This window comes from Piliocolobus tephrosceles, chromosome 18 (genome assembly GCF_002776525.5).
Source record: "Piliocolobus tephrosceles isolate RC106 chromosome 18, ASM277652v3, whole genome shotgun sequence".
Taxonomy (NCBI): domain Eukaryota; kingdom Metazoa; phylum Chordata; class Mammalia; order Primates; family Cercopithecidae; genus Piliocolobus; species Piliocolobus tephrosceles.
The window spans coordinates 32654074-32726162 of NC_045451.1; the positions used below are offsets into that span (position 1 = coordinate 32654074).

Consider the following 72089-nt stretch of genomic DNA (forward strand, 5'->3'; position numbering starts at 1 on the left):
TACAGATAATACTAAAATCAACATCTCTAAAAGAACAAATTGATAAATTATATTTCATCAAAATGTAAAACTTCCACTCTTTAAAAGACACTAATGTGAGAATGAAATGACAAATAACAAACGGGGAGAAAGCATTTGCAAAGCATATATCTGATAAAGAACTTATATCCTTTACATAAAGAATGCTCAACACTCAGTAAGAAAGCAAACAACCTCCCTCAAATGGACAAAAGATTTGAACTGATACCTCACTAAAGAAAATATGTCAATGGCAAATAAGTACGTTACAATATACTCAGCATCATTAGTCATTAGGTCAATGCAAGTTAAAACACAATGAGATACCAAGATATATCTGTTAGCATGACTAAAATTGAAAAGACCGGCGATATCAAATTTTGGAGAGAATATAGGACAACTGGAATTCTTATACATTGTTGGTGGCAATGTAATATGGTACAACCACTTTGGAAAACAGTTTGGCAGTTTATTTAAAAGTTAAACATATACATTCCATATGATCCAGCTATCCCTACTCCCAAAGGAAATGAAAGTACATGTCCATACAAAGATTCATATGCAAATGTTCATAGTAGCATTACTCATAATCACTCAAAACTGAAAACAACTTAAAGTTCATCAACAAGTAAATGGATAAACAAAATGTAATTTTATCTATACAGTGAAATACTGCTTAGCAATAAAATGGAATAAATGACTGATCCATGCGAAGATATGGATGAATCTCAAAATAATTATGCTGAGTACAAGAAGGCAAACACAAAAGAGAACATACTGTATGTACACTCCACTTATATAAAATTCTAGAAAATGCAACTAACCTGTAAGGACAGAAAGCAGATCAGAGATAACCTGGGGAGAGTGCAGTGCGAAGAATTACAAAGGGGCACAAGAAAACTTCTGGTGGTGGTATGTTCACAATCTCGATGTAATGCTTTTAGTTTCGTGATGATTTCCTGTATCAAAATGTCAAATATATGATTTACCTGTGTGCAGTTTATTGTGTGCCTGTTATAACTCAATAAAAAGCTGTGAGAAGAAGAAGGAGAAGGAGAAGATGAAGAGGAGGGAGCAGGAGAAAGAAGCAGGGAGAAAGGGAAGGAAAGAGGAAGTTTACCTTGAAGGAGACAGAGGCAGCATGGCCAGGCCCGATGGTTCATGCCTGTAATCCCAGCACTTTGGGAGGCCAAGGTGGGTGGATTGCTTGAGCCCAGGAGTTTGAGACCAACCTGAGCAACATGGCAAAACCCCATTTCTACAAAAAATTCAAAATTTAGCCAGGCATAGTGGAGTACACCTGTAGTCCCAGCTATTTGGGAGGCTAAAGTGGGAGGATTGCTAGAGCCCAGGAGGTCGAGGCTGCAGTGAGCCGTGATGGTGTCACCACACTCCAGCCTGGGCCACACAGCGATACCCTGTCTCCAAAAAAAAAACAAAAAAAAAACAAAAAAAAAACAAAACAGAGAGAGAGAGGCAGCAACAGTCAGGGAAACAAACCCCAGGGTTGTGAAGCCACATCATTTCCTAGGACCTCTTTTTAGCTGATCAAAAAGAATCCTATATGGAATCTGGGGCAGCCTAGGCAGAAGGAAGAAGCTCTGTGTGTCTAATAGAGGACACAGGATAAATAGCAAGACTGACATCTCTGGCAGGAAAATGAAAATGAATTATTGAGGTCATGATGTTGTGCTCTCCCTCACAATAAATAGTTGAGGCTTTGACTTCAAAACAAGCCCACTGAAGTTGCCTTGGGATAATAACCAGGGAAGAAGGAAAGATAATGTCATTTTAGCTTCTCCATTCCAGTGAGATAAGCCTGCCTCTGTTCCTGGCCTCAGCCTTTTCTCATGTGGCATCTGTCCATTGCCTCTGGCCATGAGCAATTCTTGTGAGTCCAAAACCATTTGCCTCTGGTGAAGGTGTTAAACCACACAGCGTGTGGACTCGTCTGGGCTGAGATAATTAGCAAATGGCCCAGATAACTCTGCTCCCTGCTGCCCCAGCTGGCCTCTGGGCTTGAGCCCTCACCTGCTCAGACCTGTCCTAGCTTCCAGACTCTTCTTGTAGCCCTTCCCCCTGCACACACATGCACCGGTATGATTTAAGCAAAGTCAAGGTTAAATAGTATGGATAACCACAGAGGTTTAGGAAAACAAATGACTTGAGCCCTGATTTATATTTGTTTGATTCTTATTCCTTTGATTTACATATTAATCTTTTTTAGGAGAGGCCACCCCCAATTTATAGATAACCCACAGTTATAAAAGAGGACTTCAACACCTCTCTTCACCTCTCTATGGCAACTGTTGCTGCCATGGAAACCACTGGGCATATGCCGGGAGGGACAAATACTGGTGTTTACTGAAAGGCTCTGTAAGTTCAGGAGGGAAGGAATGAAATCAACTGTGAAAATCAGGACTATTTTAGGGGCCTCGATTAGAAGAAAGATTCCCAAGCCGATCTAGCCTATGTGTAAGGTGGCTGCCCTGCTCCACTGTTTCCCTACCCCAACAGGAACCTTTCCCTTTGTTTCTTGTTTTTTGTTTGTTTGTTTGTTTTTTCTGAGTTTGCTTTCTAGGGAGAGGAAGCTTTCCTTTTGATTTGCTCTACTGTCTCCATGCAAATCAAAGATTAGTTTGGATTAACAAACGTCTTCTTTAAACAATGCAGACAACTCTGGGCCAGGTAAAGGCCTACTAGCCATTGACAATGTGCACGACTTCAGTTCAGTTACAAGCTCTCAACAGATCCCTTGTGGAAGTCAGCTACACAGAATACCAGAGAGCTGGGGCTAAGGGAGTAGGAGGTCAAATGCATTTGGAAAATGGAGCACTTGACGGGTATGAGGGGCTGAAATGCTTGGAGCCACATGACAATACGTCTCGGGGCCAGGAAAGGGGGCACCAGGGGACCAGGGCGGATGGAAAAGAAATGTGGATCTGATGGTCAGTAACAGAGGAACGGCTGACAAAAGGGTAGTTGTCCACCTGCTGGATGGACATTTCTGTGGCACTATTTTTTTTTTTTTTTTTTTTTTGAGGTAGAGTTTTGTTCTTGTCACCCAGGCTAGAGTGCAGTGCCATGATCTCGGCTCACTGCAACCTCCACCTCCTGGGTTCAAGTGATTCTCCTGCCTCAGCCTCCCAAGTAGCTGAGATTTCAGGTGCCCGCCACCACGCCTGGCTAATTTTTTGTATTTTTAGTAGAGACAGGGTTTTACCACATTGGCCAGGCTAGTTTCAAACTCCTGACCTCAGGTGATTCACCCACCTCAGCCTCCCAAAGTACTGGGATTACAGGCGTGAGCCACCATGCCCACCCCTATGGAGTACATTTTATTAGCATTTTAATTTATTTAATATTCATTGTTCTATTTAAATGTTCTTATTCTAATTGTGACATTTTACATTTTTTCAGTTTTTATACAGGTTTTGAATTTATATTTCATAATATCTATTAACATGATGACTTTCACATTTATACCTTTTATTCAGGTGGAATTTATTTTTGTTTTTGGGGGGTTGATGGTTTTTTTAACTTTTATTTTAGGTTCAGGGGTACATATGCAGGTTTGTTATATAGGTAAATGCTGTGTCACAGGAGTCTGCTGTACAGATTATTTTGTCACTCAGGTAATAAGCATAGTACCCAATGGGTATTTTGCAATTCATCTTTGTTGCATGTTAAGATAGGGATCTAATTTTGTTTCTCTTTATTAAATGAGCCTACTTTCTCATCATCCATCCATTCCTTTCCCAAAGATTAATAGGCACCTTTTATCATATATAAAATTTCCACATATACATGGAAAGGATTTTATTTTATTCTATTCTATTTTATTTTATTTTGAGATGGAGTCTCACTCTGTTGCCCAGGCTGGAGTGCAGTGGCGTGATCTCAGCTCACTGCAAACTCCATCTCCCAGGTTCAAGCAATTTCTTCCACCTCAGCCTCTGGAGTAGCTGGAACTACAGACACGTGCCACCAGGCCCAGCTAATTTTTGTATTTTTAGTAGTGACAGGGTTTCACCACATTGGCCAGGCTGGTCTCGAACTCCTGACCTCATGATTCTCCCACCTCAGCCTCCCAAAGTGCTGAGATTACAGGGGTGAGCCACTGCGCCCAGCCAGGATTTTATTTTTATTGTATCTTTGTCTCACACTGTCCTCCTATCAGTTCAAATGTTTACAAAACACGAATATTTTCTTTTTCACCATGTACCTTTAACATTCACAGCAACCCTGAGCAGTATTGTCTCTGTCTCTTAAATGAGCAGATAGAGTCTCAGAAAGGCTATATTTAGTTAGCCTAAAGCTCACATAATGCTGGATGACACACCAAGAATTCTGATTTCAAACTAACTGCTCTTTTCCCAGACTACCTGCTGCCTGTTTAAGCACCTAGTTTCTTATATCTAACTTCATGTATTTATTTAAATATTCATTGAACACCCATGATGTTCCAGACACTATTCTAGGTTCTAAGACAATGGCAGAAAACAAGCCAGATAAAAATCCGTGCCATCAGAGAGCTTACATGGCAGAGGGCTCAGGGTAGCTCTGAACACAGAGGTGACACCTGAGAAATACCGTATTTAATGACAAAGACTGTTCTAGAACCTACTTTGTATCCATCCTTCCAAGAGCTGGGGCTTCAGCTTGTTTGGAGAGTCAAAGGAAGGCTGTGGACATTCCCCTAACTCTAATTAGTAACTGAACCCCCAAGTCCAACAAGGAACTTGAAGTCAACCAGGTTATGACTCTTCCTTTGGGAAAATTCAACAATTTTCTTTAGTATGCTAGAGACACCATTTTCTGCTTTCCTCTGACATCTGAACTAAATGAAGAACTTACCTCTTATTGTCTAACCCAACTCCCTACAGCCGTTATCAAGCCTGGTTTCAGAATGTCCTTGGTAGAGATGGACAGTGGAGTTTCCACCATCATTAAAGCCCCTTACGGAGAGCTCCCTTCTCATTTTAAAATGTTTTCACACTTAAGACCAGAAATAAAGTCAAACTGATGTAATGCATTATACTTCATAGTCATAGATCAATTTAAGATTACTAAAAATTGACTACAGGATTTAATCATTTAAACAGTACTCTGGTCTATCTTGTGGGCCTTAGCAGAGAAAAATTAATTCCTGGTAAATGGATGGCAAGATCCAATTTCCCTTTTAATAAATAGTAATTGGTAGGGGGAAAGGGGAAATAGGGACAGCATTGTTAAAAGATACAAAATTACAGCTAGTGGCTGGGCACAGTGGCTCACACCTGTAATCCTGACAGTTTGGAAGGCTGAGGTAGGTGGATCACTTGAGGCCAGGAGTTCAAGACCAGCCTGGCCAACATGGTGAAACCTGTCTCTACTAAAAATACAAAAGTTAGCTGGGCGTGGTGGTGTATGCCTGTAATTCCAGCTACTTGAGAGGCTGAGGCAGGAGAATCACTTGAACCCAGGAGGCGGAGGTTGCAGTGGGCCAAGATCATGCCACTGCACTCCAGCCTGGGTGACAGAGCAAGACTCTGTCTCAATAAAAAAAAAAACAACAACAACACACACACACACACACAAAACAAAACAAACAAGGTTACAGCTAGACAGGAGGAATAAGTTCTAGTGTCCTATGCCACTGCAGGGTAACTAGAGTTAATAAAATATGGTTTCAAGTAACTATAAGGAGGACACTGAATGTTCCCAACACAAAGCAACGATACATGTTTGAGAGGATGGATATGCTAATTATTCCAATATGATGACTATACCTTATATGTATGAAAACATCACTATTTACCCCACAAATATGTACAATTATTATACGTCACTTTTAAATAAATAAATAAACAATAGTAATTGGATCTTCAGCAGGGCCCATGGGCACCCTAAATAAAGACTGTATTTCCATGTGACCATGGATTCACTTCCGGCCAATAGAATGTAGGCAACTTCTCAGTCATGTCTTTAAGAGGAGACTGTCCATCCCTTCCCTTTTCTGGCTTTCCATCGGCTGATAGGGGACCTAATGGGGGAACCCCTGGGCTGTGGGGATGTGAGGAATACCCTATGAACGGCACAGTGAAAAACTAAGAACTTGCACCCCTCTTGGCCTGTAGAATAGAGCCTTACTACCAGCTGGGACTTTAACCAATAGAGGAATCAGCTTCCCTCTGGTCTAGGTCACTGATATCTAGTTCCCATTCAACCAAACCTAATAATCTCACTAATGCTCCCCAATGTCCAGCCATGCTCCCTGTTCTTCCTAACATCCACCTTCAGGCCTTCAAGCTGCTACAAATGAAATAATTTTTCTTCTCGTCTTTAGTGAAATGATGTTCTTGTTCTGGTTCTTTAGTGAATTGCTGTCCACTCTGCCAACAATGAGTGTCAAAGAATATGCCTTATATTAGAGTAACTTTTTGTCAAGCTCTACGTTGGGGCAGCTATAATTCTTTCAAACTTTAAGAATTGGCCAGGCACGGTCGCTCACGCCTGTAATCCCAGAACTTCGAGAGGCCGAGGCAGGCAGAGGAGTTCAAACCCAGCCTGACCAGCCTGGCCAACATGGCAAAACCCCATTTCTACTAAAAATACAAAAATTACCTGGGCATGGTGGCACATCTCTGTAATCCCAGCTACACAGGAGGCTGAGGTGGGAGGATCACCTGAGCTCAGGAGGCAGAGGTTGTAGTGAACCAAGACTGCTACTGCACTCCAGCCTGGGCGACAGAGAGAGGCTCTGTCTCAAAAAAAAAAAAAAAAAAAAAAAAAAAAAGCAAGAATTGAGTTGCCAGACCATTAAGAACTTTATAATTTTTTATTATTTTACTATTTAAAACTTTTAATCTTGAAATTGGTTAACCTTATGTAAAAACTAACCATATATTTGTTTTTATACATTATATACACTTGAGAAATAAATAGTCTTCTAAATAGCATTTTTTAAAAAGCATCATTATATACAATTAAGGCTTCAAGCCAGGTATATAAATATACAACTTACTGAGAATTCAATTCGCAAAGCTTCCATGAGTAAAAACAGAAGTCAGAAGTGACCAGGATGTACAGCCAATAATATGGGTTGAGCATCCCTAATCCAAAAATCCAAAATACGAAATGCTCCAAAATCCAAAACTTTTTGAGCACCAACAAAAAAACAAGTGGGAAAACCCCTCACATAAGTACTCACCACAAACTGTGCTTCATGTACACGATTATTTAAAATACTGTATAAAATTACCCTCAGGCTATGTGGATAAGGTGTAAATGACACATAAATGAATTTTGTGTTTAGACTTGGGTCTTATTCCTAAAATATCTCATTATGTATATGCAAATATTCCAAAATCTGAAAATAATCTAAAATTTGAAACACTTCTGGTTCCAAGCATTTTGGATAAGGGATACTCAACCTATCCAAGCTTCACTTTGGCTAGAAAGCAATCACAGAAACAAGAGAAGCACATAATTGGCTTAAGAACATATCTTGAATTAAGACTCAACTGGTTATGTCTTCAGAAGTTTAACAGTGATACAACTTTGGCATGATACAGATTAAAATAGTGTCCTTAGAAAACCTAAGTACAAAGAAAATCATTCTTCCTCCCCAACTTGGTATCACACTTCCTCCCGAATATCAGACATAAAAAGTCCAACCCCTTGGCACAGATGTTCTCCTGGTTATACATTAACAAAAGGGCTTAGGATTTTATGGATGGCTCTATTAAAAGAAAAAAAAAACAAAAAAGTCCTTGTGTGTCTCACATCTGGGGCATATTGGTGGGAATTGGCTGCAAACGTCTTCATGGAGTTTCAGAGACAGACTTTGCCTCCAGGAAATCTGAGTCCTCCCCCTGGCTACACCACTAACTAGGTATATAAGTCTAGGCATGTGACTGAACCTCACTAAGCTTCGGTTTTGTAAATAGGGATAATAATAGCTGCCCTTCTCCCCCTACTCTAATTAGGTAATGCACACACAAATCTTTTGAAAAGTGTAAGTGTCTCAGATATTGTGTGTATTAATTCAAATCAAGATCTAGAATCGGTGGGTTTTCCAAGAAGTTCAACAAGAAAAGGCACTGGTAGTAAAACAAAATACTTCAAGGAGGAAAAAAGCACTGTATTAAATCTCAGAACCAGCTCTGTCTGGCAGGTGCCGGTTTCTGTGTACACAGATGTGTATTACATATGTCATACCTTCTATCTCCCTAAACAGAAGAGATTTGCTCCAAAGCAGTTACATCTGGCAACCAGCCATTATTCTGGCCCCAGCATGTATGATACTCTGCTTGCTATTCTGCTAGTGATCAAACATGTCACTCATAGGGGAGGTGGCACATAATAACTAAGAAGAAATAGAAACCACTTAAAGCCTCAGAGTCCCTGATGCTTATATCCTATAGCCTCCGCCAGGCCCCAAGTGCCTTTCCCCGTGCATATACACATATACCATCCAAACAGAAAGAGGGTCTAGAAATCCCAACTCCACTGGGTTCCAAATGGAGAGGCTCAGTAATATATCCACTGCCACATTCTAACTAATTTTAAGTGTTCAATAAACATTTGCTCAATTAAAAACTGAACAACAGGCCGGGCGCGGTGGCTCATGCCTGTAATCCCAGCATTTTGGGAGGCCGAGGTGGGCGGATCCCAAGGTCAGGAGATCGAGACCATCCTGGCTAACACGGTGAAACCCTGTCTCTACTAAAAATACCAAAAATTAGCCGGGCATGGTGGCGGGCGCCTGTACTCCCAGCTACACGGGAGGCTGAGGCAGGAGAATGGTGTGAACCCGGGAGGCGGAGGTTGCAGTGAGCTGAGATTGCGCCACTGCACTCCAGCCTGGGCCACAGAGCAAGACTCCATCTCCAAATAAAAAAATGAACAACAGAAAAATAAGAAAGCCAATTATGTGTGCTTCAGAGAGCGAGCTGGGGAGCAGGACGGAATGGCTAAGATGTAACCAGTGTGGTCAGTGCAACCCATGAGAACCCCAACAGTCAGGGTCTGAACAAGATACCAGACCTGCCATTCTGACAAGAGTCAGCTCCCATTGGAAGGACTTCTCACTAAGGCTCAAGGCAGGCTGAGCAGCTGACAGCCTTCTACACAGGGCCTCTTCGGAGCCAGCATTCCTTGTCAGGCAGACTACAGGCTCGCCCAGCAACTGAGAAACCAATCCAGTGTGCACGGGAGGCCCCGGGCACCCAGCTGCTTACACGTAAATCTGGACTTGGTGGTCTGGAGGTATGGACAGAGGTTTGGAGTTAGAGCTATTCAAGAGAGGCAGCAAGAGCTATAGCAGCGTACAGTCCCCTCCCACGAGGAATCCCGGCCATCACAGGAGACCAGTTGTTCCCGGAGCTCCAGGGTCAAGGCTGAGAAGAATCCTCCCATTGGTGGGTCCTCAGCAGTAACTCTCCTCCATGTGCTTGGATAGCAGGCAGTCTTCCAGCCTTGCTGGCAAGACTTGCCAGGGTACTCTCAGGGAAGCTCCACAGTGGGACTGAAAGAAACCATGTGAGAGTGGCATTCATTAGCTCACGCACCAGCAAACATGCAAACCTGTATTCAGGGTGTGCTCTGTCAACCTCAAGGCCAAACTTTCTGACACTCCACAGGATTATTTTACCTGTATTCCTTTCAGAATAAATGGACAAGGTCCTGAGTGCTGCCTTCTCTCCCTAACCTGAGAAGCCACAAATGCACTTTGAGAAACACCATGCTGCAGCACTCTCTGGACCCTGAGTTGAGTACATCACAGTTCTTGCATTGACATATTTAGCACAATATCCACTCACAACACGCACATATACACACACTCACACACAAAATCACAGACACACAAGTGTGGGGAGAACTATCAAAGCATCCTCCTTGCCTTGATCTAGAAATACAAGAGAGACACTGTATTGGCAGGAAGCGGGCAAGACTGAGAGTTGGGAGACCTGGATTCTAGTCTCAGTTACGTGAACAAACCACTGAACCTCTCTGAATCTCAGGCTCCTTACCAGTGAACATGTGAACAGCATCCATGTCAGGAGGGAGGATGCTGAACATGTTACATAAATGCTATGACTTCCTAATGTTCATTTATTACTTGGGCTCCTACTGTTTTTGAGGGAAATGGAAAGGACAGCTTGTTTTCTAAAATTAGTAGTGAGAGGGTGAGTCATAGAGTTCTCAGGTATATGAACTCCAAAGTGGGAAAGAAGAATAAATATCTTAGCCTTTATCAGAAGAATAGCCATCCTGACTTGGAACAGTGACTCATGCCTGCAAACCCAGTACTTCGGGAGGTCGAGGCAGGTAGATCACTTGAGCCCAGGAGATAGAGACCAGCCTGGGCAACATGGTGAAACCTCATCTCTACAAAAAATACAAAAATTAGCCAGGCATGGTGGCGCATTCCTGTAATCCAAGCTACTCAGGAGGCTGAGGTAGGAGGATCATCTGAGCCCAGGGAGGTCGAGGCTGCAATGAGCTGTGATCCTGCCACTGTACTCCAGCATGGGTGACAGAGCAAGACCCTGTCTCAATAAAAACGAATAGCCTTCCTTAGCCATCTTTTCTGGGTGTGTCCAATCTACATGGTTGTCTGGAGGATCAATGAAGTTAATATATGTGGAAACACTTTGAAATGTATACATTTAAATACATAAAGATTTACAATTGTTATAATAGTAGAAAATCATACGAGCCTACACTAGAGCGAGTCCCTTAATTAGATGGCACGAGTCCTGTGATGATGGTGCTTGTGGTCATGTTGAGCTCCTAAACAGGAGACAGAGCAGCTGGGATGTAGCCCAGCCTCGGGGGTGGCAAACGGTTCATCACAGGGGCCCCGGAGCATGGGCACAGCTGCCTGATAATTGATACCCAGACAGAGGCGAGGTGATTCATCTGAGCACATGGAGCCTCGGTGCTCAAAAGCGCAGGCTTTGGAGTAGACTGACTTGCTTCAACTCCCTCTGCCAGCGCTGGGGGCCTTGGGGGAGAGACTTCATCTCCCTGAGCCACGGTTCCTCGTCTGTACACAGGGATAACAACCCCTGCCTAGTGGGGTTGAGATAAACATCATTATGTAAGTCCCTGGGTGCAGGCTGGGCCCAAGCTAAGTGCTAGGTGTACCACAGCACTATTGTTATCTAGTACCCTAGTTAGAGCAAGGGGTGGAGACAGGCATGGTGTGGGGAGACAGTCCCCTTCCTCCTCAGCAGGTGTTTCGGCTTAGAAGGCATGTGGCTGGTTCCCCAGGATGAGCCCACTGCCTCACACCATGAGATGGGCCTCCCTCACATCTGAAATAATGGATTGCAGCATGGGACAAGGGGATAGTGAAGCATGACAACCCCTTTGTCTCACTTAGCTCCACATATATGAGCATTTCTGTTTCTCAAAAAGGCAGAGGATTGGGGTAGGGCACAGTGACTGAAACGTGTAATGCCAGCACTTTTGGAGGTCAAGGTGGGCAGATCACTTGAGGTCAAGAGTTTGAGACCAACTTGGCCAACATGGCGAAAACCTGTCTCGACTAAAAATACAAAAATTAGCCAGGCATGGTAGCAGGCACCTGTAATCCCAGGTACTCGGGAGGCTGAGGAAGGAGAATCGCTTGGACCCAGGAGGCAGAGGCTGTAGTAAGCCAAGATCACTCCACTTCACTCCAGCCTGGGCGATAGAGCTAGACTTTGTCTCAAAAAAAAAAAAAAAAAAAAAAAAAAAAAGGATGTGGGAGAATTAGGCCCACACTCACGTGAGTTCTAGAAAACCTAAGAAAGGAGAATATGCTTTGTGCTTCTCTTTGTCTCCCACCCCATTCCCAACCCTGACCTGGTGGCCAAAGGAAGCTAGGAGCCCTTAGGCACCTTCCCACAGCTCTAGTTATTACAGAGAAGATGTCAATCAAAGATGGCAGGGGCCAGGCACAGTGGCTTACGCCTGTAATCCCAGCACTCTGGGAGGCCGAGGCAGGCGGATCACTTGAGCTAAGGTGTTCAAGACCAGACTGGGCAACATGGTGAAGCCCTGTTTCTGCAAAAAATGCACAAATTAGCTCGGTGAGTTGTCATGTGCCTGTGGTCCCAGCTATTCAGGAGGCAAAGGTGGAAGGATCACCCAAGCCTGGGAAGGTCAAGGCTGCAGTGAGCCAGGATCATGACACTGCACTCCAGCCTGGGTAACAGAGTAAGACCCTGTCTCAAAGGAAAAAAAGACGAAGAAGAAGAAAAAAAGATACTTCAAAGATGGCAGGCAGGGGCACCAACCCAGGGACTTAGTTACAGAGACAATTTCATGCCAGTAGGGTCATGTGCAATGAACCCCTACAGGTTGAGGCAGGACAAAATGCAGAAGAGACATTAACACTTCCAACATCACATCTACAGTATTTCACTTGCTTCTTTATCTCCTCGCAGGTCAGCTTCTTTCTTTCTTTCTTTCTTTCTTTCTTTCTTTCTTTCTTTCTTTCTTTTTCTTTTTTTCCTTTTTTTCTTTTTCTTTTTCTTTTTTTTTTTTTTGAGACAGAGTCTCACTCTGTCACCCAGGCTGCAGTGCAGTGGCGTGATCTCAGCTCACTGCAAGCTCCGCCTCCCGGGTTCACGCCATTCTCCTGCCTCAGTCTCCCAAGTAGCTGGAATTACAGGCACCCGCCACCCCACCCGGCTAATTTTTTATCTTTAGTAGAGACAGGTTTTCACCATGTTAGCCAGGATGGTCTCGATCTCCTGATCTCGTGATCCACCTGCCTTGGCCTCTCAAAGTGCTGGGATTACAGGCGTGAGCCACTGCAGCCAGCCCTTTCTTTCTTTTTGAGACAGAGCTTCATTCTTGTCGCCCAGGCTGCGGTCTCAGCTCACTGCAGCCTCCGCCTCTCAGGTTCAAGCGATTTTCCTGCCTCAGCCTCCCAAGTAGCTGGGATTACAGGCATGCACCACCACACCCAGCTTTTTATTAGTAGTAGAGACCAGGTTTCACCATGTTAGCCAGGCTGGTCTCAAACTCCTGACCTCAGGTGATCTGCCTGCCTTGGCCTCCCGAAGTGAGCCACCACGCCCGGCCCAGCTTCTTGAAGAGATTTTTATCTGTTTTGTTCATGCTATGTCCCTCGCACCCAGATCCATCCCCAGCACATGCTAGGAGATCATCATGTCAACATGTCCTGGGTGGAACACATGAAAACGTCCTGGTTACCTGGTTTCATTTTTCATCCTCCAGCCATCCCGACACTTGGAAAACCAGAGCTCCCGGCCTGGGGATATGCTGGTGTTCTCAGGGTCTTCTGCACAAAATGTCAGTCTAGGAAGGAAAAGAAACCATTGATGTAGCCAGAACTTTAGGGGGAATCCAGCTGTGCTTTCTGGATTCAAGGCAGATGGGTGAGGAGGCAGGGGTGAAATTTTCATGCCATGCCCTGACTCAAAAGCCTTCAGAATTCCCCATCGCTACTGCAGGGACTCTAAACTGTGTCTCACGTTGAAGCTTCCATGATTCAGCCTCATGCAGCCTCAGCCAGACCTCTCCTACCTGCTTCCCACTGTCTATCCAAAAGGCCACCTGCCTGTCAAGGCCATAGCCTCTCAGAAGCTTCCCTGACTGCCTGAGCCCTCATTAACCTAACCCTCCCTTGGCCTTTCAACTGGTTACAAAGTATGTCCTTATATAAACATTGCTTTTGTTAGTGTTGCTACTTCTTGCAACATAGAGTTAAAAAAAAAAAAAAAAGAAACACCTTTTATTTTAAAACCTTACGCCCTACATGAAATTGCTTGCTGATTTCTGTGGTTGACTTCTCCACTAGACCGTAAACTTGAATGGAGTGATTCAAAGAACCTCTAGTCCAGTGCTCTGTAAATACCCATTGGCAAGAGCAACTGCAACTCAGCCGCAAGTCCAAATCAAAGACTCAGCAAACGGACAGCCAAGACCCACAAGAAAGAATCAGGGCCTAATAACCATTTCCCTGTAACTTATGGCTGCCCCACGCAGTCTCGGGGGCGTGTGATTAGCGTGACCACGTAATCCTTAAGTGTGTGGGGCACCTGACCCTGGAGCTGAGGCAGGACAAAAGCCCCATTCAGAACAGTTTAAGAACCTTTCCCAGGAAGCCCTAAGGACCTTAGGACCTATATGTTTAAACACATATAAAAACATGACCTATCTCACGCACAATCAGGAAATGCAAATTCAAACAACAGCAGGGGGCCCATTCACACCTAACAAAATGACAAGAACGTCCCACCAGACATGGATGAAAAGGAGGGAAAAGGGAACTCTTCATCCATAGTTAAGATGGAAAATTAGTTCCACCACTCTGGAGACAGATTTAATCATATCTGTTCAGGCTGGAGAATGCACATACTACAACCCAGCAATTCCACTGTTTAGAACACATGCTGAAAAACAGCCCTCACACACATGTGCACAAGGAAAATGCAGAGGATGTTCATCTCAGCACCATCTGTAACTACAAAAAAGCAATAACAACTTAACTTATTCAGCAGAACAATGGCAAAACTATTTGTGCAATGGTGATTTTCATACAAAGTTAAACAAGAATAGATTAGATCTTTAGGTTTTGGATAAATTTCACAAACAATATTAGAATGAAAATATCAAATTGTAAAATATTATGTCCACTCAAGTAAAATTCAGAAGCATCCAAAACAATTCTATACATTGTTTATGTATACAAACAGAAGCACTAAGGGGGCCGGGCGCGGTGGCTCACACCTGTAATTCCAGCACTTTGGGAGGCCAAGGCAGGCCGATCACCTGAGGTCAGGAGTTTGAAACCAGCCTGGCCAACATGGTGAAACCCCATCTTTACTAAAAATACAAAAATTAGCCGGGCATGGTGGCACACACCTGTAATCTCAGCTACTCAGAAAGCTGAGGCAGGAGAATCACTTGAATCTGAGAGGCAGAGTTTGCAGTGAGCCAAGATTGTGCCACTGTACTCCAGCCTGGACAACACAGCAAGACTCAGTCTCAAAAGAAAAAAAAAGTACTAATGGTATAACAACATGATGGAAGGAAACACACTAACATGTGTTAATATTGAAATATGAGTTATGTTTGGTTTGAAAGAAGAAGGGTAGAGCAGAGAAGGACACAGGGGCTTCAACTGTATCTATAATGCTTTACTTTTTAAAAATCTTATATCTAAACCCATATGGAAAACTATGTATACTTTTAAGTCTCAATGGTGATTTAATAGGTGTTTATTTTATTTGAAATATTTTATTTATAAGTGATCATCTTCCTGCTATCACACCCATAGGTATAGTTTGCACCTGCAAGGGCCAAGAGAAGTAAAAACATACACAGTCTAGACCACCCCCAGTTCACAGGTTTCTAGACTAGAATCATTCAGCTGAGGGCTCCAAGCCTTCACTTCACTTCCCTCTGCTGCCAAGTTGTGCCACAGATGATGAATGTAAACCAGACATGGCCGGAATTATAATGGAGAAAATGCCAGAGGAGGGACAAAGAGGGGGGCAGTTGCCTCCTCCCATGCCAAGGCTGGCAGTGACCTCTCTAGAGGTCAGCTGAAGGACTTGGTTAAAGAAACTCTCCCTTCTTGACAAAGGTCTCGCAGGCTTCCCTGGCTTCTGTTTAGAAAGAAGCCTGCTCAGGGAGTCAAGGCATGGTGTTAGGAGCTGATAGAAAGGTCTGGATCTTTTATGCTAGGCTTGGAGTTAAAAGAAATGGGAAACTGCCAGCTAGTGTGGCACAGAGGATTCTCTGTGACTTGCAGTTAGGACACAGCCCCACATCCTTGACTTAGAACCTCTGAAGGAGAGTTAATGATGCTCTGAAAATCAGACGCTGGGGAAAACCAGCTCCTCCCACAGATCTCATCCATGGGGGCTGCCTGGACGTGATACTCCAGTCTGCTCTGGTCACAAGCAAGCAAAGCCTTTTGTCTGCATGGATCCCTCAGTAAACAGATCAACAAGGCAGCACTCCTAAAAAGCCCGGTCCAAGAGAAGTCCCCCTCCTCCAGGCTAACACAAGGCCTGGCAAACAGGGCCAGGGCTGAATTCCTGCCTCCACTGGCCCTGAGGGCCTATGTTCAGGGCATGAGATGCGTAACAGTTGACAGAAGGCTTGATCTGGAAGTCACTTGTCCTTGCAAAGGTGTTTGAGGTTTTACCTGCATGCTGGAGGGAAGGATTGAGGGTGGATGCAGCAAAGGAAAGGAAGTGGCAGAGGCACAGCCTTCTGTTCCCCACCTACACCAGGCAGAAGAAGGAGCAGGAGGCACTTACTTCCGCTGGGTTTCCCCAGACTTCACCCGGATGCGCCTGATATTCAGCTCCCGTCCGGGGTTGCGGGGTTGAGACAGGTAGCTACGAAGCTCCTTCCACAGGTTGTACCAAGACTGAGAGGCCCCCTCCCAGGTGAGCTGGATTTTCAAGAGGTCTCCCAAGTCCTCCTCGGTGTAGACCAGGAAGGTATTGGTGGCATTCTGCTCGATCCGCTCCACTCTACAAGTTGGAGAGAAGCTGATCTCACTCCTCTGACAGCTAGAAAACTGCCACACTGTGTGGGGTGACACAGTGGCAGTAACGACCCCACACAGACAGGAGAGAGGCAGTGTGAGTCCTTCCCCCACCTCTAACCCTCTACCTCCCACCAGCAGGACCAAGATGGAAGCTGAGGTGTACTCCACATGGGCCGAACTAACTCCGCCCACAGCACTCCAGCTTCTTACCAAAACCATTCCTGGGCACCCCCTCCACCCCACTTACGCTACTTCCTGAAAATACAGAACCAAGAAAGAACACAATAAGAAAACACAAAGCAGTCACATCCCCACTCAAGTGCGCTGTTCCGCTCAGCCCACAGGCATCTGTCTCCCCCGAACTCCTAGCTGCTTCCTGTCTGTCCCTCTCATTTGGCTTGGCTTCGTCTGCTTGCCCCATCTGTGTGTAAGTATGCATGTGCACGTACAAACCTGGTCTCCCAGCTAGACCCTGAGCCCTGAAAAGTGAGCTACTTTGATGATGTTTCATCACAATCCCAACATTACTTGGCATGACGCTTTGTCCCTGGTGGATACTCAACAAATAATGCAGATTGCTATGCACCCCTCCCATAGCCACATCATTAGGAAAGGTCCAGGGATGACGTTTATGAAATTCCAGATTGCCTGAAGCCTCATCAGGCATTGCCTGGAATGAAACAGCAGTCTCTGCCCAGTTGATACAGCCGCTGATCTAACAGCTTCTCATGATGCTGATTCATCCCAGGAACTTTCCTCCCTGAAACGCTGAGTCAGAGCTTGGTAGAGAAGGTGCAGCAGGAGAGAGGACTGCAGAGGCCAGCCAGACCACCTGGCTCCTCCCCAAGCAGTCGGACTCCACTATCCTGCATGCTGCACTTGTTCACACGCTCCCTTGTGCTCTCTCATTCTCAAACCAATCTGTTCTCTATCCCAAACCCAGCAAGGGAAACTGATGACTTACATTTCCAGTGGCAGAGTCTGGGAATCTGCATTAGTGCCATAAAGGGTAACATAAAAGGTGGGCTCAATTTCTCCCATGTTCTTGTAACTGAAGACATGGATTTTCATCTGATAATGGTAAACTGCAGAGACAGCAAAACAAAGATGCTTGTAACCCTTGCTTGTCATCACAGGACACCCCGACCCAAACTGAGTCACCCAGCACGGAGATTTTAGGGCTGGTGTCCTTTTGCTTGAGCCCAACCTGCAGACCTCATCTGCTCTTGTTCTGTCCAATGCCATAAGAGGCCACTGCAGTCTAGAAGAAGGAGCCCTGTGCTTGGGGGTTAGATCTTTTGAGGATTTTCACTTGGCTACTTTCTAACTATGTGCCCCTGGATTAAGGACCAAGATATTAACCTCTCTGAGCCTCAACCTCCTCATAGTAAAATAATACCCACAGTACCCAGAACACCTTGTGATTTTACAGTGCATTATAAAAATGTAACATGTCATTTTGGTTCACTGTTCATCTGCCTTATGTTTCTTGTGATGATCAAATGAGAAAACAAACATGAAACAGCTTTGAAAGTTAAATGCAAGATAGAAATTTAAGATACTGATATTGTGATCATGGACTGATAGCCACATCACAAAAGGGGTCCCCACTGTTTATTTTGTAAAGATTCCCTTTCCTAGGACATGCACAGTGTAATCTGATTTGCAATGATTTGATTAAATTGTGCTGGCCATTTCTCCTGGGCTAGTGTGCCCTTCTCTGCAGCATGGTATTAAGAAGGAGGTATAAGGGCCTTCCTCAGGGATGCTTCAGGGACTGAAGGTTACCTTTGAAAGGCATGCCTGCCCGTGTTTTTAGATACATTTTGCTGTTCCTCTTGTTCCTCATTTTCTTGGCATTGTAGCCAATGCTATTACAACGGTTCTTGCGGCAGCTCAGACAGATCCCCTTCTTGAAGCGATTGGAGTCAGTGCACTGGAAGGCAAAGCTCGGCTTGTCTTGATTCACCAGAGAGTCAACAAAGAGGTGGACGGCCCGCTCATGCTCACATTTTACCACCTCTGTGATTGCTGGGGGTGGGAGAGACAGAAAGCATAAAGGATGAGGTTTTCTCGATGACTAGACACTCAAACAATAAATACTGTAATCCTCATCAGTGATAGCTGTTCATTGCCGCTGTTAGTATTTTCATGTAATTCTTTTGCTTGTTTGTTTGTTTTGAGACAAGGTCTCACTCTGTTGCCCAGGCTAGAGTGCAGTGGGATAATCATGACTCACCGCTCACAGCAGCCTCAACCTCCGAGGTTCAGGTGATCTCTCACCTCAGCCTCCCCAGTATCTGGGACTACAGGCACATGACCACCACACCTGGCTAATTTTTGTAGTTTTTGTAGATAAGGGGTTTCACCACATTGCCCAGGCTGGTCTTGAACTCCTGGGCTCAAGCAATCTTCCCACCTTCACCTCCTAAAGTGCTGGGATTACAGATGTGAGCCACTGCACCCAGCCTGTGTAATGCTTAATTAATGTCCAGGAAGGTGCTAGGCTCCCATTAAGATGTAGAAGAATTTAAGGCCATTCCTGCTGCCTAACTGTTCACTCTCTTGGTGGGAAGACAGCACGAATATACACAAAGCAATAAAGAGCAAGAAAGCCCATATAATAAGTGCTAAGTAGAGTGATGCAGACGAGCTGTGCAGCAAGAGTCACTACCTCCTAATAGGGCTATACAGCCAGCCACAGAATGCTGCAAATGGATGAGATCCTAAACATCTCATGCAGGGCTCAGCAAAATATGACTTGCAGGCTGGCTACTTCTTTTTTTTTTTTGCTTTGTTTTGTTTTTGTTTTATAGACTGTATCTCATTATGTGGCCTGGGCTGGCCTCAAACTCGTGGGCTCAAGTGATCCTCACCTGGGCCCAAGCAGTCGTCCTGCCTCAGTCTCCCAAATAGGTGGGACTACAGATGCACCACACCACGCCTGCTGGCTACCTGTTTTTGTAAATAAAGTTTTATTGGAATAGTTACCCTCATTTGTTTATGTATTATTGTGGCTACTTTCATGCTACATCAACAGAGTTGGAACAGAGGCAACACGGCCCGCAAAGCCTAAAACATGTACTAGCTGATGCTTTAAGAAGATGTTGACCAACTCCATTCTAGTTCAATGCCTTCAATTAAAGATTATGACCCAAAGGTCCATAGGGGTGAGGTAATCTGCTCAGGGTCATGCAGACAGTCGGTTACAAAGTTAGGCATACAATTTGGATTTTCTGGTCCAAATAATTTCTGGAATCTTATGAAAAATTTGGCAAAGCCACCCCCAACCCTGCTTCAATGGCACCAGCAGCCTTAAGCTATCATCTAGCCAGGCGTGGTGGCTCACACCTGTAATCGTGAGGGAGGCCGAGGTGGGTGGATCACCTGAGGACAGGAGTTCGAGACCAGCCTGGCCAAAATGGAGAAACCCCATCTCTACTAAAAATACAAAAAATTAACCGGGCATGGTGGTGGGCACCTGTAGTCCCAGCTACTTGGGAGGCTGAGGCAGAGAATCACTTGAACCTGGGAAGTGGAGGATGCAGTGAGCAGAGATCACACCATTGCACTCCAGCCTGGGCAACAAGAGCGAAACTCCATCTCAAAAAAAAAAAAAAAAAAAAAAGAAAGAAAGAGAAAAGAACAAAAAAAGAAAGAAAGAGAAAAGAACAAAAAAGAAAGAAAAGCCATCATCCTATATTCTGAGAAGGGAGTAAATTCCCCTTGCATGGACCTCCAAACCCTGCAGAGCTACTTGGATTAAACTAGGATAGGGGAAGACTGAGCAACAGAGCAGGACATGTGGAGGGCAGAGCATCAGAGTGGAGAAAGCTGCCTGGGGTCAAGACAGGAAACGCTGTCAGCATCCAAGGCAGTAAAAGGGTAACAACCCCCCCCAAAAATTGGTCACTGCCCTACACCTCAGTTTTAGCAAATTCAGGTCAGCCCAAATCTGCTGAAAATAGGCTCAAGCATTCAGAAGATAAATTTTGGAGCCAGGTGTGGTGGCTTGCACCCGTAATCTCAGGCTGAGGCAGGAGGATCGCTTGTTTCCAGCCTGGGAAACACAGTGAGGAAGAAGGAGAAGAAGAAGAAAAATGTTAAGCAAATGGAAAAAACTTAAATGAAATGCTTTTGCTTCTTTAAAATGTTACCAAAAATTAAAATAGAGTGTATCCATGCTATGGAATATTATACAGCCTGTAAAAATAATGTTAGTAAATCTGTGTGCTCTGATATTTAAGAATGTCCATAATAGCAAGATGCAGTGGCACATGTCTGTAGTCTCAGCTATTTGGGAGGCTGAGGCAGGGGGATGGCTTGAGCCCAGGAGTTCAAGGCTGTAGTAAGCTGTGAATAGCCACTGCACTCCAACTTGGGCAACATAGCAAGATTCCGGCTGGGTGCAGTGGCTCACACCTGTAATCCCAGCACTTTGGGAGGCCGAGGCAGGTGGATCACCTGAGGTCAGGAGTTCAAGACCAGCCTAGCTAACATGGTGAAACCCCGTCTCTACTAAAAATACAAAAAATTAGCCGGGCATGGTGGTAGGCGCCTGTAATCCCAGCTACTGGGGCTGAGACAGGAGAATCGCCTGAATCTGGGAGGCAGAAGTTGCAGTGAGCCGAGATCATGCTACTGAACTCCAGCCTGGGCAACAAGAGCGAAACTCCATCTCAAAAAAAAAAAAAAAAAAAAAAAAGCAAGATTCTGTCTTTAAAAAAACAGAAATGAAAAAGAATAACCATAACATATTATTACAGGAAAAAAAGAAAGTTGAAAAAAATTAAAATTAAAATAAAGTTGCAGAACAATGTGATCTGGGGGAAAATATGCATGTGCATGCAACTAATTTGCAAAGAAAAAAGACTAGAAGGATACACACAAAAGCATTTATACTGGCTACATCTGAAGAGTGGAAGTAGGGGTGGGAGTGGGAGTGCCCTTTTGCTTTATGCAAGTCTATAATGCTTGATTTCTTTTTCAACAAACGTGTGTATTCTTTTTTGTCATAAAAAGAAATTAATCGGCCGGGCACGGTGGCTCAGGCTGTAATCTCAACACTTAGGGAGGCTGAGGCAGGTGGATCACCTGAGGTCAAGAGTTTAAAACCAGCCTGGCCAACATGGTGAAAACCCATCTCTACTAAAAATACAAAATTAGCCAGGCGTGGTGGCGTGCGCCTGTAGTCCCAGCTACTTGGGAGGCTGAGGCAGGAGAATCACTTGAACCAGGGAGGTGGAGGTTGCGGTGAGCCAAGGACTGCACCATTGCACTCTAGCCTAGGCAACAAGAGCAAAACTCCCTCTCAAAAACAAGAAAGAAAAGAAAGAAAAGAAATTAATCAATAACAACTGTGATGTTAAAGCATGGGAAAGCAGAGTAGGAACCACTGGGTCGGTTAGTCTTGGAGGACAATGAGAAACATTAAACACAGTGTTGGAGGCCTCTGGCAGGAGATGAGAATAGTGAACACGTAGTGCCTGCAGCGCTAAAGGCTTGGGCTGATTTAGAAGGAGATGGGATAAACTGAGTCAAACACAAAGCAGAAAACAGGGAACTCACTTCCATATGCAATTGATCCCAAGACATCGTTGAGTCCACAGCCTGGCTGGAAGTCACCCCCATTGGGGTAGATGTCAATGTGGCCCACAGGCATCTGAATACCAATGCTCAAGCCGAAGGAACGCGTGTAGGTGTGGAGGACATCCACAAAATCTGCATCGTCAGGAGAGAGCCTCTTGTGGATGTCAGCCCCTTCAAACATGGGCCCGGCAGGATCCAAACCTGCAGCAGAAGAAGGCCCCAAAACAGCTATGTCAGGTACACAAAGTCAGGGAGTCCTGATTACAAGTTAAGTCTGAGTGTGCAGATGAAGAAGATGCCTTCTGAGTCCAGCTGGGAGAATCAAGACGTGGAAAGCATGGAAGAAAGTAAGAAACCCATTTCCATATGCAATTGACCCCAAGACATCATTGAGGAAATTAAATCCTATTGTTATGGAATTTATACTTTCTTCTGAAGCCTTCATGTATCCCAACACCTCAGCCAAACCCGGTAAACTAGCTACAAGGTTCACACTGCCACACAGCTCCAAGGAACTGCTCCTGTTAAAACTGAGGCAGCTCTAGAAAGAACTCAGACTGCCTAGAACTAAGCCATTTGTCCCATTCATCCTGCCACTGAGCACCTTTCACGTCCTTAATGTTAGCAGAATTTTTACAGAATAACTAAGCTGCCTATGTCCTTCTGGAAGGAGAATCCAGTCTCCCCAAACTGAGCTATTTGTATCTGAACTTACTCTTCCCCTTCCTTTAGTTATGAGTCAGGCCCAGGGGTGGAATGGTGAGAGAGAAGAGGACACCCGACACACTGAGAATCCATACATCAGGCCTCCAGAATTCCTCTATTTTGCAGCCACAATGAGAAAACCTTTCTGCCTCCAAACGTTCTGTGTTGAGCAGGCAAGCGGCACTGTTGAGGGCACTGGTTCTCATATATGAAACTGGGAGCTTGTTAAATTTAAATTCTACCACACAGCTACAAAACATTCTGGAAGGACACACAAGCAACTAGTTACCTGTATGCATGTGCACTGGGGGAGAGGGTGGGTAAGGGAAATGGACAGATAGTAGAGCAGTAAGACAGACTTTTCACCATCTTTTGATTTGAAAACTGCATTAACATAAAATCGTTCCAAGAAAGAACTTGCAAAGTATAAAATGCAGATTCACAAGTCCCTGAACTCCTAGAGATTCTAGTGGGTAGATATGAATTATGGCGCCCAGAAATAGATATTCATTCCCCAGATGATACTAAAAGTAGGCATGCTGTGGGCCAAATATTGAAAAACTTCCCTGTGTTTCACTATCATTTATAAAATAGAACCTGAATTTATACCTTAATTCATACAGTCCGTGTGAGATCTTAAGAGACTGAGTTCCCATCAGTATTAGCTACTATTACCAAGCCCAAGTGATTATGGGAACCACATTTAACCCAACCAGAACGGATCTTTGCCCTACAGACACATAGGAAGGACCTGGAGAAAGTTAAGAGATGAAATGTGCCAGAAAGGAAGGGCCGCTGGAACAGTGGTTCACCACTACAAGTGGCTTTGCCCCCCAGGGGACATCTGGCAATGCCTGGAGACCTTTTTGTTGCCCCCATTCTGATGGAGAGAGTTGCTAGCATCTAGCAGGGCCAGGCCAGGAATACAGATAAACATGCTACAGTACACAAGTCAATCCACCCCCAACACACACACACACACACACACACACCCACACACACCCCAAAACCTTACCTGGCCCCAAATGTCAATATTGCCTAGGCTGAGAAACCCTGGCCTCGAAACACCAAGGCTGGGAGGGCATGTGACCAATGAGAGTCCTGAAAGGAGGACATGGGTAACAACCGCTTTCACCAGACCCCAGCACATTAGAACCAGGGAGCCTATCAGGAGACTTGAGATGGTAGCTTCAGGATAAACAAGAGGCAGAGCTACTGTCTAGAGTAGACGGTCAACTTGCAGAACTCATTACTCATATGAGAACTGGTAGAGGCTGAAACATTAAATAGTTTCCACAAATTTAAATCACTTTTTTTTTTTTTTGAGACGGAATCTTGCTCTATCACCCAGGCTAGAGTGCAGTGGCGTGATCTCGGCTCACTGCAGCCTCCACCTCCTGGATTCAAGCAATTCTCCTGCCTCAGCCTCCTGAGTAGCTGGGATTACAGGTGTGAGCCACCACGTCCGGCCAAGTTTAGATAACTTTATGTGTGACCAAGACAGAAAGGGAGCCCAGGCTGCTTGAGGGTTCATCCCTAGCCCAAAACTCAAAAGAAAGATGGCACAAAAGCAGCGTCCTCCCACAATAACCGATGACTACCCATTTCAGAGGCCGCAAGGACCACAGTACTGACACAGCAGCCTCTCTCTGCCTCTCACTGTGTCCCCTGGAGGAAAGAGAAAGAGAGAGCAACATTCTGCTTTACAATCAATACAAGAGAGAGGCTCTTTACTCGGTGTGAACAAAGGTCCCCACCAGACGGTCAGTGCCATGGAAACCAGGCTGCACTGGAGGAATGCGGGCAGCTGACAGGGTTTCACAGGCTGGCTGGCAGGCAAGGCTGGGCCTTCACCTACCCAGCCAGAGCCTGCCTGCCCTGCTCTGACTGTCCCTGACACATAGCTGTGGCCCACAGATTCAGGGGCGCAGTGGCACATTTAACTTTTTTAACTAAGGATGAATGACCAGGAGAACTGCCTCCTTAAATAAAGGGGAGATGGAGAGCCCTTGCTTCTTCCATTCAGTCATAGACTCCTCCAAAGTTGCCCTGTCCAGCAAATGGAGCACACACACATGCATGCATGCAAAACTTCCAGGGCTGTGCATTCTGGCCTGGCAGGGCAGGGCCTGCTGTAGTTCAACAGCTCCTTTTTTTTTTTAAGACAGGGTCTCACTCTGTTGCCCAGGCTGGAGTGCAGTGGCCCAAACTCAGTTCACTGCAACCTCCACCTCCTGGGTTCAGGTGATCCTCCCACCTCAGCCTCCCAAGTAGCTAGGATTACAGGCATGCACCACCATGCCTGGCCACTTTATCTCTGTCTGCGGAAGAAAGGCAGCATGGCGCAGCAGTGAGGTGCGTGGGATCCGGAATCTGACAGCATGGGTTGGAGTCCCAGCTCTGCTACTTATAGGGCCCAGGATATTGGGCCCTTTACTCACTGAGTCCCAGTTTCCCCCTCTGTAGAATGCTCAGGGTTGCTATGTGGCTCAGAGATAGCATAAAGCAGCTGTCATACATGAGGTTTTTTTTGTTCGTTTGTTTTTTATTTTTGCTTTTTTTTTTTTTTTTGACCTGGAGTCTCGCTCTTGTCACCCAGCCTGGAGTGCAATGGCGCGATCTCGGCCCCACTGCAACCTCCTCCTCCTGGGTTCAAGCGATTCTCCTGCTTCGGCCTCCTGAGTAGCTGGGATTACAGGCGCCCACCACTATACCCAGCTAATTTTTGTACTTTTAGTAGAGACGGGGTTTCATCATGTTGGCCAGGCTGGTCTTGAACTCCTGACCTCAGGTGATCCACCCAACTCAGCCTCCCAAAGTGCTGGGGTTACAGGCGTGAGCCATTGCGCCCGGCCACACATGAGGTATTTAACATTAGCTAGCATCTAGCCTGCACACATGGATGCATTTCTTCAATAAATTCATCTGCTTGCTTACCTAATTATAGCAAACAAGGCACAGGTTCAATTATAAATATATGACTTCTTTCCTAGTATATCACAGGCTTCTCTCAAAAGCCTAAGAAAGTAAAACTCTAGCAAACACCCATCCACACCCTCTGGTCCAAGCAAGATTGGGGTTCAGATATTCCCTTGCAAGGCCCAGGCTAAGGACTGCCTGGTGGCCTTGGCATAGTGGCATCACTGGACGCAGGACCCTATGCGAGCCTCAATCTGTCCTCTTACCAGCTGTGATCACCTGGTCCACAGGTCCATGAGAAGTCTACCAAGGGGAGAGAAGAGGACATAGCCTCCCCCAAAAGACATACACAATAGCTTGTGTCAGGGATGCTGCTTGGCAACTGGACAGAGGCCAGGCCCCTGCTCTACAGAAAAAGGCCAGAGGGAAGAGGCTATGCTCAGGGCATGTGGGCATGATGCTCCATGCAAACATCCCAGAGCACTAGTTAGCATTCTGCCTGGCTCCCCTGCCATCCTCAGGAGAAAAGCCCTCACCCCAGCAGATGCCACTCAAATAGGCAGGGGGAAAGAACTGGAAAGTTTCGTCCCTAGCCCTATCTCATTTCAGATTTAGAAATAGAGAAAGGCAAGATCTGTAGTTTGTCACTGTTACTGACATCCTGGGCCTGACTCTGGTGTGTGCTGAAATTTGAACTCAGCCGCCTGGATGTGAAACATCACACCTCTCATTCAGGGGCCAGGAAGAGGCGCTCAGACAATGGAACCCGAGTGGCTTCAGGTCAACCTGCTTTGCACCAGCAAGGGGTTAATAAGCAGTCATGGGTGGTCACACAAGCATAGCCCACTTTGGGCAGCTCAAGCCCCACAGTCTTGGAAATCAAAAATAAAGCTCTCAAGCTGGGATGAATCAAATCATTGGATCAACAGGCATTTGCGTGCACGCGTGTTCGTGTGTGCACGCACATACTAGAATCAAGCCCAGGGACAGGATACAGGAGAGCCAGAAAAACTTCACAAATATTCTTTTTAAAATTCTACCATATCAGCTTGTCACTGCAATCTGAAATTCTACCTTTACCAAATCGTTAATTTAGCTAAGGACTCTCTTCTACCTGAGTTTCGTTTTGTTTTTTGAGAAGGAGTCTTTCTCTGTCACCCAGGCTGGAGTGCAGTGGCACAATCTCGGTTCACTGCAACCTCCACCTCCTGGGTTCAAGCGATTCTCCTGCCTAAGCCTCCCAAGTAGCTGGGATTACAGGCACCCACCACCACACCTGGCTAATTTTTGTATTTTTAGTAGAGACAGGGTTTCACCATGTTGGCCAGGCTGGTCTCAAACTGCTGACCTCAAGTGATCCGCCCACCTTGGCCTCCCAAAGTGTGCTGGGATTACAAGTGTGAGCCACCACACCCAGCCTGAGTTTTGTTTTAAAATGAAAATGCTGCAGGACAAGGAATTGTTCAGATCTTTCCTTCTAGGTGATCACCCTTAGAGTCTTGGGAGTAAGGGGGAAACTAGGTGTAAATATAAATAAAATGATGCTGGAAGGATGATAGAAGTTCAGGGCAACAAATTTATCATTAATTGTAGCATAGGGGAAGCTCTGTGTATATACCTGAGGGGCCCATCAATGAGAAAGAAAACCTTTGACACTTTTCACAATCATTTAATGATTTAATCCAAACTCTCATGTTAAAAGCTCACTAAGATGCAGTTTTCAACATGGAAAATTCAGTTTTCTATTGACTCCCTGGGGACCAATATCAGACGGTTCCTTTTATTACAAAGTTGAACCACCTGTTCTAAATTGGTAGCTGTCATTCATAAATATGCTACCTTAACATGGGAAAGAGGCTATTGCGAGACAAGATAGAAATCAGAGGCAGAATTCAAACGAAAATCTACTATTCATTCTTTTCCCCTGAGTCTTTGGGTGGAGACCTGAAGTGAACACCCAAAAGCTTCGGGGCCAGGACTCCATCCAGCTTCTGCTCTTGAGTTATTAGCTGTTTGCCCCTGGGCAAGTTGCCTCACCTCTCTGTATCTGTTTCCTCACCTGTTGGACCAGACCCATGGTTTTCAAACTGTGTTCCCTGGTGCTCTGAGACTCTGAGATGCCTCCAGGGAAGGGGAAAGCCCACATAGGCAAGGCTAACACAACCCGCCATATGCCCAACCCACTTCACCCACAGCACCCCCCTCTCTCTCCATGTCTCATATGTTGGGGACCTGTGTGAGTTCAATTTGAAAAAAAAAAAAAGGTTCTTGTGACTAAAAAGAACATTTGGGAGGTTTTGAATTAGATGCATTCCAGGTTCCTTCTAGAGTTAACTCTCTGTGATTCACTCCGCTGCCTCATTTGGGAGCATTCTGGCTCAGCGTAGCTAAGGGAGCCCAGCAATCACTGGCTATTGGTGATGGAAGCAGAGCTCACCTGTGATTCGGCCCACCGTTCCTTTCACGAAGTTGCCAGCATACCCAGCCACATGCGCTCCAAGGCTGTAGCCGATCAAGTGGACATTCCCGAGAGAAAAATCATCTTTCTCCTGCAGAAAGTCACCAAAGTATGTGAGCAGAAGAGCAGGGTCCGGAGATCCAGAGTCACCAGCAATTCAACAACTCAATCACGGTGTAGGAGGAGACACAGGGACCGTGGGCACAGAGACTCCCCAGGGCCCCACTGGCTTTGCTGGTGATGCCCCATGTGTGGGTCACAGTCAGTTTAGGGGAGGCCAAAAGGACACAGTGGCACTGAAAATGCCAAGCACGGGGGCAGGGTGGAGGGTATGACTGGAGGCTGCATGTGCGGCTGTTCCCTACATGTTTCCTGTTCTTTCTGGCAGTATCTAAGAGAGGGGAGTGTGGTGGTGAAGAGGCCAGGAGCAGTGGCTCATGCCTGTAATCCCATCACTTTGGGAAGCCTAGGCGGGCGGATCATGACGTCAGGAGATCGAGACCATCCTGGCTAACACAGTGAAATCCCGTCTCTACCAAAAATACAAAAAATTAGCCGGGCGTGGTGGCAGGCGCCTGTAGTCTCAGCTACTCGGGAGGCTGAGGCTGGAGAATCACTTGAACCCGGAAAGTGGAGGTTGCAGTGAACCGAGATTAAAAAAAGAGATATTAGGCTGCATCTTTGAAATAACCCCCCTCCCCACCCTCAACACAGCCATGCTTCAGAGACGAGAGCAGGCTTTGTAGGAATTTCAGATCACAAGCCTGGCCTGGTTCCTGGCCATCTCCAACCAGCCTAAGGGTATCTGTTTCTAAGACAGGAAGGAACAACCCATAAGGCCAATTTTCAGCAAATTAAGTATCAGGAAAAATCCAGAGATCTATCAATAATTAAAAGGCTCTCAAAAAGTCCCAACTTTCAAGTATTCCAAGCAATACTTAATTCAATAAAACTTTTAATCTCAAAGATTTTTTTCCAGAAGTTCATGACAACAGATGCACGACCTGTATTTCTTAAGAAGATTAGGGTTTGAGATCCTGCTGGCAACAGGAGACTCCCTGTCATCCCCCAGTACCTGCAGCCAGTCGAGCATCCTGGCAATGCTGTGTCCCACCACCCTGGTGTTATTGACCGCATCCGTGTAAAGCTGGTGGGCCAGGGGGAGCCAGTCAACCACAACTACGTTGGCATCTTTCTCTCTTGTGTGCAAGGCTGACACGAGTTTATGCAGCCAGTTTTCAAAGATACCGCTCATCTGCAGAGAAAAGTGGAAGTTATTTTTTATTCTTGGTTTCAGAAATCCTAAAAAATACGAAATTCCGTTCTGATATGACCCTCTCTCCAACCGACTTTTTTTTTTTTTTTTTTGACTCAGGGTCTCACTGTTGCCCAGGCTGGAGTGCACTGACAACCATCTCAGCTCAAGATAGCCTCAAATTCCTAAGCTGAGGCCAACCTCCTCCCACCTCAGCCTCCAGAGTAACTGGGGCTACAGGCACACGCCACTATGCCTGGGTAATTCTTAAACTTTTTGCAGCAACAGGGTCTCACTATGTTGCCCAGGCTGGTCTTGAACTCCTGGGCTCAAGCGATCCTCCCACCTAGGCCTTCCTGAGTGCTGGGATTACAGGCATGAGCCACCATGCCCAGTGCCCCCAGACAATTTTAGAACCTGCACATTGGCTGTTCAGGGACCAGACATTTGCACATAAGCAGGACCAGCACAGGCAGAATCACTACGCAGATATTTGTCTTCCATTGCTCTTCACATCCCCAGCATTTCCCATCAAAACTTTCCTAGCTAATGTCCTATGCTGTTGCCCCACTGTCTGTTGGGGCCACTGTGAGATATGTGTTAAGGGTGATACTGGCATAAGGCTGGTCTGAGTCCCTGTTACAGGCAGGCAAGTGGCCTGGTCCATCCTTCAAAGGCAGTGGGGAGGGTTGTCCTGGAGAATTAGCTTCTCTCTTAGAGATGCAGGGAGATGCTGTCTCCTAGGTGAATGCAGAGTTAACAAATGACCCCTTCCCACAACCCATCTCTGCCATCCTTCCTGACCCCAGAGTAGGGAAAATCTGTCCCCGGAATCCCAAATTACAACTCAGAACATATTTTCCCACAGAAACAAAGTTATAAATGGCGACTAGGTCCAGTTGTAAACCTATCCACAAACACATTATCAAATAAATAGATTTTCTGTGCCTAGCCTGGGAACCCAAACACCATTTACAATCTTGCTTCTATGGGAAACTGCTGTTCCAAGTTCCAAACAGATTACAAAAGAACTTTCTGGAATGCAACCCATTTGTAAGTCGCAGGCAGCTCGTATTTGCATTTTGACAGGGGGCCTTAAAAAGATTCAAACATATGATTCTGATTGTAGGTTGTGTGATGAGCACGGCTAGGCTCTTAATCATCTCTTCATTCAATTAGGTAGGCAGGCACCTGCCCTCTCCTGCCCCTGACCTCAACCGTGGATGATAGACTTAAAGACCCCAAAAGCATGTAACAGATACGAATTTCTCATCATTAAGAGGAGGACTGTCCCCTTCCAATTAGCCCAGGCAGAAATCGGCTCACTTCATAGTGCCATTTCCCTACAGACTGTCATTATATGAATGAATAAATCCCTGGCTGGTCAAAAGCTTCTGAAGCTGAGCACTAAAGCCCTTTTTTGTTGAAGTTTGTCATGAGCTTTTCAATATGAATTGCTCAGCTAGGGCACATAAAGAGCCCCAGTGCCTTTAAATGGGGCTATCTCTATGCAAACAGGAGGGCATCATGCCAAGGGCAGCCAGCAATCCAGGCCAGCTGGCTACTCATAGGTTCTCGGAGCCAGTCAAGTTGCTTTAGTCAAGCTCAGCTCTCACGGCAGGACAGCCTCCTCCAGGCAGGGTTGACCAGCGTAATTAAGTGTAATTAGAGGGGTCCTTAAGAGCCAGTGGAGCTGGGCTGCTGCCCTCAGGAGAGCCACTTTCTGAAAGCCCGTTGTATGCCAGCATTAATACCACCCTGCTGGAGTCCAGATTGCCCCTTAGTGAATGCCCGTTACATTCTTCACAGCTGTCTGAAATACAAGCAGCCCACAAGGAAAGGGGGGAAGAGGGTTTGGAATCTGGAAACACCAGAATTCTTTCTAATTGACCAAAACAAAGGGAATCAAATCTTGTATAAAGCTACAGAGCTCCCTCCCCGGGCTCACCGTCCATCCGTGAATGATGAAAAAGGTTTTAGCTGTCATGTTGAAACCGCAGTCTTCTAAGGGCTGGCTGTGACCGAGGGAGAGGTAGCATCCTTCATGCTCTGGGTCCTTGGAGGTGCGGAGGTTAAACCTCACAGAGGGTTTGACCTCAGTCTGTATAGCTTTGGGTTTGTGGAGCTCATCTGGGGAGACAGAACAGAGCATGGGTGCATCTAGCAGACTTGGGGAGTGACAGACCTGGAGTCTGATTCTAGTTCAGTCGTGAGCAAATTGCTTAAGCCATCTGGGTTTCACTTTTTACATCTGCTGAATGTTCCTTTTCACCTCCCAGAAAAACTGTGAAGATTTTATTAAAAAGGACATCTCATTTATACTTAAAGAGTATTAATTAGTCACTAGTATTAATTACTGTCACTCTGAAATAAATAGATCTCTCTCTGGCTTTTCCCTCTTCTTTCCTATCAAAAGGAGTTCTACTTCCTTCCTACTTTTAGATCACAGGTTCTCAATTCTTTTTCTGAAATGCTTGAAACCAGGTGAGTTTCAGAATTTAGAAGTTTTCAGATTTTAGAAAGGCATTACGGAGCATACACCATATATTATATGATGCTTTCAGTGGGGCCTGGGCTATTCCCCCTGGATCAAACACCTTAAAATTTCTGCAGAGAAATACATAACCACTCACATTTGAGGGCAAACATAAAGATAACCAGTAGCCTCCTGTTATCTCAGGCTTTTTGCTGCCAAATAAGTTCAGATCAGGTAAGGCCAGGTCTTGCTGCCAAACAAGTTACCAAATGCATTTTCCAATTTTGAGAGATTGTGGATTTTGGAATTGGAGGCAAGAGGCTGTTGACCTGCTGGAAAATAGGCTTCCCCTAGTGTTCCCATCTAGGGAACCTCAGGCATCCTCAGTGCCCTTTCTAATGGTGGCATGTGCCAGGCATTCATCTGGTTTGTTAAGTAAATGACTAAAGCCATGGAAAAACTCCTAAAAACAACAAAAATCCCCCCTTCCAGCTTTACTGCTCATGCACAATGCCACCTAGGAGACGGCCTGCTCCCAAAGTGCAGCTCATGTCACTGATGGCCCCTGTGGCTTAACACTAGGTAGGTGCTGTCATCATGACCCTGTTTCAGAAAGTCATAAATGGACCCCACCCAGTGCTCTTTCAGCCATCCTGGGATGCATCACTGGATAACTGGCTAGGAAGTTACAGTATCAAACTCTCCTATCACCCAGCAGAGAAAGATGCCAAATGGTCATCTTGGAGTTAATTTATCTCAGAGTTAAGAAGCAAAAGGAAAAAGATACCAAAAGGAAAGAGATACAGCGGTGGAGAGGGTGGAGGGAAAGGAGAGGGAGAGGGGGAAGAATGCAGCAGATATAAGAGGGATAAGGTTCCAGAAAATGCTGCTAAATGCATATGAGCGGAAATCAGGTTAACCGTCATGAAAGTAATGAACAAAAGCCCCAACCAGCAGAAATTTGAACCACAGACATAATGAGTTCAGCAACTCCCCACCTTCTACCCAGACAGCCACTCACGCAGAGGCCAGATGGGGAAATCTAGGAGAAAAGGAGGCTCCTGGTTTCCTGAGACAGATCTGCGGATAAACCCGCACATGGACAAAGACTCTTCCTCTTAGCGTCTGACCGCTCTGACTCCAAAGTTCTCTAGCTGCATTCCTACTACTTTTGGCCTGGGTCACTTCAGCCTCTGGGACTTTCTGATTGCTCCTCACCCAGATGTCCTCATGGCTCCTTCTCTCACCCCCTTTAGCTTTTTGCTCAATGGTCAGCTTCTCCAGAAAGGCCTTCCCTGACCACATCATAAAATCGTGCCACCTTCCCCCACCAGCATCCCCCACCTTCCTCCTCTGCTTGATTTTTCTCCATAATACTGAGCACCACTGGTATTTTAATCAGTGCACTGTCTATCTTCCCACCACTGAAATGTAAGTGTCACGAGGGCAGAGATTGCCATCTATTTTGTCCACTGCTCTCTCCCCTGCTCCCAGAATAGTGTCTGACACTAAGTAGGTATGCAGTAAATACTTTTTGGAATGAAGGAAATGACTCACACAGATTCAGAGGCCCAGAACACAGAAGTTAAAAGGAACTTTAGCATTTTACAGGTGAGGAGCCAGAGATGAGACCTGCCCCCAGACAATGCTTCTAGTTAGCACCAGAGTTGGAAACATGTTGAGTAAAGCAAGGCTTTCCATTCATTCACAGTAACCCTCCCACACATACAAAAGTGGACACAGACCATTTGGCACAACCTCAGCAGACTAGAAAATGAGATGATGGGGTTCAGTTTAGGGGCTCCGCAGCCCTCCACTGCTTAATCAGCTGACTTAGTTCTCACTCTGACTCTGACTCCCCCAGAGCTGACTGACTCTGGCTCCCCCAGGGCAAGCTGCCACTGGAAAAGGCTGCCATAGAGAACCCAAGAGGAAGAAAAGCTAAATGCCAGGAGGAGGAAAGGGAGGAAAAGTGGGAAGAGGAAGAGTCGGGGGAGCACAAGAGTGTTGAAGAGGAAAAGGCTGGCAACCTGGGGGAACAGGCCCTGCAGCTTCTAAGCACAAGTGACCCACCAGACACTCCCTGCAAGCACGAATCAAGTCAAAGCCAGCTATCCTGCCACCTGAACTTTCAAGACACCTACAACACGATTAAAAGGCAGCTCCAGCAGACAGAGCTCTAACAACCTTCTTGCCTCTCAAACCGCCAGGTTCCAGCATGAGGACAAGGTTTCAGAGCTGCTGCCAGGCCGGTGGGCTGGCTGGACAGCACCAGCACCATCTGAGGGAAGGAGGTGGGGGTGAGAGGGCTGGCAAAAGCCAGTGCAGCCTGCCAGCCTTTGCCTTTTGCATGACTTGCCGGGGATACTCCCATCAGACACGCAGAGAGACAAGTGGACTCCAAGGTGGATTGGAGGAGAAAATGGGCAGCGCAGTGGGAAAGGAAGAATTTCATAGGAACAAGGAGGGATTGAAGAATCAGCAAGACAGAGGGGACCCAGCACAGAGAAGTGGCTGGGGGGGAATAAAAATAAATGCACGTTACCTTCCAGCAGTCCCTCTGGACCAAAAGGTGTGGGGCTCCCAGCAGCAAAGCAACAGCAAAGGCTCCAGAAACAGAGCAGAGGAACGGAGTTGCTCATCCTGCCCCGCCACACCCCCTCCCCAGAAACAGGAGTTTTAAAAACAAAAACCACCTTTCGGTGTTTCCAGCAATCCGGGACGGTAAGATCCTTCTCTCGGCCAGGGGCTGGGGGGTGGACGCGGAGAAGGTGGAAAATGAAAACTTGGCGGCACGGAGCCGCGGGCGGTGGCAGGGAGCGAATGTGAACCGCCTGCACCAGAACCAGATCTGCCCTCGTCCTGAGCCGCCGGGAAGCCAGGGCTCGCTGCTGTCACGCTCCTATAGAGGTAGTTTTTAAAAGTATGGGAGTCATCTGACCCATCGCCAGATGGTGATTTGCATAATTTATTCCCGTCTCTAGATTCTGATTGGTCACACCTTGCTGACGCCGGAACCGTGACTGGAGAAAGTTTGAATGAAAGCGCTGCACACTCAGCGCGTGGACGCCGCACGCTCGGCCCCGCTTCCTCCCCGGCCCGCTCAGCGGGCAGCTGCGACTCCAGCAGCCCCAGCTTTCTCCCACTGCCCTTCCCCGGACCTCCAGATCCTCCTCTCGCCCCTGCCACCCCAAGTGGCGGAGGCGGACATTTCCCCGAAACCCTGCGTCCGCTGGGGACGCCATCCCTGGAGAAGGAGAGTACCCTCTCCAAGGCGCAAAGCCACACTCTGGGAGTGGTCTACCCGCGCTCCGCGCCGGGAGTCCGTCAAAGGAGAGCCACCTGCTCATCCCCTTGGTCCTCCTCTTCTCCCTCCCCTCCCGCCTAGCGAGGGCCGCAACAGGTGCAGAAGGCGCTACCGCACAATAACCCGGCGGAGCTAAGGGGCTGTGAGCTGTGGCCGGCGCTGGAGGATCGCACAGTACCTGCTCGGAATCCTGGCTCCGCCACTAGCTGCAAAACTCCAGGCGAGCCAGCCAGCTTCTCCGAGGCGGTTCTCTCGTCCACAATACGTGGGTGATAACGTATCCGCGGCTTAGGGATGTTGGGAAAACCAAGAGTTCACGTAGCAAAGCACTTCGCGCGGCGCGGAGCTCGTGGCAGGCACTCTCCTACGGTGGGGTGGAGGGCTGCGGGAACCCCAGGCGACCTCCTCAAAGGGACCAGCCAGCCGAGATTTGGTGTCTAAGACGCGTGACCAGCGCCCGGTGTCTGCCGGTGAGCACTAACTGCTTGGTGAGCGAAATCAAGCACCTCCTTTCTCTCTGTTCTCCATCATTTCCTCCCGGCTCTCCTTCCCTTTATTGATCCGGGTCCTGGCGCAGAAAGCAGCGAGTGGAAGGAGAACTTGGCCCAGAGTCTGCGTCTGGCGCTGGGGAGCGGGGACTGAGCCCGGAACACCGGCGGGGAGGCTGCGCCAACAGCCACTGCGGACGCAGGGCGGGTGCGAGAGGCTGAGAGTCTGCACCCCGCCATCCAGCCTCGCTCCAGCCAGGAGGAGCCGGCTCTTCAAGGCGATACCCTTGACCGCGAGTAACTCTGCAGTCACCCGGAGCAGGTCCTGCCCCTGCCTGCGGAGGGAAAACCCCCGCAGCAGCCCCGCGCCCCTTCCTCCCTATTGTCGGGGCTCCAGCTGGAGAGCCCTGTGTGAGGAAACCGAGCCGGTGCCAGCAGATCCTGTTCCTACCTCGCCTGGTTACTTTTGTTACTCCAGCTGCCAGCAGAGCACGCTTTGTCCCTCCCGTGTGCTATCATTCATTAACAAGACGCAGGCTGGCTTTAGTTTTTGAGTATGGAATTCAATGGTCTGTATGCGATGGTAAATGTCACTCCCAGATATGTTGTTCCCACTCTCTCTCTTCATGAGCAAACTATACAGACATAGATCTAATGTTATCTCCATTTTACAGACGGGAAAACTGAGTCATGGGGACAGGCTGCAGATTTGAAGAAAGTCTCAAGACAACCGGGTCTCTCTTCTCTGCTCTAGGTTCAACTTGGCCAACTGACCTTTAAATGTGAGCCCTTGGCAATCCGGTCTAGTGGCTGAGGCAGCGGGCAAGCTATAGTCAAAAATCTTCTTCCCTAACCCCGGCAACATAGACACCCATCCCTACCAAAAAAAAATTTTAAATTAGCCAGGCAAAATGGTACTCCTGTGGTGCAAGCTATTAATACTTCGAAGGCTGAGGTGGAAGGAGTCCTTGAGCCCAGGAGTTCAGGGCTGCAATGTACCATGATCACACCACTACACTCCAGCCTGGACAACAGAAGAAACAACTCCTTCCCTGTTCTGAGTTGCTCACAGTCACGGTCCCTAGAACATTAACTGGATAATGTGGAGGGTGTGTCTTGAGAGCCTTTGTCATAGGTGAGATACCCCCAAGGAAGCTAGGGTATTTTGCAGGGTATTGTTGGAAGGTAGTCCTGCGAAGTTAGTTATCCTGCCTAGAAAAAAAAGAAAAACCTGGCCGGGCACGGTGGCTCACACCTGTAATCCCAACACTTTGGGAGGCCGAGGCGGGCGGATCACCTGAGGTCAGAAGTTCGAGACTAGCCTGACCAACATGGAGAAACCCTGTCTCTACTAAAAATACAAAAAACTTAGCCGGGTGTGGTGGCGCATCCCTATAATCCCAGCTACTCGGGAGGCTGAGGCAGGAGAATCGTGCGAACCTGGGAGGCGGAGGTTGTGGTGAGCCGAGATCACGCCATTGCACTGCAGCCTGGGCAGCAAGAGTGAAACTCCGTCTCAAATAAATAAATAAATTGAAAGAAAGAAAAAAAAAAAAACCTGTGTTTTGCAGGTTCAACAAATCAACATCCATTTTTTAACAGCCAAGGCTGTGAAACCATTTATGTTTTATTGCTAGTTGGTTAGAGTGCCCTCCTGTGTCTCTACACTAAAATATCATGCAAGAACTTTGAAAGAACATCATGAAATTATAATTGTAGCATTAGAATGTGTGACATCAACTGTTCTGCTTCATACTTCCCAGAAGAACAAGGAGATCTGAAGAGCCTCTCGCCTGGAGGAGTTCCAGCTGAGGAGTCTTGGTGGAACTTCGGCTGTGTTGCAGACAAAATTTCAAGGTCTCAGGCAACACAAAGAAAGGATTCCAGTCCTTATTTGGCAGCCCAGCATCTAAAGACCCTTCCTGTGTTAAAGGAATAAATCTTCTGCTTATGATAACACCCCACTTCCCACTAAAAAAAGCTCAAAAGCAATTGCTCACCTTCCCAACCTCCCGGGCAGCTAGTCCCTGATTCAAACTTAACAGAACTCTGAACTGGAAGCTAATGAGGCTGGAAGCACATACTCACTCTGCCAATGGGCAGCCAACTCTGGTTCTCTGGTGCAGCAGTGGAGTCACCCCCAGACTAGGCTGCAGTGGGATTTGGGACATTGCTGTCTGCCTGAGTATATCCTCCAAGCCTGGTTCTTCTGACCTGCAGAGATTCCAATTGTTACCCAATATTCTCTTAATGAGGTCCTCTTTTACATACATTATCCAGAGACTGTTTATATTCTTACAAGTAAGAAAATGACTTAATTGCCAGAAGCTTATTGAGCAGCTGCTAGGGAGGAAACACTGGCCTGGAGACCATGCCTGTGCTCTCACAGACACAATGCAGAAAGTTACAAGTGCCAGAAAGCGGGCTGGTATGTAGGAGTTCCCAGATACCTGGACCAATGCTATCCAACAGAAATATATAACACAAACCACATGTCTTGGTCAGTTTGGGCTGCCAGAACAGAATACCATAGATTTAGTGGTTTTAAACAACAGAAATGTATTTTCTCATAGTTCTAGAGACTAGAAGTCCAAGATCAGGATATCGGCATAGTGAGTTTCTGGTGAGGGCCCTCTTTCTGGCTTATAGCTGGCTGCCTTCTCACTGTGTCCTCATGTGGCAGAGAGAGAGAGAATGTTGATGTCTCTTCCAATAACAACTCTAATCCCATCATGGTGCCTCATCTCATAACCTCATCTAGACCTAATGATCTCCCCCAGGGCCCATCTTCAAATACATCACAGGGAGTGAGAGCTTCAACATAGGAATTTGAGGGGGTCCCAATTCAGTCCCTAGCAGCACATATATAATTTTATGTTTCCTAGTAACCCTATTATAAAGGTAAAAAGAAACACATGAAATTAAAATTAAGTGGCTGGGTGCGCCTGTAATCCTGGCACTTTGGGAGGTCAAAGTGGGAGGATGGCTTGAGGCTAGGCGTTTGAGACCAGCTAGAGCAACATAAGGAGACCTCATCTCTACCCAAATAAATAAGTAAAAACATTTTTAAAAAGAAATTAATATATTTTACTTAACCCAACATATCCAAAATATTGTCATTTCAACATGTTGCCAATATAAAAAAAATTATTGAGATATTTTACATTTTTGTTTTGAACTCCAGTGTGTATTTTACACTTATAGCACGTGTCAGTTCTGACTAGCCATATTCAAGGGCTCAGTAGCCACATGTAGCTGGTTGCTACCATATTGGACAGCATAGATCTATAGTATTAAAACTAAAATAAACCTTGGAGATCATTTAGTACAACTGTCTCACTTTACAGATCATGATCCCAAGACCCAGCCAGATTAACTGACTTGCTCAAGGTCACACAGTTGGTAAAAAGGCAGAGATGGAACACAAACTTGGGTTACTAATTCCTTTTTATTTATTTTTTTTTTTTCTTTTTTTGAGACAGCATCTCACTCTGTCACTCAGACTGGAGTGCAATGACAAAATTATGGCTCACTGCAGCCTCAAATTCCTGAGCTCAAGTGATCTTTCCACCTTAGCCTCCCAAGCTGCTAGACTACAAGTGCCTGCCACCATGCCCAGCTATTTATTTTCTTTTTTCTTTTTCTTTTTTTTTTTTTTTTTTTTTTTTTTTGAGAGGAAGTCTTGCTCTGTCCCCCAGGCTAGAGTGCAGTGGCAAGATCTCAGCTCACTGCAGCCTCCACCTCCAGGGTCCAAGCGATTCTCCTGCCTCAGCCTCCCAAGTAGCTGGGATTACAGGCACACACTACCACACCAAGCTAATTTTTGTATTTTTAGTAGAGACGGGGTTTCACCATGTTGGCCAGACTGGTGTCGAACTCCTGATCTCAGGTGATCTACCTGCCTCGGCCTCTCAAAGAGTTGGAATTACAGGGGTGAGCCACCGCACCTGACCTTATTTTCTTTTATGATTTTTGTAGAGACAGGGTCTCGCTGTGTTGCCCAGGCTGTTCTCAAATTCCTGGGCAAGCGATCCTCCTGACTGGTCCTCCCAAAGCGCTGGGATTACAGGTGTAAGCCATGGCACCCAACCTCTAATTCCAAGATCAGTGCTTTTCCCATGGCCTCTCCCCATTCAAAGACAGAAGAGATGATGAAGGACTGAGAGGACCAGACTTAGTGGAGGACCTGAAATAAACACATACCATTGCCTGAAAAAAAGAACACAAACATGACCCCTTCAAATACTCACTAAACACCTAACACATTCCTGCCGTTGTGCTAGGTGCTATAGAAAACTCAAAAAGAAATGACAAATATAAATGAATGCAGTTTACTCACACTCTGAATTCCAAGTGCAGAGAAGAGAAAAAGTATTAAGTGAAGCAAATTGATAAGACAGACCATTAGATGAAGGTAAGACTTGGGAAGACCTTAAAGGATGAAAAGCCCTTACTTTTTGGCTCTTGGCTAGCACTTGGATCCTCTTGTGTTATTTGCTGCCTACAAAGTTTAGAAAGGGCCAAGTTTCCACCAGGCAGCATCTCTATGCTTACCTGGTCTTAGGTCTGGATAACATATAGCCTTGCTATCCCCTCAATAAGTTGAGAGCCCTGAAACCTCCAACTGCTTAAGGGTTTTTTATTTGTTTGTTTGTTTTTGAGACAGCATCTTGTTCTATCTCCCAGGCTGGAGTACAGTGGCTTGATCATAGCTCACTGCAGCCTTGAACTTCTGAGCTCAGGCATTCCTCCCGCCTCAGCTTCCCAAGTAGCTGGAACCATAGGTGCATGCTGCCGCACCCAGCTGATTTTTTTGTTTTGTTTTTTATAGAGACAGAGTCTCACTATGTTGTCCAGGTTGGTCTTGAACTCCTGGCCTCAAGCCATCCTCCTGTCTCAGCCTCCCCAGTATCTGAGACTACAAGCGTGAGCCACCGTAACTAGCTCTTGCTTAAGTTTATATTAGCAGCAAGACTTCCTCTAAGTGTAGTCAACTAGAGCAGCATTCCCCAGTGTGTGACCTTAGGACGTTGTTAGGTGTTACACGGAATAAAAGTGGGAACACTGAGTTAGACAAGCAAGAATGGGCTTTTTCACTGCAGAACTTCTCAGGAGTTTTTTTTTTTTTTTTTTTTTTTTTGAGACAGTCTCACTCTGTCGCCCAGGCTGGAGTGCAGTGGTGCGATCTCAGCTCACTGCAAGCTCCGACTCCTGAGTTCACTCCATTCTCCTGCCTCAGGCTCCCAAGAAGCTGGGACTACAGGCATCCATCACCACGCCCAGCTAATTTTTTTGTATTTTTAGTAGAGACGGTGTTTCACCGTGTTAGCCAGGATGGTCTCGACCTCCTGACCTCGTGATCTGCCTGCCTCGGCCTCCCAAAGTGCTGGGATTACAGGCGTGAGCCACCGTGCCTGGCCTTTTCAGGACTTTTAATATGTTTTATGCCATCAGTGGCTCAGCTTCAAGGTCAAGATCCTTAACATGCCTACACCACCTTCCATGGACTGGCCCAGGTGAGGGCAGCACCTCACACCCTCGTCCCTCTGCCTTCCTGCCACAGTGGCCCTGCCAGCAGTTTCTCTAGATGCTTGTCATCAAGTGCAGCATCCATGGGCCATCTGTGGTTTATAAGCATTTGAGACATGGCTAGTCTACACTGAGATGTGCCGTAAGCAGAAAATACCCACCAGATTTGAAGACCTAAGACAAAAAAAAGAATGTAAATTCTTACATTAATATTTTTTATGTTGAATGCATATTGAAATAATACTTTGGACAGACTGAGTTAGGTAAAATATATTATTAAAATTGTTTTCATCTTTTTTTCACTTTTTATAATGTGGTTGCTGAAGAAATTGTAATTACATATGTGGATCACAGTATATTTATATATAAATATTTTTTTATTTTATTTTATTTTTTTTTTTTGAGACAGAGTCTTGCTCTTATTGCCCAGGCTGGAGTGCAATGGCACGATCTTGACTCACTGCAACCTCCGCCTCCCAGGTTCAAGTGATTCTCCTGTCTTAGCATCCCTAGTAGCTGGAATTACAGGCACATGCTACCAGGCCCAGTTAATTTTTGTATTTTTAGTAGAGATAGGGTTTCATCATACTGGTCAGGCTGGTCTTGACCTTCTGACCTCAGGTGATCCTCCTGCCTCAGCCTCCCAAAGTGCTGGAATTACAGGTGTGAACCACCGTGCCCGGCCAATCACAGTAAATTTTTATTGGACATCCTAAAGCCTCAAGATCTGGTCGTTGGCCTCGTTAATGCTAACTCTGCAAACTTCAGATATCTGTTTGCATCCTTTCCTCAAAGCCACTTTTTCTGAACCCTTGCCTGGGTTTCCTATAAGCATATTCCTTTCTTTTGTAGAACTTACCTTGGTTTGTAATTATACATTATTTGTTTGGCTATTTGATTAATGTCCATCTCCCTATTAGGGTAAAAGATCCATGAAAGCAGCAATTGCATTTGCTTTCCTTTATTACCATTCTCCCAGAGCCCAGAATAAAGCCTGGCAGATAGAAGGAGCTCATTACATGATTACATAAATGAAGTGTGTTGTGAATCTCCAAGAAAGGGACAGAATTTTCAGCTTTTACTAAATTGATCTGGCCACAGAACCCTCACCCCACAAAGAGTTTAGTGAGTGTTACAGCAAACTAAACATGGCCTGAGAAGGACCCGTACTTCTTTATTTTTTTTTTTTTAGATGGAGTCCCGCTCTGTTGCCCAGGCTGGAATGCAGTGATGCAATCTTGGCTCACCGCAACCTCCGCCTCCCGAGTTCAAGTGATTCGCCTGCCTCAGCCTCCCAAGTAGCTGGGATTACAGGTGTGCACCGCCATGCCCAGCTAATCTTTGTATTTTTAGTAGAGACAGGGTTTTACCATGTTGGTCAGGCTAGTCTCGAACTCCTGACCTCATGATCCGCTTGCAGACAAACCATAACCTAACTTAATAGGTAGACAAGATTGAAAACCTAATTTAGGAGTATGTGCCTGTAACAATAGCTGAGTCTTGGCCAATCCCAGCAACCACACTTCAACCACTCATAGACTGCTGAGTGTTCAAATTGTGTTCAAATAAGGCAAAGACCAACCTGTAACTAATCCAGTTGTTTCTGTACCTCCCTTCCAATTTCTGTACGTCACTTTCTTTTTTTTTACCTGTAAATTTGTTCTGATCACGAGGCATCCCTAGAGCCTCTCTGAATCTGCTGTGATTCTGAGGGCTGCCCAATTCACGAATTATGCATTGCTCAATTAAACTCCTTTAAATTTAATTCGGCTGAAGTTTTTCTTTTAACATGAGGGATCAGAATTCTCCAGGAACACAGTCTGGGAAGCACCGGGTGAGAGACTACAGAGCAAGTTGACTGAGCCTAAATTGAAATCTCCACTTGCAGTATGACCTCAGCTCTCCTGAATGCTGAAGGTAGCTTCTGATAGGTGTATTTCAGTTTCTTTCTTTCTTTCTTTCTTTCTTTCTTTCTTTCTTTCTTTCTTTCTTTCTTTCTTTCTTTCTTTCTTTCTTTTTCTTTTTCTTTCTTTTCTTTCTTTCTTTTTTTCTTTCTTTCTTTCCTTTTGTTCTTTCATTGTTTCTTTCGTTCTTTCTTTTTTACTGTTTGACATGGTTTCACTCTGCCACACTCAGCTTTTTTTTTATTTTTATTTATTTATCTTTTTTATTTATTTATTTAATTTTTTTTTTTGGTAGAGATGTGGTTTCACCATGTTTCCCAGGCTGGTCTCAAACTCCTGAGCTCAAGGGATTTGCTCACCTTGACCCCCCAAAGTGTTGGAATTACTGGTGTGAGCCACCATACCTTGCCTGGTTTCTTTACTTTTTATGTTTCCCCTCCTTTGCAAATCATGAGTTCCAATTTCTTGAAGTCTTCCATTCAGAAGACATCTAGGGGAAACTGAATAATTTATTTTCAGGCAACTTCATGCATGCTATTCATGCATGGTTGTGTTTTTCTCCTGCATTTATATAGACAAGAAGCAGGTGAAACATTAGCTTTAACCAGCATTTGGGGGAGTTCAGAGGGATTTACTTGAGAGACCAGCCAGGCCTGACACATTTCTTTTGGGAGAGGTTGTGCGTGGTAATTGGCCACATTATGAGAGGCTCAGGGAGTGGTTGTCAGGCTCCACTCACTCCACTGTCCCCACTCCTATAAAAAACAAAACATACCAGAGTGGTTCAGCTCAGAGTGTTTGTTGTTGTTGTTGTTTGAGACAGAGTCTCACTCTGTCGCCCATGCTGGAATACAGTGGCACGATCTCCGCTCACTGCAACCTCTGCCTCCCAGGTTCAAGCAATTCTCCCACCTCAGCCTCCCAAGTAGGTGGGATTACAGGCAGGCGCCACCACACCTGGCTAATTTTTGTATTTTTAGTAGAGACGGGGTTTTGCCATGTTGACCAGGCTGGTCTTGAACTCCTGACCTCAGGTGATCCTCCCAAAGTACTGGGATTACAGACATGAGCCACCACACCCAGCCCAGAGTGTTATTTTAATTTATCAGATTAATATTCTTCTCCTATTTGTACTATACACAAAAGCTAAATGACCACTGATGAGATCAGCCAAGAACTTCATGATTCTGAGCAAGCCTAGAGATCAGCAGCTCCTGTTGATGGCTGATGTGATACCTCAGTTCTTATCTTCTTGGCTTAAAATAATTTAAACGGGGGACATACAGCAAAGGAGGTGTAACATAGAGTAATTTATTGTAAAAGAAAAATAGTATTTTGAAAGTTAGGTGCAGAATAGACAGTTGATATGGTTTGGTCCTGTGTCCCCACCAAAATCTCACCTTGAATTGTAATCCCCATAATCCCCTTGTGTCAAGGGCAGGACCAGGTGGAGGTAATTGAATCCTGGGCGCAGTTTCCCACAGGCTATTCTCATGATAGTGAATGAATTCTCATGAAATCTGATGGTTTTATAAGCATCTGGCATTTCCTCTGCTGGCTGTCATTCTCTCTCCTGCCATCCTGTGAAGAGGTGCCTTCTGCCATGATTATAAGTTTTCTGAGGTCTCCCCTGCCATGCAGAACTGTGAGCCAATTAAACCTCTTTTCTTTATAAAATATCCAGTCTTGAGTATTTCTTCATAGCAGCGTAAGAATGAACTAATACAACAGTACACCTTGAGAGAGTTCAGGGGAGGCTGTATGTAAGGATGAGATAGCAAAGCTGGCACTAGGGGACTCCCTTTCTGATGTCTTACATGATTATTCCTAAGGTGGGAAAAGGTGTTGCTAGTAAACACGTTCTGGGAGGTCCTCTGGGTGCACATGTGCAGTAGCCATACATATTTGTTCATATGTCACATGTCTCATTAGTATCTTAAATCTCCACCCAGGGGTGTGTCTTTTACTATTATAATGAACAAAGGATCATTCTGAGGACAGGTAAAAATCAAAATGTACATGCTTTCTAGGGGGGAAAGTCCCTATTGAAGATAGCTTTGCTTGAATGACCTCAGTTACAATGCGAATGCCGAGGCTTATTGTGTTGGCTGTATGATCATTGCGGTTGCTGCCTTCCAAGAACATGGTCACTTTCTTGACTACCTATCCTGCTTCACTCCCAGGGACAGGACTATAGCCAGCACTGTACTGATGAAACACGCTGAGCACACCATGCAGCCCACCTGCTGACATGCTTCTCTCTCCAGTCACTTCCACAGACTGGAAGAGGGCAAGACAAATGGCAGACTGGAGGCCTAGATCACCAAGTGAAGTTCAATTTTAAATGCTCTGGGCATCTCCAAAGTTCTGTGGGGGAAAAAAACAGAACAAAACAAAACAAAAACCTGATCCAAAATGGTCCATTTTCTAGCAAAATATGTGATAAAGAACCGACGCTAGAAGATATAGAATATCTAAATGGACCAATAAACACAATAAAACAATTAATAAAAATTACTATCCTATCCAACCTCCCACCCCAAAATGTCAAGGGCATATGGTTCCTCAGGTACACTTCTTCAAACCACCAAACTCTTGATTAAATCCAGTTTTTCACATATTCTGGTACCTATACCACCAAAGCAGAACAAACTGAAAAAAGCACTGCTAAATCCAGTTAATGACCACTAACCTCAACAGGTCTTTTAATTCTGCCTAGCAATAAAATTCTATTTCCCTGGACCACATACCCCATCTACTCCTCCTTCTAGACAATGCTCTCACATCTTCTTTCTCCTCAAACCTCCACCATCTCTCCCATCCTCACCCTCAGCTGATGACCTGACTTCATATTGCACTAGAAAAGTAAGACAACCAGAAGAAAACATCCATGAGCCTCCTCCTCTATCATACCCATCCAACTATTTGTATCTGTACCATGTCTTCGGCCTCCCTTCCTGTTCAGACTGTCTGTGCTTCTATCTAAACTCACACCCCCTCCATTTACACACCAGATTCCATCCCCTCGCACTTATGCAAGGCCACCACTCCAACTATTTTTTTGCTGGATCATTCCCATCAGCATACAAGTCAGTTATAATTTCTCCCTCTTTAAAAAAATGCAATTAACTTCCTTCTCTAGACTTTTCTGCTTCCCTTTAAAGTAAAATTCCTTTAGAGTCCTCTGTGCTCCCTGGTTCCAATTCTTCCCTATTACCTCCTATTAGGCTCCAGCCAGCTTCTCCCCCGACCCCAACCACTCTCATCAAAGTCCCCCGTGGCCCCCCCTGAGCCCCAATCCCCTCCCCCTCCCCCCCCCCCCCCCCCCCCCGCTCATGAACCACTCCCTCCTCCTGAAGCCCCTTCTGATTTCCCTCCTCTCTTCCTGATCCCTCATCTCAGTGTCCTCTGTTCACAGACTCCTTGTTGCTGGAGAGCCTGGGGTTCAATCCATGGACCTCTTCATTTTTGTTTACCTAAAACCACTCCTCTGATAATCTCATCTACTTTCATGCTTTCAAAGCCATCTTTATGTTGTTCTCAAATCTTACCTCCAGCCTGAACCTCCTCCCTGAACCCCACACTTGCCTATTCCCTTACATACATGAAAAGCATCTCAAATGCATCTTGTCTGAAACGGAATCACTGATCATCCCCAGAAATCTACTCCCGCCTCTGTCTTCCCAATCTCAATAAACGGTAAACAAATCCTTCCAGTCACTCCAGCCAAAAACTGGAGTCAAATTTGACTTCTCGCATTTTTTCTTATCCCACATCCAATAGCCAACAAATCCCAGTGGATCCACCTTTAAGATTCAACAGAAGTCTGACCACCTCTGAATACCTCCATTGCTCCCACCCCGGTCCAACCACCCTGAACTGTCACCCGAAATAAACCACCAGAAATACCCTCCAGTGACTCCTCAATTCATTCATTGTAAAGATGACTCGTTACTCTCAGGGCCCCCTCTACCTCTGATGTGAATTCACACTTCTTTTCCCCTGGCTTAGCCCTCCTCATTCTGACCTTCTTAATGTTCTTTGAATACCCCAGGCAGTTCCCATCTCAGGGCTTTAGGACTGCTATTCCCTCTATTGACCTCTCAGTACTTACATGGCTCATTCCCTCACCTCTTTCAGGTCTTTGCCTAAATGTCACTGACTCTGTGAGGCTTCCTGACCTCCTCCTCCATTTTTTTTTTCTTTTTTTTTTTGAGACCGAGTCTTGCTCTGTTGCCCAGGATGGAGTGCAGTGGTGCAATTTCTGCTCACTGCTCACTCTGTCTCCTGGGCTCAAGCAGTTCTCCTGCTTCAGCTTCCTGAGTAGCTGGGATTACAGGTACCCACCACCATTCTTGGCTAACTTTTAGTGACGATGGGGTTTCACCATGTTGGCCAGGCTGGTTTCAAACTCCTGACCTCAAATGATCTGCCTGCCTTGGCCTCCCAAAGTGCTAGGATTACAGGCATGAGTCACCATGCCTGACCTCCCCATTTAAAATGGCAACCCCTGCCCCTGCCTCCTAGCACCTCTGTCTCCCTCCTCTGCTTTATTTTCTCTAGAACACTTACCACCACCTGACATATTATATATGTTAACTATTTATTTGTTTACAGTCTGCCTTCCCCTGCTAAGATGAAAGGCATTCTTGTCCATTTTGATCATTGCTGTATTTCCAATGCCAGTACTTACTAAATACTTGTTGAATAAATGCATGATAAATTCTGAAGCTATTTAAACTTTTTCAGAGACAGACCACACAATAAAAGTGTCAAAATTTCTACAAAACCAGAATAACACTAACAACAAATCTGAAAAATAATTGAAATGCAAAAACAAGAAAATCATAAATCAATCGCATTTCAAGTATTTTATATCTTTAGCAAATAAAACTCAACAGTGCATTAGAAGGTCATGACCAATTGAGGTCCATTCAACCCAGAAATGCAAGCAAGCCGGGTTCCATACAAGGAAATCTATACATATAGTTTATCACATTTACACATCAAAGGTGGATGTGTAAATATTTTCAATAGGCATTTGAAAAACCTTAGAAATGAAATACTTTAATAACAAGGGTGATTATATACTTAATATACAAATGTCTCTAATTTTTTAAAAAATTAAAAGTAAAAATTTACTTTTTCAATCTCATAAAGAAGGGCTGGCTCTTTAGGCAAGATATAAACAGAAAATAAAAGGGAAACATAATAAACTTGGCTATACACATTTTTTTTTTTTTTTTAAAAACAGAGTCTTGCTCTGTCATCCAGGCTAGAGTGCAGTGGTGCCATCTCAGCTCACTGCAACCTCCACCTCTGGTTCAAGCAGTTCTCATGCCTCAGCCTGAGACTACAGTCTTGCGCCACCTGTCCCACCCCCGGCTAATTGTTCTATTTTTAGTAGAGACAGGGTTTCACCATGTTGGCCAAAGTTGTTTTTTTAACTACAATGAAAAAGAGTTTAAACAAAGTCAAAGATAATTTAAAACTAAATCACAAAATATTTGCAACATATAAGAACTTGTTTTCTTTGTTCTCAAAAATTTTTTACACAATTTTTTTAAAAGACAAAAGTCCCGTATGTCACTTTGATGCAAATTAGAAAAAGGACCCCCTTCCTCATCATACTTTACCTCCACTGTTTGGAAAAACTGTCACAATGTGCTGATTTTATTAGAGCAAGACACTTCACTGGCATCTGCCAGAAAAAGAGCATAATAAATATTAAAATCTATGATTTCTGTGATGTGAATAGCATCTCCCAGGTTGGACAGAACTGAACAACTGTTAACATGTATTTTCTAGATTTAGATCGTAGTAAACAGGATTTTTCACTTATATGAACATCCACCAGGATTAAAACGTTGTGTTGGATGCAGGTAAATTCTTTTTTTGTTGTTGTTGTTCTTTTTTTGCAGGATGATGAACATTCTTTACCACTCCCCCAATTCCGTAATACCTGCAATCATGGAAACAATAAAAAATACTCCCCAACCTTTCCAAAGTGTCCCCAGGAGATGGCACCCCCCCCCATTTGAGAATCAGGGGTCTAGAAGTCGGTGGGGGCAAGGGGGGTATTTTAACTCTTAATTTTATGCTTTTTGATGTGGTTTGGTTGTTTGTCCCTCCAAATCTCATGTTGAAATGTAACCCCCAATGTTGGAGGTGGGGCCTGGTGGGAGGTATTGGATGACGGAGGCAGATCCCTCATGAATGGCTTGGTGCAATGAATGAGTTATCTGGAGATCTGGTTGTTTAAAAGTGTGTGGCACCTCCCCTCTCTCTTGCTCCTGCTCTGGCCATGTGATAAGCCTAGTCCCTATTCACATATCCCCATGAGTGAAAGCTTCCTGAGGCCTCCCCAGAAGCCGCTGTGGCACCACACTTCTTGTACAGCCTGCAGAACCATGAGTCAATTAAACTTCTTTTCTTCATAAATTACCCAGCCTCGGGTATTCCTTGTGTTTTAAAGCAACACAAAAAAGGCCTAATATACTTTTCTGTACAGCTTGAATTTCACCATGTGCATACATAAAAAATGAATAACTAAAATATAAAAATATAAATCAATGAAATTAGTACTCTAAGGAGGAGATCAATATCAGGGATGGAGGGGATTCCAATAAAAGACACACAATATTTATGCCTGTATATGATAGTAACAGAGGTCTGAGGTCTATCTCAACAGTAACTAGTTGAAAAGCCTGGTCCAGAAAGCCAAAGGCTTGCATTTCATGGTATCTTGCACCTCTAAATAGATGGATGGCCTGGAGTACAGCAGTGCTCAGACTCATTCAGATGGGAGAGCACCTACATGTCATGATAGTTTCTGCTGACGTGCACTAAATGTGAAATACTTCATTTTATCACATAAAAATGATCTCACAGACACCATTCATTTAGCTAATGTGCCTTGCTGTTAAATGTCAGCTTAATGAAATTCACATGCTTTCAAAGATAATGGAAAACATGATTTTAAAATACAGAAGAAACACCAGCTGTCTAAGCATTATTGGTAACTTTTGAGTCTTTTCATTACAACTCCTCTGTTACTTGTTTATGTGTTCTTTTATCTTTTGAAAGCATGAAAGTTGTAGAAAGTACAAAAGCTTTTTTAAAAAGTAAGGTTTAATTTTCCATAACCCTGGCCAGGCATGGTGGCTCATGCCTGTAATCCAGCATGTTTGGAGGCCGTGTGGGAGGATCACTTGCAGCCAGGAATTCAAGACCAGCCTGGGCAATAAAGCGAGGCCACATCTCTACAAAAGAAAATTTTAGTTAGTCAGGCGTGGGAGTTCAAGGCTACAGTGAACTCCTAGAATTAATAGAAAGCTATGGTCACACCACTGCACTCCAGCATGGGCAACAGAGCTAGACTCTGCCTAAAAAAATAGAAAATTAAAATAATTTTATGTAAGCCCTAAAGTAAGTTCAGAATAAGTTTTTTAACGTGATAAAATTGACCAGGCATGGTAGCTCATGCCTGTAATCCCAGCAATTTGGGAGGCGAAAGTGGGCAGATCACTTGAGGTCAGGAGTTCAAGACCAGCCAAGCCAACATGGTAAAACCCTGCCTCTGCTAAAAATACAAAAACTAACTTGGTGTGGTAGTGAGTGGCTGTGATCCCAGCTATTCAGGAGGTGGAGGCAGGAGAATCGCTTGAACCCAGGAGGCAGAGGTTGCAGTGAGCCGAGATCATGCCACTGCACTCCATCCTGAGTGACAGAGTGAGACTTTGTCTAAAAAATGAATTAATTAATTAAAATAAAAGGATAAAATTCAAGTAAGTTCTGTAGTTTAGTTAGTAGTATTGTGCAAATATTGAGCTCCTAGTTCTGCTCATTTTGCAGTCATTATGTAAAATATTGACATTAGGGGAAGCTTGTGAGGGGTATACAGGGCTCATTATACTATTTTTGCAACTTTTTTGTAAGGCAAAAATTAGTTCAAAGTTAAAAATTAGAACATTATGGAAGAAAACTTGCAACTGAGAATGATACTTACAGTAAGTTTTTTTGGCAAATTGGGAAAAGGCAGTTATTCCATTGTAGTTAAGAATGTTTTATTCCTGCTTGAAATGCACCAGAGGGATTACAGTTTGGAAAACACGGTCTGGGGCTCAGCAGAGACCTGAGACTCCAGCCTGACTTTGCTGCTAATTCAATCAATGCAATATCTTAGTTTCCTCATTTGCAAAATGAAGAGATAAGACCAGATTGGTTCTTTCCCAAGAAGCCCAGACATTTGTGTGTTGCAAAAGCTCTCAAGTGATTTGAACCCACACCCTTGGTAAGAACCACAGAGGGGGGTGCTCTTTAAAGTCTTTTTCCAACCCCTTTGTCTTGTCCACTTGGCAATGTCCTATTTATTCTTAAAAACCTAAGTCAGGAATCACCTCCTCTATGAAGTCCTCCTGCCAAAAAGAGACCAACCGGAATTCTGGCGATGCTGTTCCCAGGTGAAGTAAATTTATAGTATAAATCTGGAGGAGCTGACTGGCTCAAGGGTATAGTGCAGTGGGCATAGCAGTGCATGGTTCAAATGAGCCTCTCAGGTCCAATGCACTCATTCTCTCAGCTGATGGAGTATTGGCAGCTGAGGATTCAGAGCTGAATCCCTCCCTAGGAGTTACTCTTGGCTTGAGGGAACAAACTACCTGCACACAAATCTCTTCATCAAAATCCATTTTCAGGGCCAGGCACAGTGGCTCCTGCCTGTAAACCCAGCACTTTGGGAGGCCAAGGCAGGTGAATCACCTGAGGTCGGGAGCTCGAGACCAGCCTGGCCAACACGGTGAAATCCCGTCTCTACTGAAAATACGAAAATTAGCTGAATGTAGTGGCGCACACCAGCTACCAGGAGGCTGAGGCAGGAGGATTGCTTGAATCCAGGAGGCAAAGGTTGCAGTGAGCTGAGATCATGCCACTGCACTCCAGCCTGGGCAAAGCGAGACTCCACCTCAAAAAAAAAAAATTCCATTTTCTGGCGAATCCACCTTGAGACAATTACAACTACCAATACCCTGCACTGCAAAGTCACATATGTGCAGGAAAATTTATTACAGCATGTTTGCAACAGCAAAACATTATGAACATTGTCCATCAGCAGGGAGCCGTAAATCATGGCACATCACACAACGGAATAATATCCAGCTGTAAAAAAGAATGAAAAAGCACCTCATGTCATGACATGACACTAACTTCAATGTATAAAGTGGCTGTACACAGTGGCTCACACCTGTAATTCTAGCAACTAGGGAGACTGAGGCAGGAGGATAACTTGAGGCCAGGAATTGGAGACCAACCTGAGCAACATAGCAAGACCCCATCTCTAAAAAATTAAAAATAAATAAAAATAAAAAATTAAAGTGAAAAAGCAAGGTATGGAGGAGTGTAATATGCTACCAATTTTTTTAATGAGGAGCTTTGACAAATAGAAGTAGCCAGTTTAAAAAAGGAGGAGAAGGCTGGGCAAGATGGCTCACACCTATAATCCCAGCACTTTGGGAGGCCAAGGAGGGACGGATCACCTGAGGTCAGGAGTTTGAGACCAGCCTGGCCAACATGGTGAATCCCTATCTCTACTAAAAATACAAAAAAAATTAGCTGGGCATGGTGGTGCATGCCTGTAGTACCAGCTACTTGGGAGGCTGAGGCATGAGAATTGCTTGAACCCAGGAGACAGAGGTTGCAGTGAGCCCAGATTGAGCCACTGCACTCCAGCCTGGGTGACAGAGTAAGACTCCATCTCAAAAAAAAAAGAAAAAGAAAAAGAAAATATATATAGTCGTCCCTCGATTTATGCAAGAAATTGGGTCCAGACCCCCATGTATACCGAAATCCACACATACTCAAGTCCCGCAGTCAGCCCTGCAGAACCTGTAAATATGAAAAGCAGCCCTTTGTGTACAGAGGTTTCCTATCCCGTGAGTACTGTGTTTTCAATTTGCATTTGGTTGAAAAAATATCTGTGTATAAGTGGACCCTCCAGTTCAAACCCATATTTTTGTTTGTTTGTTTGTTTTTGAGAAAGAGTCTCACTCTGTTGCCAGGCTGGAGTGCAGTGGCACAATCTCTGCTCACTGCAACCTCCACATCCCAGGTTCAAGCGACACTCCCACCTCAGCCTCCCGAGTAGCTGAGACTACAGGCACGCCACCATGCCCAGCTAATTTTTGTATTTTTGGTAGAGATGGGGTTTCACCATGTTGGCCAGGATGGTCTTGATCTCTTGACCTCGTGATCCGCCCTCCCTCAGCCTCCCTAAGTGCTGGGATTATAGGCATGAGCCAAGGCGCCTGGCCTCAAACCTATACTGTTTAAGGGTCAACTGTACACATGTTTATATTCATAGAATATTTCCAGGCACGTTTAGAGGAAACTAGGAACATCGGTTGCCTCTGGGGAGGGCATTTTGGATCGCTGGGGAAAGAGTTGAAAAGATAATTTCTTTTTATTTTAGACCATTTTGTACCTTTTAAGTTTTGAACCACGAGTACTTTAGTCAAAACTAAAGTGATTGAAAAAAGCAAAATAGAATAAATGTTGAGGACTGAAGAGAGACTTTTGGGCTTGGAGAACAGGAGCCATGGATGGTCCTCAGGAAAGTTTCAACAGAGTTATAGAAATAGAGCGCTTTGGCCAGGCACAGTGGCTCACACCTGTAATCCCTGCATTTTGGGAGGCCGAGGCAGGTGGACTGCTTGAGCCCAAGAGTTTGGGAGGCCAAGGAGGGCGGATCATCTGAGGTCAGGAGTTTGAGACCAGCCTGACCAGCATGATGAAACCCTGTCTCTACTAAAAATACAAAAATTAGCCGGACATGGTGGGCGCCTGTAACCCAGTTACTTGGGTGGCTGAGACAGAAGAATCACTTGAACCCAGGAGGCAGAGGTTGCATTGAGCCGAGATCGCCTGTGCAACGTTGCAAAACCCCATCTCTACAAAAAATACAAAAATTAGCCAGGCATAGTGGTGCACATGCCTGTGGTCCCAGCTACTTGGGAGGCTAAGGCGGGAGGATCACTTGAGTCCAGGAGTTCCATCTCAAAAAAAAAAAGAGAGAGGCAGTTGGATTGAGGGACCCTGTTAGGCCGTGCAGGGTCAAAACTACCAGTGAGTAAAGCAAGCTGAGAGGTAAATACACAGGGAGCAGGAGGAGTGAACAATCCTGAGAGAATAAAAGCACCAAAAATAGAGAAAATAGGCTGGGTGCGGTGGCTCACACCTGTAACCCCAGCACTTTGGGAGGCCAAGGGGGGGTGGATCATCTGAGGTCAGGAGTTTGAGACCAGCCTGACCAGTATGATGAAACCCTGTCTCTACTAAAAATACAAAAATCAGCCGGATGTGATGGTGGGCGCCTGTAACCCAGTTACTTGGGTGACTGAGACAGGAGAATCACTTGAACCCGGGAGGCAGAGGTTGCAGTGAGCCGAGATCGCGCCACTGCCCTCCAGCTTGAGCAACAAGAGTGAAACTCCATCTCAAAAAATAAAAAAATAGAGAAAATAGAGAAGGTAGCTGCACAACCAACATGACTCCACACAGCTTGGGCCAAGATCCATGGGCTTCTGTGACTGAGATTGCCAGGCCTGCTTTAGGCAGGGGGAGGTCTCAAAGTGTGCGGCCTGGACCAGCAGCATCAGTATCACCTGCAGGCTTGTTAGAAATGCACATTCTCTGGCCTCATCTCGGTCCTACTGAATCAAAAACCCTAGAGGTGAGAGGCCCTGAGATCTGGGCTTTTACCAGCCCTCCAGGTGATTCTGGTGTGCTTTAGTTTGCGATCCACTATCTTATACCCAGTCTCCACAAGGGCCAGCTGTAACAGGACCCCCATGCGTGGATCCCTGGCTGTGTCTCTTTACAACAAACGCCACTGCTAAAGCTAGCATAAGCTCTCTAGTATAAGATCTCATTTCCTTCACCAAAAGAGCCTAACACAGCCATGCCCTGCTGGTCAAGCTAACTCCTATTCTTACTGTTGCAGCAGGACGAGTCACAGACAAAACTCCTCAGACACCGAGTTAAAGAAGGAAGGGGTTTATTCGGCCGCGGGGGCATCGGCAAGACTCCTGTCTCAAGAGCCGAGCTCCCCGAGTGAGCAATTCCTGTCCTTTTTAGGGGCTCACAACTCTAAGGGGGTGCGTGTGAGAGGATCGTGATTGATTGAGCAAGTGGGGGTACGTGACTGGGGGCTGCATGCACTGGTAATTAGATCGTAACAAAACAGGATAGGGATTTTCACAGTGCATTTCTATACAATGTCTGTAATCTATAGATAACAGAACCGATTAGGTCGGGGTCGATCTTTAACTACCAGGCCCAGGGTGCGGCGCCGGGCTGTCTACCTGTGGATTTCATTTCTGCCTTTGAGTTTTTAATTCTTCTTTCTTTGGAGGCAGAAATTGGGCATAAGACGATATGAGGGGTGGTCTCCTCCCTTACTGTGAGTCACCTTCTTCAAGAAGCCTTCCCTGCGGATCTATCCCAGTCTAAGTTAGACATCACCCCTCCGTGTTCCTGCAGCCATCCTTGTTGTGCGAAACACCTATCAACACCAGTGGGAATGGCACCAGGTTCAAGAGGCCGAAGAAGAGACCCAAAGCCAGCCAATGAGACATGAGGTTTTCACTGGCTACTTACATATGGAGGAGAATGTCCAGGGCAGTGGACTGAGCAGGAGAACTGCAACCACTTGCAAAAGGCACACAGTTTCAATAGCATTTTCACATAATATCCTCCCTCTGACAACCTCCACCTGGCAACCTTCATTTAACCCTGAACAAACGGCCTGGGTCCCCTGTACAGCCCAAATTCCACAGAGTGGGGATAGGGTCGGGTGCTCAGAGGTTCTTCATAGACAAGGAATGAATCTCCGGGTAAGCCATGCCTGGATTCCTCAGCTCAGAACTCCCAACCGCATGCAGAGGCGTCTGCCATGTGAGGTCCTTCTCAGGATATGCTTAAGTTATGCTATCAGGTGAGTTTACCATACACCGCACCCACCCCCAACCCCCTGCAACTTCTAGCATAACACTATCACCCTATCATGTCAGCAAGGATTTATTAGTGCACCTCCCACTAGAGTGGGACTATGTCTTCTCTGTATCTCCAGCACTCAGTACTCAATTAATACTAGCTATTAATAACTATTATTATTAAGCAGTCTACACATAGAAGAGGGAGGAGAGAATGCTTATTATTTTATATAAACCACAGCAGTTTCTTTAAATGTCTAACTGCTCTCTCGTGAGTTTGCCCAGCAGGACAAGCCTGCTGAGCCAAGTGATAATTATTAGTAATCCTAAATTGAATTAAATCCATTGTTTCTGTGCAGGGAAGTGCAGGTGGTTAGCAGATGATCACTGGGCAGAAGCAACAGAAGACGGCCAGGTGGCATGCCCAGTGGACTGGGCCTGTGTTTGGTGTACATATAAAAGGTCCCTTCCCTCAAGGATCCTGCCTACCAGGGAGGCAGACACATATCAGATCACCATAACACAAATGGTAAGCTACAGGGATGGTACAACAATGAGATCAAGGGAGAGGGACTGGGCGCAGTGTCTCGCACCTGTAATCCCAGCACCTTAGGAGGCGGCAGTGAGTGGATTGCTTGAGTCTAGGAATTCAAGACCAGCATGGGCAACATGGCAAACCCCATCTCTACAAAAAATACAAACATTAGCCAGGAGTGGTGATGTATACCTGTAGTCCCAGCTACTCAGGAGGCTGAGGTAGAAGGATCACCTGAGCCCAGGAAATGGAGGATGCAGTGAGCCAAGATTGCACCACTGCACTCCAGCCTGGGTGACAGAGTGAGTTCCTGTCTTAATGATAATAATAATAATGGGAGAGGGAGAAAATAAAAGAGTACTGAATATAGACACATAGCATATACATGTGAGCCAAAACCATGAGTGGATAAAGGGAGAATATGCATAGCTGCTACTATCTTCATTTATTTTCTTCTCTTTTCTTTTCTTTTTTGAGATGGAGTTTTGCTCTTGTAGCCCAGGCTGGAGTGCAGTGGCACGATCTCAGCTTACTCCAATCTCCTCGTCCGAGGATCAAGTGATTCTCCTACTTCAGCCTCCCCAGCAGCTGGGATTACAGGCATGCACCACCAGGCCCAGCTAATTTTGTATTTTTTAGTAGAGATGGGGTTTTTGCCTGTTGGTCAGGCTGGTCTTGAACGCCTGACCTCAGGTGATCCACGTGCCTCAGCCTCCTAAAGTGCTGGGATTATAGGCATGAGCCAGCGTGCCCAGCCTACTATCCTCATTTCTATGCTAGTCACAGGGCTGCAGTTGATAAGCCTTTCTTCTTCCACTAGTCATTCCATGTTCCATTTCCTCAGCTAGTACCTCAACTGCTCAAGTTCTTTACCTGAGGGGGTGACTCAAACCTTCACTCCCAAAGGGGCTGAATCCTTGGTAGGCCTACCTTTTTTACTTGCTATATTTTTACACTTAACTTCTCTTATTGGGCATGCTAGTACTAAGAGGTGTTCCAGAGACTGCTCTGGGTTCCAGACATGGCCCTCCTTGCCTCTATTGTGTGACAGTCACCAAATTCCTCCTGGTAATTGGAATCAATCACTCCAGCCAGTAGTTCATGGCCAAGTGGCCATCTTATCTCCAAATCAATGGAAGCATCATGATGTCTCCTAGTGGAAGAATTCCCAAGACCAATCTATTCTCTCTGAAGCCTGCTACCTGGAGGCTTCATCTGCATGATAAAACTTTGGTCTCCACAACCCCTTATCGTAACCCACATATTCCTTTCTATTAAAAATAATTCTTACAACAAATTGCCAATCAGAAAATGTTTAAATCTACCTATGTTTAAATGTTAAAATGTTTAAATCTAGAAGCCCCTACTTCGAGTTGTCCCACATTTCCGGACTGAATCAATGTATATCTTACATGTATTTGATTGATGTTTCATGTCTCCCTAAAATGTATAAAACTAGGCTGTGCCCCAACCACCTTGATCACATGTTCTCAGGATCTCCTGAGGGCTGTGTCACTGGCCATTAATCATTCATATTTAGCTCAGAATAAATCTCTTCAAATATTTTAGAGCTTGACTTTTTTGTCAACCATTTTAAGACCAGAATGTTTAACAAGTGAAATTCTCAATCTAGCCCTGTAATCACAAAGCAACTCATCTTTTTTTGGCTTACACATGTAAGTAAAAAATTTATTTTGCCAAGGTTAATGACATGCCCAGGAGGCAGGTGTCTGTGTCTTTCTCCAAAGATAATTTTGAAGGCTTCAATATTTAAAGGGGAAAAACAGGCTGGAGACGAAAGAGGGAGGGTATGGTAATCCACATGTTGCAAGAGAAAAGGAATAGGTAAGGGAATAGTCAATTGTGTATTCATCTCCTGATCAGTAAATCATGAGATAAGATGAATATAGAGGAGCTACCTGTTGAGATATTTAACATTTTATCTGTAGCTATCTCCTCAGAAACAAAAGGAAAGGCAGTTTCTTACGTACTCAGCTTTCAGCTTGATTTTTTTCCTTTTGTCATAGTGAATTGGGGTCCCAAGTTTTTATTTTCCTTTTATATTCCTCCCCTGTTTTCTTTTGAAAATCTTTTGGAGAAAACATTTTAGAAGAAAATGAGTCACTGGTCTTGGATTTTGCCTGATCTTTCATGGCTAAGAGAGTTTATTCCTAGACAAATAGGTCCTATGTTGTTGGGAAAGCTCATTTGGAACAGGTTGTGAACTCTCAGGTCCTATGAAGAAAAAAAAAAAATGGGGGAAGGAAAAGAGAAAGAAAACAGAGGGGGAAAAGGAAGCAATAATTGAAAAAAAAAAAAGGAAAGAAAAATCCCAGAAAACTGATACAGGCCATATTACTCTGAAGTCCACACATCAGTAGGCAGATAAGAAAATGATTTATGTATATAAATAGGTTGCTATCATTTTCTTCCAAAGTTTAAGTTCTCTAGCTCCAGCATTTCAAATCCGGAAAAATGGGGAGGAGGAAAAAGAAAGAAAGAAAAAAATTGAAAACATTATTTTAAGACTTGTGGATAGGAAAAATTTCTGGCTTCAGTCCAAATTGTAGAAAATAATAAAAATTGGAAAACACTAGACAAGGCTAGAATCTAATAACATGTGTACTATACATTATTTTGAAACATAATTTTTCTCTCTCCAATTTCCTAATTTTATTAAAGACAAAAATCATAGTAGGACCAGTTTATTTGTAAAATAAGTTTTAGCCTTTTTGTACTTGGCTTGATTATTTGCATAAAGTGCAGCAAGAATAATCCTTTGCTATGTAGACTCTCCATTTTTTTTTAAGATGACTTTGCTGGAAGCTTTTCCTCAAGGCATCTGAGATTAGACCTTTTTAAAAACCTCAGGCTCAGCCTGGGTGACTTCCTCTTTTCAATATCCCAAGAAAACTTGGGATTCCTGGGCCTGTCAGAAACCAACATTCTTTACTTGCCACAGATCAGAACCCTATGAAGGACAAGGTATGGGACCAGTTTTTCTGAAGGGCTTTAATTGGCTCTATAGGTCAACCTCATTTCCTCAAGGCAATCTGAAAATATGCCATTCCAGTCAAAGACTTGGGAAAATAAGCAGAGTCTCCAGGTATGGCCTTGTGTAATAAAACAAAGCAGGTTCTTATGGAACTTATACAAATAAGTATATCGCCATAAATTAAGAACACTCACAAATAGTTTCTGAATTTCAGAGAAATTAGGTAGAGAGAAGTAAATTATGTTGTAAATTTTGCTTGCTAGAATATACTTTACTCAACTGTTAAAAACTGTAAATAGCTTAAAAGAAGAAACAGTTTTCTTGACTCTGAAAAACAAAACAAAAAGAATCAGCAAATGTTTTAAACAAAAAGTAATGAGAGATTATTTCAGGCTTCTGTTAGTTTAATCCATGCAATTAACTTCTGTTCTGCCAGTATTGGATCAACAATCCTCATGAATACATCAGCTCTCCATGAGAGTCCTGGAAGTTTTTCTCTCGATTCCAATGGCACAATCTCTAAAATTATCAGAGTACTCAGAGTTCTACAGCTGATTATAAACCACTCTGTAAAAGGATCAAAGTAAAACAACAATTGTGGATGACGAAGTCTTAGAACAGCCATGGTTAAAGACACAAATGACAAGGAAATTTGGTTACTTATGTGGCATGCAATAATTGTAAATAATAATCATAATTACTACCATAATCTATACTAATACATAACAGAATTATAGGAATTTCATATAATTTTGGAAGGCATACTAATAACACGTTTATATAAATATAATCCAAAGAAGGTTAAACACCATTTCATATTTAATAACACTTTCTGTATGCTTTTGTTACACCAAATAAGCTGAAAATGTCTCTTTTGGACTTCAGAGTACCTAAATTCAAAAAATTAATGAGGTCAAAAGGATTGAGTTTAGAATTTGATTTTGGAAAGTTGGCCAAACATAAAAAGTTTAAAAAACACTTGATATCACAAAGTAGGATCACAAGTCATTGTAAAATAAGTCATTTATTTAGACCACATTATAACTCAAATATTTCCCCAAAAAAAGAGGCAGAAATATTTATTCTTTGAGAAAGGAGACTTAATTTCCTAAATGATAAGCCTTAAAAAAGACAACATGAGGCCAATTATATCTCTCTTAAATCTTATCAACAAATCTATTAAATTTTAATCATCTTGACCGTAAGATAAAATTTTCATAAACTTTGTTATAATTGTTTGTAATTTTTTTTTTTTTTGAGACAGAGTCTTGCTCTGTCACCCAGGCTACAGTGCAATGGTGTGATCTCAGCTCACTGCAACCTCTACCTCCTGGGTTCAAGCAATTCTCTCACCTCAGCCTCCCAAGAAGCTGGGATTACAGGCACCTGCCACCAAGCCTGGCTGATTTTTTGTATTTTCAGTAGAGACAGGGTTTCACCATGTTGGTCAGGCTGGTCTTGAACTCCTGACCTCAAGTGATCCACCCGCTTCTGCCTCCCAAAATGCTGGGATTAGAGATATGAGCTACCACACCCAGCCTATTTCCCATTGTTATAATTTATCTATAACTTATAAAGTTGTAAAATAGGCTGGGCACAGTGGCTCACGCGTGTAATCCCAGCACTTTGGGAGGCTGTGGCAGGCAGATCACCTGAGGTCAGGAGTTCAAGACCAGCCTGGCCAACAAGACAAAACCCCGTCTCTACTAAAAATACAAAAATCAGTTGGGCCTGGTGGCAGGAGCCTGTAATCCCAGCCACTTGGGAGGCTGAGGTGAGAGAATTGCTTGAACCCAGGTGGTGGAGGGTGTAATAAGCCGAGATCACGCCACTGTACTTCAGCCTGGGCGACAGACTCTGTCTCAAAAAAAAAAAAAAAAAAAAAAAAAAGGTGGTATAATTCTCCAGGAAAACCGTGTTACTCTGACACAGGGACCCAGATGCTGGTATTGTAACAGTGTGCTTTTGATCTTAATGTTTAATTTATAGGAAAACTCTGAACAATTTTCTCTCTCAAAATCAACCTTTACAATCTCACGTGCCTACCTCTTCTGCAATAGTCTCTGGGCCTAGAGAAGTTGAATAGTTTTAATTTTTGGCCCAGTGTCTCATTAACACAGTTTATTTTGATTGTCATCTTCTCTGGATCTGAAGATGAGGCTTTAACTGCTGTCAGTGTTTAAGATTTAGCAGGATTTGAAGTCCTTTTTAGACCCAAGAGTCAAAGCCCTATAACTTAACAGCACAAGGACTTTAAAAGCAAGGTAGACAGTAATGTAGATGTAATAACCTTGGGTTTTTCATCTTAGTTTTCCTAAGCAAATCAAAACTTAATGACAATGACATAGGAATTACTTCAAAAAATGTGAAATCTATTTGTTAGGCCAGTTACCAAACGGCAAATGAAAAGACTTTCTGCAGTGTGATTGTTTTTCCCTACAGGGAGTACATTCAGATAACCTGCAAGTCAAAACTCTGAAAATGGTACTTGAATTAGTTGAACATAGGAAGACTGTGTCTGGGGTCATAAGTGAAAATCTTTGATTTCATAGAACAATTTAAAGCCAAGAGCGCAGAATGTTTTATTGGAAGAAAATATTTCCTTCAGTCCTTTAAGATAAAATATTTTTAGCATCGGGCCACATAGCAGTTAGAACCTGAGGAGATTACTTCTGAAAACTGTGATAGTCATCACTTAAAGTTATTTCCCTGGTAACCATTTTTACAACCTATGAATTTCAGTTGTTTACATAAGTAAGAACCTCGAGGTTAAATAAATGGACTTTTTTTTTTTGCCAATAACTGAGAATTTCATTGTTTTCATTAAAGCAACAACATTAAAGGTAATTCTCTTTTGGGCTACATTTATAGCTTTATAGCCCTCATGCCAAATTTTGACACCTTATAATATTTAGCAGAGATAAATATAAAATCGCTTGACCAATAAATCTAAACAATAATGTAGGTGGACAATTCAGAAGGCATTTCTAATTTTATTTTACCAATAATTTTTAAACCAGCTTATTTATTAAAGATTTATGAGTCATGTGAACCTGAAAAAGCATTTGAGCTTAAAGTCTCTATTTTTCTGATAAAATATTTGATTTAAGTGCCTCTTTTTTATTCTTTAAGCTAATTAGAGCTCTTTTATGTATTTTGGGTAGTGAAACGTATACACAACACAAATGCATAGATGTATCAGACACAGAGGTAGAAGTAGATCTTGTAGATTCATGAGACTCCCTTTTGGCCGGACACAGTGACTCACACCTGTAATCCCAGCACTTTGGGAGGCTGAGGCAGGCAAATCACTTGAGGTCAGGAGCTTGAGACCAGCCTGGCCAACATGATAAAACCCTGTCTCTATTAAAAATACAAAAATTAGCCAGGCATAGTGGCAGGCGCCTGTAATCCCAGCTACTCAGGAGGCTGAGGCAGGAGAATCACTTAAACCTAGGAGGTAGAGGTTGTAGTGAGCCAAAATGGTGCCACTGTAGCCCAGGCAACAGAGCAAGACTCCATCTAAAAAAAAAAAAAAAGATTCATAAGACACCCTTTTTTTGAGATAAGGTCTCATACTCTGTCACTCAGGCTGGAGTGCAGTGGCACAATCATAGTTCTCTGCAGCCTTGACCGTCTGGGCCCAAGTAATCCTTCTGCCTCAGCCCCCTGCATTATCTGGGTGTAAAGGTAAACTGAGGCTGGAGCCGAACTGGGAACGAAGACACAAGGCAAATGGCAGTGAGAATAGCCTTTATTAGGACTCGCGGGTAAGGTTCCTCAGTCCAAAGGTGCGGGGTGAGGAAATCGTGCTGAGGGAGGAGGGTAGGGGCTTTTTATAGCCTGAGAGGTAGGGAAGCTGGTTGTACAAACAGGGCCTGGGGGGTCTTGAAACTACTAGGGCAGGAGTCGAGTAAGGGTCATGAGGAAGGGGTCTTTGGAAACTATTAACCGAAACTGCTATTTACGAACTTGTGGAATGCAGGTGAGCTGCAGGTCATGGGGGAGTGTGGTTGCCCAGCCGGAACCTCTGACGTATGCAAGTCTGCGGGTGTGTTCAAAGAGGAAGGGAAGTCTCGAACAAAGGGCCTGCTACGCACGGTGGCGCCGCCATATCGGGTCTAGATCCCTGCCTAATACTGAGACTACAGGCATGTGTCACTATACCCGGCTAATTTTTATATTTTTCATAAAGATGGGGTCTCCTTATGTTGCCCAGGCTGGTCTCAAACTCCTAGCCTCAAGCAATCCTCCCATCTCGTCCTCCCAAAGTACTAGGATTGCAGGTGTGAGCCACCGCACCCAACCAAAGACCCCTTTTGTCCTCCTACTTTAGACTTCCAATTTCTTGGGTTTTGTTTTTTTTTTTCTTTATTTTTCTTTCTTTTTCTTTTGTGAGACAGTGTCTCGGACAGGCTGGGGTGCTCTGGCATGATCTCAGCTCACTGCAACCTCCACCTCCTGGGTTCAAGTGATTCTCCTGTCTCAGCCTCCTGAATAGCTGGGATTACAGGCAGGAACCACCATGCCCAGCCAAGACTTCCAATTTTTTGATAACCTGTTTTATTACCCTAGGCAATTGTCAGTAAGACAGCCCTGAATGTGCATACTAAAGGAACAACTCTTAGGTGAAAATCAGATAGCAATATTTATATCTCAAAGTAGAGAGAGTGTGTGTGGTGTGTTAGAGAAAGATTTAAAATGCCTGGCAAGTCAAACGTAAAAGTATAGAAATCTACCACAGGATTGTATAAGGAGACCACTTTAATTTAGACAAGTAGTTTTAAAATTAGTCTCTATCTTTTAACTGGATCTCTGAGCTCTGAGCAGAGCTCACAGGGAATCCTGGGTCTCCAAAAAAAAGAGAGCTGTGGTGGGACTAGGCCACCTTATGCTTTTACAGTGCACTTTGTTACAAAGACTTTTCTCTAACTGTCTAAACCACACCCTTTCTTATCTTAAACACCCAAGAGCAGCCCCTGTTGTAAATAAGCGTAAACCAACAAGTATCTGAGACAAGTCTCAATCAATTTAGTTTATTTTGCAAAGTTAAGGACATTCCCAGGACACAGCCTCAGGAGGTCCTGACAACATATGCCCAAGGTAGTTGGGCTACACCTTAGTTTTATACATTTAAGGGAGACATAAGGCACCAATCAATACATATAACATGTACATTGGTGGGACAACTTGAAGAAGCTGGTGGTGGGGGTAAGATTGGGCTTCCAGGTCAAAGGTAGATGCAAAGATTTCCTGACTGGCAATTAGTTGAAAGAATTTATCTAAAGATCTAGAATCAATAGAAGGGAGTGTCTGCATTAAGATAGGTAGTTTTGGAGACCAAGGTTCTTGTTACGCAGATGAAGCCTTCAAGCTTCAGAGAAAATAGTCTGTGTTTCTTATCAGAATTAAAAAGTCTGTTCTGGACCGGCATGGTGGCTCACACCTGTAATCCTAGCACTTTGGGAGGCCAAGGTGGGCAGATCACCTGAGGTCAGGAGTTCAAGACCAGCCTGGCCAACATGGCGAAACCCCATCTTTACTAAAAATACAAAACTTAGAAAGTCCTGGTGGTGTGTGCCTGTAATCCCAGCTACTCAGGAGGCTGAGGCAGGAGAATAACTTGAACTCAGGAGGTAGAGATTGCAGTGAGCCAAGATAGCACCACTACACTCCAGCCTGGGTAACAGCAAGACTCCATCTCAAAAAAAAAAAAAAATTCTGTTCTATCAGCCGTAAGGTCTCTGCTTTAATGCTAATGCTGGCCAGCTGTGCCTGAATTCCAAAGGGAGGAGGATATAATATCTGACCCCCACTTCCCATCATGACCTGAACTAGTTTTTCAGGTTAACTTTGGAATACCCTTGGCCAAGGGGAGGGTCCACCAGTTGGTAGGGGGGCACTTAGAATTGTATTTTTGGTTTATATAACTATTTGAGTCAAAAGAAAAATCAGATAACACAATACAAAAACAAGCAGTTTAAGATCTGAGCAGAAATTGTCTATTCGTCCTCTTGGAATTCCATAAGGAAACGCAGAGGAAAATTCCCCAAAAAGGAGTCTGGCACCTTCTCTGTTTTCGTCAAGGAATCCCAGGCTGTTAGAAATTAGTTTAGGTTCCTCATACAGTAGAGGATGGCAAAAGGAAGGAGAGAAAGGCAGAAGTAAGTGGAGAGAACAGAATTCAGTTGACTGAGAATCAAAAAAAAAACAAAAACAAAAAACTTTTTCTCAAAAAACAAGATCCTGGGAGAGAGAGAAAAAAAAAAAAAACAAACCATAAAGTCCCTTCAAAATTGCACATATACATATTGGATATCAACTTAGAAGTTTATTTTGCCAAGGTTAGGGACAATGCCTGGAAGAAATAAACATGGACTCATTGAAACAGTCTGTGGTCTGTGCCTTTGTCCAAAGATGATTTTGAGTGCTTCAGTATTTAAGGGGCAAAAGCAGCGAGCTGGAGGGGAAAAAGGGAGGGCCTGGTAATCCAGGTGTTGCAAGAGAAAAGAAGCAGGTGGGGGATAGTCGATTATGCATTCATCTTGCACTCTGTAAATGGACAGGTTATATAAGATAAGGCCCCTGTGGAGATATTTCACCTTTTATCTGTAGCTATCTGCTTAGGAACAAAAGAAAAGGCAGCTTCTTGCATGACTCAGCTTTCAGCTTGATTTTTTCCTTTGGCATGGTGAATTGGGGTCACACGTTTGAATAATAGAGCAGTGAATCTTTTATGGAAAGACAACGGGGATAGCTTCTAAAGTTTTTCAGCCATTTTTCTGGCATCTTTGGGCCACCCTAGAAGTACCACTTGCATGGCTGGCAGTACTTCCTCAGGCATATCCCATCCTGCTGTGGCCATCCACTTACTTGCCTCCCCAGGTCCCATCTCATGTGTATAATCTGACACAAACTGGGAGGTCCAGAGTCTCGGGCTCCTGTGAGAATTCTAAATTCCTCAGCAAAATTTTTGGGGTTTTCTCTAAGGTTTGGAAAATCTTTTGCTGTGTCTCTGAATTCAATTTTTCACCAGTTTTTTTACTCGGTTTTGAGCAAAAGCAGTTATAGGAACCAGATGTGGCTGTTCTGAGGGCCTAACTTCCCATAGCTCATCATCTTCAGGGTATAAGCATAACTGGGCAAAAGGATTAGTAGGTGTAGGCTGAGAAAATGGGTGAACAAATATATTGAGGATAAAGGGAGGAAATAGTCAAAGTCATGTCAGTTACCATATAATTATTTTTATTTTCATATTTAATTCATCTCTTAAGCTTTTCAATTTCCTTATTTGCCTTTAGAAAGGAGGCTTTTTGAGAGGCAATTTTGGAACCAGTCAACCTTTTAGAAGCCTTTGTCTACCAAACAGGAAATGCATTCCATTGTTTCTGAGATATGTGTGATCCCTCCTTTTCCAGTGTGCCCCATAAATGAACAGTTGTATCGAGCTCAAAACTTCTCATTGTTGTGAACCCAGGAATTAAGTTTTAGTTTAAAAAAAAAAATGTTTTAACCCATCCCACTGCCACTTTAAATGGTCTCTAGCAAGGTGCATTCATTTCTCTAGAAAACCACAGATTTGGGGTCCATAATTTCTGAACATATTATTGGCTTGTGTTCTGGACAGAGGACTCCCAGACTCCTTAGATGCTGATGAACATGTCCTACCCTGTCCCTCTAAAATTTTACCTACCTGAAGCCTCCAACTGAACCCAGTCCAGTTCCCACTGAACACCCAGTTCAACCTCTGGGTCCAGTCAAAAATAAAATTACTCCTGTAATCCCGATACTTTGAGAGGCTGAGGCAGAAGGATCACTTAAACCCAGGAGTTCAAGGCCAGTCTGGGCAACATAGCAAGGCCCCCATGTCTACGAAAAAATATGTTTTAAAAAAATTACCCAGGCATGGTGGCATGTACCTGTAGTCCCAGCTACTCTGGAGGCTTAGATGGGAGGATTGCTTTGAACCCTGCTTTGTTCAAGGCTGCAGTGAGCCATGATCACACCCTTGTACTCCAGCCTGGGTGACAAAGTGAGATCCTGTCTCGAAATAAATAAATTAATTAATTAAATAAAATAGAACAGCTCAGATGGACACAGTGGCTTATGCCTGTAATCCCAGCATTTTAGGAGGCTGAGGTGGGCGGATCACTTGAGGTCAGGAGTTCCAAACCAGCCTGGCCAACATGTAGAAACCCTGTCTCTACTAAAGTACAAAAATTAGCTGGGCATGGTGGCATGTGCCTGTAATCCCAGCTACTTAGGAGGCTGAGACACAAGAACTGCTTGCATCCAGGGGGTGGAGGTTGCAGTGAGCTAGATCGCACCACCGCACTGCACCCTGGGCAACAGAGCAAGACTCCATATCAGATAAAATAAAATAAAATAAATAAAATTACTCAAACTTGGAGAACTCAGGACACAAACTGTGGAGATCAAAATCCAAGAGATACTCACTCAGGACCTCCAGACGCAGAGAGAAAGCAGTGAGCATGGTGTGCTCAGCAGGAACCTCATGCCTGCTTCCTTGATGCTCCTGGGGGTTGCTGGGTGTCTTAGTCCATTTTGTGTTGCTAAAACAAAATTCCACAGACTGAATAATTTATAAAGAACAGAGATTTATTTCTCATAGTTGTGGAGGCTGGGAAGTCCAAAGTCAAAGGGCCTGCATCTGACAAGGGCCTTCTTGAGCTGAACTCATCCTTTTTTCAGGAACCCACTCTCCTGATAACTAGCCCACTCTGCCGATAACAGCATTACCCCATAGATGAGGGCAAGCCCTCGTGACCTAATAATCTCCTCTTAAAGGTCTTCCCTCTCAACACCACTGCTTTAGGAATTAAGTTCACAACATACAAACTGTCGGGGACACATTCAAACTATAGCAGTGGGATGGGGTGGTTGTCACCTTTGGATCCCTATTTTGACACCAAACTGCAAATGAAAAACCTGAAGCACAATAAAATTGCAAACTGTTTATTTGAGTAAGAAGTAATTCATGAATTGGGTACACTGGACCGAAACGGGTTTAGTATTTCACTGACAAATCATCAGGGGCAAGTATTTTGGAGATAAATTCAGAAGCAAAATTTAAAAATTATTTGATTATTTTTGCAATTACAAAATTGCCTTTTTTGTTGGAAAGTCCTTAGTTACATAATCATGTAAATTGGCTGCTTACGATTGGCTGAGGTTAAGTTTTCTGCCTAATATAAGCATGCACCAGAAATGACTCAAGTTAAGTTTTACCTATATTCACAGTTTTGACCCAAGTTAAGTTTCACTGATGTTCACAGCCTAAGCAAGGTTAAGGCTATTTTAAGGCCTAGCTGGTTTTATTTGCTCAGGAATTTTGTTTCTTTTCTTAGAGAGGGCGTCTCTACAGCTCACCGTAACCTCGAATTCCTGGGCTTAAGCCATCCTGCCTGAGCCTCCTTAGTAGCTAGGACTACAAGGGCATGCCACCTCACACAGCTAACTATATTGCCCAGGCTGGTTTCAAATTCCTGGCTTCAAGTGACCGTCCCAGCTTAGTCTCCCAAAGCACTGGGACTACAGGTGTGAACCACAGCACCTGGCCTGCTCAGGAATTTTTTAGGCCCAGTCTCCATTTATAATTCTGTTTTAACAAAGTTATAACTTTTAAAGTTTAGTTTAACAAAAACTAAATTTTATTCATATAATTTCCTATTTATATATTTGACACACGCTAGATACTCAGTAAATGTTTACAGAATGAATGAAGGAGTAATATTGACTTCTTCTGTTTAAGACAAAAACAAGAGGCTAGGGAGAAGGTTGACTAGGGACTTAATTGCTTAATGGGTGTAGAGTTCCAGTTGGAGAAGAGGAAAATGTTCCAGAAATGGATGGTGGTGGCGGTTGCACAACAACATGACTGTACTTAATGCCACCGAACTGTATACTTAAAAATGGTTAACATGGTAAATTTTTGTTGTATATTTTTTACCACAATTTTTAAAAATAAACTAACAGTTAAAATACCCTTTATTCTCAGCTTATAAAATGAAGTTCCACACCCTATGGATCCTCAATTCTACTTCAAGATCTGTGTTTTCAGAATATTCTCACACTTGCATACAGGGAAGGAAGCAAGTCTGTGGGTTTCATTGCAGTCTTACTTGCAATAGCAACAAAAGAGGTATGGGTAGGGGGAAAGGACAACCTAAATGTCTAGTTAGGAAAATGGCTAAATTGTACCATACTTAATTATTACTTAACAAAGGTAATAATTCATGGAGGTTCTCCTGCAACTACTCCTTGGTTCCAGTCCCATATATCTATGGGGAAATCAGTGTCATATTTTGGTCAAGACTCAAGCCCATACCACGTCCTATAAAACCTACAACCTCAGTGTCTCAGGTTAGTGACCCCAATTGGTATCACTTTGGGAGGCCAAAGCAGGAGGATCACTTGAGCCCAGGAGTTTGAGACCAGCCTGGGCAACATAGTAAGACCCCATCTGTATTTAAAAGAAGAAAAGACAAGACAAGAAAAGAAAAGAAAAAAGAGTCTGGACACCAGCTCCATGTGGCCTCTCCTCTGATGTTCTAATTCTGATGTCCCTAACCTCTTCTTGTCCCTTCTGCCCCCCACCCTAGGGGTGGTAGCTGCTTTCTGTGCTTACTCTCTCTGGATTAGTTCAGTGTGCTACTTTTGCTCTTTCAGACAATGGGAAGTGAACTGTGGTGGGAAGAAAAGCCAGGGTGTTTGACCCCCTCCCTCTCTGTCTCCAGGGGAGGCAATGGCTCCAGCATGGCTCCAATTGCTATCAGCCAGACCAGCTGTGATTCCAGCCTCCTTCAGGTGATCCCAGCCCTCGGCTCTGGTGATACCACCTCCTTCCCTTGACTCTGACCTAAGGATTGTAGGGTATTCTTTCTGCTGCTATTCTCTGAACGGCATCATCAGCTCCTGTTCAGCTCCTCATCTCCTCCATCCCCTGTGTAACTGGGAATCTCCTCTGTTTCATATACTTACAGTGGTATCTCTTATGTTGGTTAGGCCCTGACTGATACCAATATATTTCTTGATTGATTGAAGGCACTTACACAAATCCATACCCTACCCCCATTGTTGCCTGGAAAAAATTGTATTTCATGCTTCAAAGTTCAGCTTAAAAATTATTTTTTTTCTGAGGATTTTCTTATCTTCCACTCCCCACCTCATCTCACCTTATTCCCACCCATGAATTAATTGCTGTAACTCTGGGATCTCCTAGCATTTGGCTTCTACAACATGTCCCATATAATTGTTTTTATGTTTCTCTTCAGCTAGAATAGGAGTTCCTTTGTTTTTTTTTTAAGACAGGGTCTCTCTCTGTTACCCAGGCTGGAGTGCAGTGGTACAATCATAGCTCACTGCAGTCTCGATCTCCCGGGCTCAAGCAATGCTCCCACCTCAGCCTCCCAAGTAGCTGGAACTACAGGCACTCTTTAGTAGAGATGGGGTCTTGCTATACTGTCCAGGCTGGTCTCAAACTCCTGAGTTCAAGTGATCCTCCCGCCTTGGCCTCCTAAAGTGCTGGGATTACAGGCATAAACCACCACTCCTAGCCTATTTATTTATTTATTTATTTATTTATTTATTTTTGAGTCAATGTCTTGCTCTGTTGGTCAGGTTGGAGTGTAATAGTGTGATCTCGGGTCACTGCAACCTCCACCACCCAGGTTCAAGCAATTTTCCCACCTCAGCCTCCCAAGCAGTTGGGACTACAGGCATGCGCCACCACACCCAGCTAATTTTTGTATTTTTAGTAGAGACGGGGCTTCCACCATGTTAACCAAGCTGGTCTCAAACTCCTGACCTCAGATGATCTACCCACCTCGGCCTCCCAAAGTACTGGGAGGCCACCAGGCCCGGCCTCTAGCCAATTTTTTAAATTGCTATTATTATTATTTTAGATGCAGGGTCTTATTCTGTTCCTCACTCTGGAGTGCAGTGGTACAACTGGCATGATCATAGCTCAATGCATCCTCAAACTCCTGGGCTCCAACAATTAGGGTGGGAGTTTCCTGATGGCAAAAACTAAATTTTATTCATATAATTTCCTATTTATATATTTGACACACGCTAGATACTCAGTAAATGTTTACGGAATTAATGAAGGAGTAATATTGACTTCTTCTGTTTAAGACAAAAACAAGAGGCTAGGGAGAAGGTTGACTAGGGACTTAATTGCTTAATGGGTGTAGACTTCCAGTTGGAGAAGAGGAAAATGTTCCAGAAATGGATGGTGGTGGCGGTTGCACAACAACGTGACTGTACTTAATGCCACCGAACTGTATACTTAAAAATGGTTAACATGGTAAATTTTTGTTGTATATTTTTTACCACAATTTTTAAAAATAAACTAACAGTTAAAATACCCTTTATTCTCAGCTTATAAAAT

General features: G+C 44.4%; 1 protein-coding gene across 2 annotated transcripts; it reads right to left on the minus strand.

Annotated features, from left to right (window-relative positions):
- Nucleotides 1-8904: 8904 nt before the first annotated feature.
- On the minus strand, nt 8905-34852 carry LIPG (lipase G, endothelial type). Of its 2 annotated transcripts, XM_023207466.1 has the most exons (10): nt 34479-34852; nt 31406-31587; nt 29278-29457; nt 28182-28293; nt 22100-22321; nt 18320-18562; nt 17496-17616; nt 16296-16514; nt 13216-13320; nt 8905-9529 (listed from the first exon to the last, which is right to left on the minus strand). In XM_023207466.1, the coding sequence occupies exons 1-10, from the start codon at nt 34573-34575 to the stop codon at nt 9508-9510; spliced, it is 1503 nt and encodes a 500-aa protein (XP_023063234.1). In that variant the 5' UTR covers nt 34576-34852; the 3' UTR covers nt 8905-9507. The 2 variants fall into 2 exon arrangements, with proteins under 2 accessions (XP_023063234.1, XP_023063235.1); XM_023207467.1 differs by lacking the exon at nt 22100-22321.
- Nucleotides 34853-72089: the final 37237 nt, after the last annotated feature.

Excerpts from the sequence above, each read along its gene's own strand:
- LIPG (XM_023207466.1), bottom strand. The coding sequence starts at position 34,575 with ATGAGCAACTCCGTTCCTCTGCTCTGTTTCTGGAGCCTTTGCTGTTGC. Across the intron at positions 22,322-28,181 it reads AACGGTGGGCCGAATCACAG|GTTTGGATCCTGCCGGGCCC; the intron begins GTGAGCTCTGCT and ends CTTCTGCTGCAG. Across the intron at positions 18,563-22,099 it reads GGGATCAATTGCATATGGAA|CAATCACAGAGGTGGTAAAA; the intron begins GTGAGTTCCCTG and ends TCCCACCCCCAG.